Genomic DNA, 58836 nt, shown 5'->3' on the forward strand with positions numbered 1-58836 from the left:
AATTAAACAGAAACAGAACCAAGAAAGTAACACAAAAGACTACAATAATGTACATTGAAAATGAAACTCCAAACATTGTAGATATAATGAACAGGAAGGGAAGGAAGGAAAGAACTTTGTCATTACAGATGTTATGTAGCCGGGGTATGATGGCTTGAGGGGAGGAATATACTCACCCAAGCTAGATGGCCTAGAGATTCAACTTTGTGAACAAATCTAATTTGTCAGTCAAGTAGGTGACCAGCCAGGAACAAATACCAGTGTTTCTGAATTTATGGTCACTATAAACCTTGAGGCAGGTACATAACTCATTTTCACTGACCATTTAAGAGGAAGAAGGGAGCAATTATGTCCTGAGGCAGCTGAGCCTCAGGAGCCAGAGGAGAGGATTGGGGGAAGCAGAAGGGAGAGAAATTGGGAGAAAGAAATGACAATGGGGACTGATGAAGGAGACATATCTGGAGAATAAGCCTAGGATGTGCCAGGCGCTGTGCTAAGAGCTTTAAATTTTTTTAAAATTTTTACAAATATCTCATTTGATCTTTACAAACAGCCCTGTGAGGTATATTACTCTTCATTGTGCAGGTGAAGAAACTGAGTCAAATAATAGTGGTTAAGTGATTAGCCCAGAGTTGCACAGCTAGTAAATGTCCAGGGACAAATTTGAACTCAGGTCTTCTGAGACCCCCAGGTTCAGTGCTCTACCCCCTGCTTTTACCAGCTGCCTCTAAGAATAGAGGGAAATCTTCAATAGAAGTAGAGAGCTAGACGCAAATCAGTCTTGTATGCCTGGGAAGCCATTCATCAAGATCGCATATTCTGGGTTACCCAACCAGAAAAGGATTTCAGGGATCCAAGATATTCTAATCTCTGGTCTTCCTCCACTGGCAGCCAGAACCTTGCCATGGAGAACACAGTCTAGCCTCAGAAACATGTTCACCTTCTCTCCTTTTCTAGACTCTTGCCTCTGGAAGGATCCACCAGCTTCGGGGTAGCACCAGCACGCTGCACCAGATTTTGGAGGAATCTGCCTCCCTCCTCACCATGTTCTGGAGAGCAGCCCTACCCAGTACCCACAGCCCTGCACAGCAGGGAAAAGTGGTAAGAGATGGGAGGGATGGGGCTTGTGTTTCAGGGCAGATTGAGGTCTTCTCCCAAGAGAAGCTGCGAGTGAGCAACAGAGAAAGGGTCTATCCAGGAGCCAGTCTCAGAAGAGAGGATGTGAATGTGGAAAAATAACCCGTTTATGTTCTCCATATGCAATTCCATATGGATTTCTTCTTCCCCTGGGATGAGCTACTCAACCAGAGAAGCAGAAAGGGTTTGAGACCTAGGAAATCTGAAGGACACACTCTTGGAGATATTAAAATGTGCTACTGCTTTTCCCATTGGAGTTTTCTAGTGGAAAAACTAAATATAAGCTAAATGTTCACTTTCTCTTCATTAATGATAATAATAGCTAACACTTACAGAGAGCTTTAATCAGAACACTTTATAAATATTATCTCATTTGATCTTCACAATAACCCAGGGAGGCATGTGATATTATAACCTCCATTTTGAAAATGAGGAAACTGAGGCAGACAGACTTAGCCAAGGTTTCACAGCTATTAAGTATCTGAGCACAGTCTTGAACCCAGGTCTTTCTGACTACAGATTCAGCATCTAATCCCCATACCAGTTAGCTGCCATTAAATTCTTCAACTCTAGCCATCTCCCAGGAGTCTGACATAATTACAAATTGGCTGTTAAGTCAGAGGGCTTCCTACGTCGGAAGTCCAGGATGTCTTCAGAACCTTAGAACTGGGGTTAGGTCTGATTCCAAGGAATCTTCTCTGTGCTCAATCCTGGCTTTCAGGTTAGAACAGGGTTTCTTAACCTGGAAAGGGGGTTAGTGGACATATTTTTCTTTTTTCTTTTTATTTCTTTTTAATTTTTTTCCACGGTTATATGATTCTTATTGTCTCTCTCCCCTCTTCCCACCCTACTCCCGGAGCTGACAAGCAGTTCCACTGAATTATACATGTATTATTACTCAGAATCTATTTCCATATTATTTATTTTTGTAATAGAGTGATCTCTTAAAACCCAAATCCCTAATCACATACCCAAACAAACAAGTGATAAATCATATGTTTTCTTCTGCATTTCTACTCTGACAGTTCTTTCTCTAGATGTAGAGAGCATTCTTTCTCGTAAGTCCCTCAGAATTTAGTGGACATATTTCAAGAGATCCATGAACTTGGATAGAAAAATAATTACAACTTTATTTCCACTACCTTCTTCCTGAAATTTAGCATGGATTTTATAATTTAGTTAATTATATATATGTATATATTATAATTTAGTTAATTATATATATGCTATATATAATTATATATTATAATTTAGTTAATTATATATATGCTATATATAATTATATATTATAATTTAGTTAATTATATATGTAATTAGATATATATATAACATATATAATATATATTAAATATATACATAATTAGTTAATTAGATCATTTAGTTAGGATTGTAGGTAGCATTACATTCCGAGAAGGGAATTCATCAGCTTCACTAGCCTGCCAGAGGGATCCATGCTATAGCAAGATAAGAGACCCTCCTGCACTAGAAAACCTCTAGATCCATCCCAGTGCCCCTTTCTCCTCCTGGTAGGGTCTAGATATTGTCTTGCTGGCCTCAATCCAGCTGTGGAATAGTTAACATCAGCCTCAAAGACTGCTTGTTTTTAAGGGATTTGGCAAATTTCAATCAGCCTTTCCCCACTCCAGTCCATCTACTCTCTCTGCTGAATAAATTAACAAATGTTTAATGAATGCCTGCTCTTCATATAATGGCATAGTAACCATGTAAACGATGTCGAAGAACCCTGTTAATTGCAAAGTAGAAAAAGATTATAGGTTGTTGGGTTTTTTTTTTTTAATTAAAATTCTGACGTGTCTTATTTCATTCAGGCTTCCAGCTCCCAGTATGCCTGCTTTAGATGCATTAACTCCCCATGCCTGTGAGATCCTCTCTCTAGAACCAGGCTTTCTTTGGAAAGTGGCTATAATGGAAGGAAGTCATCCCAGAATTATAGCCTCGCTCTGGACTTTCAAGGCTGCACAGCCTGTGGTACTTCAGACATTCTAGCCACTGACAAAGAACCTCATCTTTTATTTAGGAGGAGTCAATGAAAGGAGAAATTCTAGAGCTGAAAACCAAATTGTCTGAGCAAGAGAATCTCCTGCAGAGTACTAATGAACGCTTAAAGACAACCAACCGGCTAAAGGAGAGCATGGAGCAGTTCATCATTAACCAATGTAGGTGTCCCAGCCAGCACTGCTCTGGAGATCAGGGGCTAGGGCTGCGGAAGGAAGGTGGGAAAAGAGAAGCTGTTTATACATGTCCTTGCCCTTCTGCTTAGATGTACTGTGACCACTGGAGGCCAAAGAGAGTCCATTGTGTGAATGTGTTCAGGGTTAGAGCTTTCCTGATATCCCTATAACTCCTGTGTCTAATCAATCTACAAGCTTTTACTATATGTCAGACACTATGCTAGACACTGAGAATACAGAGATAGAAATAAATGTCCCTGCCCTTGGGGAGCTTACATTCTATTGTAACAAATAAGTAAGAAAATGGTCGTGTAAATGGAGTTAAAAAGGAGCAAGTGCTGTAGAAATTGAAGAAGTGGATTTGCCAAAATCTGTCATTGGATTGGTTATGGGGAATGAGGAATGAAGAATCAAGTATGGCACTGATGTTGTCATCTGACTAGAAAGATGGTCAGGCATCTTCAAGAGAAATAGGAAAGTCAGAAAAAGGGGTAGATTGTTGCGAAAACGAGTTCTCTTTTGGATGGGTTGAGTTTGAGATGCCTATACATAGGACATCCAGTTTAAAGTGTATAGTAGGTAGTTGTTGCTGTAGGACTGGAGATCCGTAGCTATATATTGTTTTTGTTTAATGGATTAGTTGTATCCAACTCTTTGTTGACCCCATTTGGACCTTTCTTGGCAAAGATACTGGAGTGCTTCTCCAGCTTGTTTTCTGAGAAGGAAGTAGAGGCAAACAGGGCTAAGTGATTTTCTCAGGGACACATAGCTACTGAGTATCTGAGGCAGGATTTGAATTCAGGTCCTCCTGACTCAAAAGTGGGCTCTCTTATCTAATGTACCATCTAGCTGTTCTGGAGCTGTATAGAGATATGGAAATCATTTGTATAGAGATAACTGAACCCGTGGGAGCCAATGAGTTCATTTAGACAGTAAAGAGAATGTATAAAAGGAGTTTTGAACCCTTGGACTTAATCACCCAGAAGTCCCTTAGTATTTCCCAAAATTCCAAAATCTCCATTTGTAAAAGAAGGAAGAGGAGAGAGGACTGAAGGACTTATTCACTGTTAGGGGATGAAATATAGTTGGAGAGCCAGCAGAGGAGACTAAGAAAAAGTAGCCAGATAGCCAGAGAAACAAGAGAGCAGGATCATGAAAACCCAAAGAGGACAAACTATCTCAGAAAAGACAAGTATCTAATGCTACAGAAAGGTCAAGATAGATGAGGACTGAGAAAAGGTCATTGAATATATCAATTAAGAGATCACTGGTAACTTCGGAGAATGCAATTTCAGTTGAGTAATAAAGTTAGAATCCAGGTTGCAAAGGATTGAGGAGTGAGAAAAGAGGAAGTAGAGGCCAGGTGTATAGAGGTTTTCCCTCCTAGGAGCTGGCTGTGAAAAGAGAGAATATAGGGTGATAGATTGAGAGGAGGCTGAGTGAGAGATTTTTTGGGGGGATGGGTTATGTCAAGTAAGGTTTGTTTTTTTTTTATAGGACTTAGTTGTAGGCAATAAAGGAAGATAGGGATAAATTACAGATTAGAAAGATGGGATAATAAAGGATTTAATGAAGGCTACAGGTAGAAGAGTTGTGCTTTATGAAAAGCATCATGTCTTCATCAAAGACTTAAATAAAGGAAGAAATAAGGGAATGTGTCAGGGGTTTTTGATATGTACAGGCAAATGACCTCTTTTATTAATAAAGTTGAGGCAAGATCCTCTGCTGAGAAGGTGAAGAAGGAAAGGTATTGTGGGAGGTTAAGGAAGAGAAATTTGGAAGAGCCTCTATGGGGAGAGTTCTTAGAATGCAGAACTGATCTGGGAAGAATAAAAGATTACTTTGCAGTAGCAAGGACCAAGGTGAGATTGGAAAACAATAAAGTGGACCTAGTCAGAAAGGTTTCTTGACTTTCTGAAGCACCATTCAGCAGTAGAATGGGATGAAGTGGGCAATGTGGGTAATGTAGGGTTGGGGAAAAGCCAGAGCAGAACAGTGATAGGACAGAAGGGCAAGGGATTCTGAAGAACCGAAATTATAAGTGAGAAACTGAATCGAGTAAGCACAGTAAACCAGAGGAGCTGGCTTACCAATCTATATACTCTGTATGCTAAGTATGTTAAGCCAAGAGTCAATTCATTTACTAGACTTCTGATTTTGGCCTTCTTATCATTCCAGTGACTAGGACGCATGATGTTTTGAAGAAGGCAAGGACAAATCTTGAGGTAAGAGAATGGCAGTGGGCAGCTCTATCAGCTAATGATGGAATTTACTACCACCTCATCTATCACCCTTTACACTTGTAACCAGGTGGTGACCAAAGCCACAGTCTAGCTTTGAAGGAAACCACAACCCATCACCACTCTTAATCATCATGGCGGGACTAATGTTCCATTTTCCATTTCTTTGTCTCCTGTCTGCCCTCCCTTACTTTGTTAATCTCACTCATGCCTCTTCTCTGTTCTTCGTTTCCACCATCCTTTTTTTCACTTTAAGCTCAACATCTGAAGAAATGCAATTCAGTTCCCACCTGGAGGAGCAGGGATGTAAGCAATCACGGCCATGTGGCAACCACAGGGAGAAGGGAGGGAGGGAGCTAAAGAAACATCAGGACCATTGCGATTCTTTTCTTTGACTCTTTTGACTCATGCTTGTCCAGCTTGGTGGGTGAGAATTGGAGGGGTGGCAGAGAGATTATGCAGAACTACCTATGGTGAATAAGCCTCAAGAAGAAAGAGAGAGGCAGAGAGGCCAGAATCTCTGACAGGTCTCTCCTATAGTAGCTGCATTGGCAAACAGCTTTCACATCAGGTTTTTTGCTTGTTTGTTTGTTTTCCATTTCTTCTACTTTAACTTTGAACAGTAAAAAGTTGTGATGACTAGAACAGAGCAGAGGACACAAAAGATAACATTATTTGGGTCTCCTATTCTTTTTTTTCTTAACCGTTACCTTCCATCTTAGAATCAATATTGTGCATTGGTTCCAAGGCAGAAGAGAAAAGTAAGGGCTAGGCCAATGATTCCCAAAGTGGGCGCCACCGCCCCCTGGTGGGTGCTGCCGCAATCCAGGGGAGCAGTGATGGCCACAGGTGCATTTATCTTTCCTATTAATTGCTATTAACATTTTTTAAAAATTAATTTCCAGGGGGCTAAGTAATATTTTTCTTCTGGAAAGGGGTGGTAGGCCAAAAAAGTTTGGGAACCACTGGTCTAGGCAATGAAGGTCAGATTTGAAACCAGGACCTCATCTCTAGGTCTGGCTCTTAATCCGCTGGGCTTCCTAGCTGCCCCTGTCTCCTGTTCTTTTAACCTTACCCTTTAAGGAGGAACGATCTTTCTATAAATTTCTTCATGAAAAATTTTGAGGATCTCTTTTTTTTGAAGAGATTATGATAGGACATGAAACCTAAAACAGGGAGTAGCTTAAGGAAAATAATTTTATACACACACTCTTGCTGTTGTAACAAAAGGCATGGTGTGAGAATAACTGGGAGAAGATCCTTCTCTAATTAGCAATGTGAAGCCTCTTTAAAAAGAAGAGAATAACTTTAAAATATTCATGTATCCAGATGGCCAAAGTATTGCCAATCCAACTCCTGAGAAGATTACTCTAAGGACCTGCAGGGGGTAATCTGGTGAAGGTGAGATAGGGAATGACTCGGTTCTTTTTCTTGCTAACTTCCCTTCTTTCTTTTTTGGACAATCTCTTTCCCTCCTGAGCCTCTTCAGAAGAATACTTCCAAGATTAATTCTATAAAGCTTCATCCCTCTCCTAGCAAAGGTAACAACAGCCTCTCACATCTGTTTGGTTTTTTCCAGCTTGCTTCCTCTCTGATGTGATCAAAGTCTTTTGGGGTAGAGTGGCAAGAATACTTGACTAGCTTTTGGGAGACCCGGGTTCTAATCCCACCTCCGTCACTAGCTGTACAACTAGGGTGCAAAACATTCAGCTTCTCAGCCCATTCTTCATCTGCAAAATAAAGGGGTTCTATTCAGTGTTCTCCGAGGTCATTTCAAACTCTCCAAGTTCATGATTTTCTATAGCTCTTTCAAAGAGGGAAGAAAAGTTGTTCTCACCAATGTGGTGGGCATGGCTAGGTCTTCTTTTTTCCCCAGCAGGATGTTTTCTTCTCAATTTGAGCCTTAGATGCTAATTGCCCTTCTCCTTGAACAGCATGAAATACTATCATTTTGCTCCAAATAGAGGTTCTAATCAGGGATCTTGCTGCTGAGGAATGGGAGTAATTGCATCACAGTAGAGGGGAAGCCTGGTGGGGAGCTGGGCGATTGTTTATAGATCTGGCACTGCCCCTGATTAGCTGCACAACACCAGGCTCAACACTTGACATCCTTGGGCTTCGCCTTCTCCAAATGCAAAATGTTAGCTTTGGGCAATAGTGGAGTTGTTTTTCAGCTTTGAAAAATGCTTCTGTGGATTCTAACTTTGCAGCGGCTTTATGCAAGGAGGATCCCAACAACTAAGGTGGGGACCCGACTCGGTGGGGTCCACCGAGCAGCTTTCTTTCCCTATTGGTACTTCCCATACTTGAGCTTGTTCCCATCTGGCTGATACTTTTAATACGAATATAATCTCTCTCCCAGTAGTTGTCCTTGGCTTCTGCTAACCTGTTAACTTGGTTCTGACTCCAACCAACCATGGCCTTTGATGGTAATCCTGGTCAAATGACTTCTTTGTCTTTGTCTTCTTTCTACCCACAGGTTAACTCCCAAAGAGTTCTGCCATACACCCAAGTTATGTGACCCCTTCTTCTAGGAGCCAGGCAGAAAGCAAAGCCACCAGGGATCCCTGAAGCAGCAGGAGGGACGTGCCTGTCCTCAATTTTGCCAAATGCCTAATCATTGAGGAGCATCCAGATCCCAATTTTGGAAGCGTACTGTGGGGTTCAGAGGACCTGGAAGCGGGAGACAGAGAGTTTCCTCGCTGGGGATGCATGGAAATGGAGGCGATCCAGCGATTCAGTATTATTGCCATTTTGGCAGGGCCCACCTGACTCTGGGCAAAATGTAGAAACTTAGTTATGGGTGTAGAACCTAAAATGCTGCTTCTAACTTGGCCTTGGGGCATTCGGATCTGATCTCAAGGGAGCAGAAAGCCTAACTGTCTGCCACACAAGCTTCTCTCTTCAGTACCTATTCTTTAAATGAGTAAACTCAGGGGAAATACAGCCATTCTCCCCATGAATGGGTAGCAGCATGGCCCACAGACATTGGACTAATTCCTTAGGGAAGCTCACAGCTCGGTGCCACTCTAAAAAAAAGTGTATTTTCCAGTCATGCATGAGCAGCTGCAAAGGGTGGTTGAAGGACTGACCTCATCCCCTGGTGCTCACCATTCTCGAGTCTTCCTTTTCCTGGAGTGGCCTCTTTTGGATCATTCATGGGGGGATGGATCCATGGAAAAATGACATGAAAGCAACATCCAGAATTGAAGTTTCTCACCTGGAAGGATCACCACCGTGATTTGTCTACTTTTACTCTCGCACAGAGAAAAATGAAACGTAGAGAGCTTAAGCCAGATCATACCCTTCACCTTGGAACAGTGACCTGATGAAACAGTCGAATTCCTGGACTGTTTTTCCTACCTTCCATATTTAATCATTATTTTTTTCCTCCATGTTGTGATAGCCAAGTTTCACTGACTTGGTTTATGCAACAGGATGGTTTTAATTTGCTGTACCCTTGGTTTAATCCTCATTTCTCCCTCTAGGGAACCAGGAATAGCTGACCAGACTCTGTCCAGTGGCATGGCTCCACTTGAGTCCTCAATCAGATAAGAGCAATGCCCATTTTTAAGTGGAATTCAAGACGCCCCACACTGTGGTTGAAACCATCCTTATCTGTGGCATCGCAGTGCTTGTAGGATATGTGTGTGTATATATGCTGCCACAGTGATGTGATCCACAAGTTAAGACAGCTGGGGATGGAGGAGGGCAGTGGCAGGAGGGAGATGTCCCAGCCTTCTTACTAGGCTGTCTTGCATCCAAGGGGAGCACAGACTGTGTGTAAGAAATAAAAGTTTTTTCTTCACTGAGCTTTTTGTTTCCCATTGAATTGGACATCAGCTCCATATGGAACATGCCTCCTTTCTTGAATTTGCTATTTTATAGCGTTAAAGCCCCTTAGCCCTAAACTTGAGGGCAAGGACCTCAATTACAGGTCTGATATGGTGAGCTAGGTTTAAAGAATCTGCTACTTGCTTGGGAATCTTCCTATCTCATTAAATCTTATGGATATGTCCACATCTCCATCAGAAAATGTAAAATAAAAGTCACCATTTCCCCCAGAGCCATCGGAATGAATCCATCAGGTCCAGCAGCACCCAATAATAATCTTTGGTTTTTCCAATATGGTGCACCCTTAGGCAGCATAGTGACATATGAACTTAGCCCACACTGCTGCTTCACATGACAATGGGGGTGATGGAGGGGGTCCTGGACCTGTGATTTTCATCAGGGTGGACAGTTCCTGGGGAGGCATCCCTTCTACCAGTGGCAAGCAGCATCCATTCTGACTGGGACATGAAGAATTTAAGTGACTTCTGAGGGTCTCACAGCCAGAATGGGATGGAGGTCACACTTGAACTCGGTTCTCTCTCTGCTATGTAGAATTAGTGTTCAAATGTGTTGAGTGTGTAAGTGTAGTTTCCATTTCACACTGGAGAGATGCTGAGCACTCCCTATTGCCTTCGGTCGTATGCCCACGTTTGGAGTCTTTGCAGGCAGTAGTGGAATGAGCAGGTAAAGGTGCTAAGAATGTGTTTATTAGGCAGGAATGAATGACCAGAGCAGTGAAGTGGGAAGTCATGTCTTCGTGCTAATATCTTGTGCAACTATCTCTCTTTTTTAACCCTCACCTTCCATCTTGGAGTCAATACTGCGTATTGGTTCTAAGGCAGAAGAGTGGTAAGGGTGGGCAATGGGGGTCAAGTGACTTGCCCAGGATCACACAGCTGGGAAGTGTCTGAGGCCAGACTTGAACCTAGGACCTCCCATCTCTAGGCCTGGCTCTCAATCCACTGAGCTGCCCAGCTGCCCCCATGCAACTATTTCTTGGTAACTCATTGTCCACTGTTCCTGAACCGTTCCAACTCTGCTGAGGTTGGTGAGCCTTGACAATATATCACTAATGGAAAGTGTATAAGTGAGGCACCAGGGATGTTAATTATTATTAAAATATAACCTAAATGGTTTGTGGATCCACACTGGGTTGAAGGAGAGACAGGACCAACCAGGATAGGGAGACCAGGGTTCACTGTTTTAACTGACACAGGAATGGCAGTTGGCCCAATGGTCACCCAGCTCACCTTAGGCCAGGGTCTATGGAACCAGCAGGCAAAGGTAAAGTTTATACAGTTTATTTGAGGGAAACTAAAGGATGGGTTAGGGGATTTCTACACTTGAAACCTAAGGGCACACCACAGGGGGCAGGGACGGATTTATCTACACTATCCTACTGACTTAAGCCAGGCAGGGCCCAAAGGTACTGGAGTTGCAGGGAAGGCTTCTTCAAACCTGGTTCCAGCCAGGTTTGGTCAGCTCAGCTAAAGAGCCTGAGGGTGGCTTTCAATTGGGGTCTCACGATAATCTAAGGATGGTCACAGGATGCCAAGAGCCAACTCCACCAAGTGGTCCAAGGTACCCAGGTAGGGAGAGGGAGTTTGAAATGCTGTCCACCAGATCCCAAACCATTTCCCCACTTGGTGCAGCTCTGCAGGTCTTGTCCACTTGCTGAAAGCCTCCACCTCTCAGGATCCCAGGGAATCTGGATGCATTTTTTCCCTAACTCTGAGATCTCCCAGGGTTAGCAACAGTTATGTCCAACCACTAATGGTGTCTCTCTCAGAGCCCACTTCCTGCTCCTTCATTCCATCTTGAAATCGTCCAGCCCTTCCTGCTAGGTCCAACACTATTACTAAATTAATTGCTAAATAAACCCTCACAACAAAGGAGACCCACAATATGTTGTACGATCATTTTTATTTAAGTTACATCCATGGGAAAAGGAACACACAACATCAAAGAGGCTTTATGTACTAGAGATATCACACAACACATCCATGGTTCAGTCACAGGTTAGCATCAGGGAAAAAGGGGCTCTACATCTTCCTTGAGGAATATTCAAGATGAACTCTATTCCTTGGCAACATTAGGGACAAAAAGCACCAGTTAGTGAAAGGAGGGGTCTCATTTATTTTGTCTTCCCACCACAGGTTTGCCCCCTCTTTTCTCCCAGACCGTGTAGGACATAACTGCCTTCATTCAAATCATTCCAACACATCAGGTAGATAGTCTCCTGCTCTCAGAAAATGTAATCGGTCCTCTTCAAGGGCCCATGCAAAGATCATGACCATTCCAAAGACTGTCATTCCTGCTTTGGGCACCCTGAAACAACATACCAGTCTGAGGTAAAGTGTCTGCTTAGAGGAAGCGAGAACATGTAGACTTAAAAATTCTTAATGTAACTGCCCTTCACTAGTTATCCTTTTGGAGATAACACAGAATTGACTATGTTCAGCACTTGTCTCAACTTTCATTTCTAGGAACCCCTCTATGTTAGCCAGGGTTCTTTTGGGTACAGTGATACCACCTAATGTCAGAGAAACTAAAATGGAACTTAGATTTGGCCATCGGACTAAAGGGAAGATCTCTAAGTGAAACAAAACCTTGTCAGAAGATAACATTTCCATCTTAGGCAGCAAACTAGGACAACTACTCAATTCAGTTCAATTTATAAAACATTTAAAAGGGGCTGCTCAGGTCTGAAGGCCCAAATCAAGAGTCCCAGAAGCTCTCTTCCAGGACTCTCTGAGGACTTTGGGCTCCAAAAGGCCTCTTTTCTTAGAGAGGAGCCGTCCCTCGCAGCCTTGAATTGTGTAACTGTCTGGTCTGATCCATCAACACATACTATTTTGATACTGTGAATAACTAGTCAGTAGCAGCTGATAAACCATGGCAGGGATTTGGCTCTCAAGATACAAATAAGAATAAATGATGGACCAATGACCTCTTCAGACTCAGATCCCTGGTTTTTGTCCAGCCACGCCTCTGAGGATATGGATTCAGAGAATGTGCTAGAACGCTGAATACTTCATAAAGACCCGTGTCACTGCACATCATTCCAGCTATCTCATTTCCCTAAGGAAAGATGGCCACAAAGGGGCTTCCTCAATGAATGCATTCATTTTTTTTTTTAAATCCTTAACTTCTGTGTATTGGCTCCTTGGTGGAAGAGTGGTAAGGGTGGGCAATGGGGGTCAAGTGACTTGCCCAGGGTCACACAGCTGGGAAGTGTCTGAGGCTGGATTTAAACCTAGGCCCTCCCGTCTCTAGGCCTGACTCAATACACTGAGCTACCCAGCTGCCCCAAATGCTTTCATTTCATTCCCCTGATCTCTTTCCAAACGCAAATCTCAACTCAGCAGCAGCAGGTCCTCTCATACATGAAGTAACAAATGGGTTACTACCACGACTTCATGGTAAACGAGTCTCCAAGGGACTAGCTTGCCAAGAAGGAAGAAATCTGGGAATGATGAGAGGAGTCAAGAGAATAAACAGCCCCCTAAGAAACAGGCCTCTTTCCTAAGTTTTCATCTGGAAATGTCTAAATTCTTTCCATAGTGGAGAAGAGAAAGCCAGAAAGCAATGCTTCCAGAGCTCGTGTGTCCTTGGCTGGATGTGGCCAGAGGCCAGTCACACCTCACCAAACTCCAAGGAGCCATCTAATTGTGTTTACTGCTGGCCTTCTGGCTTAAAATTAAAAGTCTGTTTTCAGTGATGTTGGAATTGAGTAACCACGTCTTTAGGAGAGGAATATCTTTGGGGACCCCCAAATCAATGCCCATACAATGGAAGAGAATGGCTCCTGTTGGGTAGCCTTCGGGTCACCCGCATGCTTTAGCAAACCCAGATGGAAGGCCGGGTTTCTAAGACAAGCTGGTCTTTTCTCTGGGCCCTTCGGTGGCACAGCCAATGAGGCGAACCCTCTCCTGCTCCTCCTCTTTCCCCACTCTTGCTACACCATGTTTTGGTCCTTTTACAGCATTACCTCCTTCCAGGACGGTCCATTCTGTTAACATGCCCTTTCCCTCAGGCCTAAGGGAATGACCTTTAAAAAAGCTTGAAAGGATGCTTATCTGCCATTGCCCTCCTTTCTGAACTTTTATCCAAATTTCTAAGGCAGAAGATAAAGTTATCTAAAATCAGAGTGAGTCCTGCGCTGGACCCCTTCCTCCCAGACCGCCAAAACAATTTCTGTGATACTTTGATACTTCTCAGATTCAGGTCAAGTGGAGAAGGGAGCGAGGCCTGGAACAGGCCAGGCCCCTCCCCACCAAAGCCACTGCAACGAGCTGGCTCACTTCCATCTTCTGGCCGAGAACAGACTTTCCCAAGGCCGGCCAAGGGGTCTCTCCAAGCATCACCCAGAAAAGTCTGACGGGCGGACACCGGCACCACGACACATGGCTGGCCCAGCCCCGGCTCTCTGGCCCGAGAGGAGACGTGAGCATTCTCTCCCCTGCCGCACTCCACCGCGACACAGCCACGTATGGAATGAAAACGTGACTAGAGATCATCAAATACAACAACAGCAACTTTGTTCAATCCTGTCACAGCAAATAACCCTGCAAGAGACCTCGCCATGTCATAAAAAGACCGAATCTCTACCTGTGATTCACTCAATTTATGTAATATTTCATCAAACAAAATTTTAACGCGCTGGGTGATTTGGCCTATTTAAAACAGCACCACCGCCACCACTCAGGGCAAAGGGTATCTGGGCCCAAGGAAGGTTCTCCATGCAAGATTTCTGGGGCAAAGGGGGAGGTTTTCCAGTGTCCAAGGCAGCATAAATTAAGCTCCATATTTAGGGGGTCCTTAATGACTTCTATTCACTCCCCCCCATTCCTAGGGTGTCCCTGATCCATGAAGCTAAGATGGCGCCTGACCAGGATGCTGGGAACCATCAGGGGCACCCACCCAGGACAACAGCTCTTTTCCAATCTCAGCTTAGGACAGGCAGGAGGTAGCCAAGGGGACCGGCTGGTACCCTGTAAGGGTGGCAGAATCTGTCTTAAGCAGTCTGGGAGCCCCTGAGCTGGCAACAGGGTTAGTCTCTTTGGGTGCTGGATATATGACCTGCATTTATCTGTAAAAAAGGAAGGATTATGGACATTTACCAAATTTCAAGCCTCAATACTAACGCTCAATTTGGCTCCATGATTTCTGCTAAGCCAAAGTCAAGTTACTTTTAAAATGATATGGAACAAAAAAAAAATCTTATAAAGAGTTCAGTACCCTGGAGTTGAGAGGATCTGGGTTCAAATGTGGCTTCAGACACTTCCTGGCTGTGTGACCCTGGGCAAGCCACTTAACCCCAATAGTCTGGCCTTTACCACTCTTCTGCTTTAGAATCAATACTTAGTATCGAGTTAAGACAGAAAGTAAGGGTTTTAAAAAAAAGTTCAGTGCACTATCCTTAAGGCTTAGATAATCTGAGGAACCAGGGGTGCCATCTTGTTTCTTAGCTTCAAGCCAAGAGTCGGGGGGCGGGGAGAGAGGAGGGGTCCCTTCTCTACCCAAGAAGCCAGAATGAACTTTCAGAGCAAGGTGTCAGAGTGGGTCGGGGTAGACAGAAGAGTTAGGAAGAGGTGGGTTCAAATCCCACTTTTGATACTTATTAGCTCTGTGACTATGGGGCAAGCCACTTAATTATGCTGAGACTCAGTTTCCTCCTCTTTAAAATGAGAAAAATGACTTCCATCAAACCTTAGGGTTATTAGGGTCCAAAGGGATCAGGTATGTAACATTCTCTGTAAACGTCAAAGCACTACAGAAACGGTCATTATCACACAACACCGTCCATTCCTTAGACACAGAACATGCACACGCACACACACACGCACACACGCAGCAGCAGAGCAGGGAGGGCTGGCCAAAGGGGAGTACTTGGGAGATGAGGCTCTCTGGCGATGGGGCAGCTATGGAAGTCATGCCATCGGTGGGACCCTCACCATGGCCGGCACAGGGTCTAAAGGGAATAGCTGCTTCCGGCCAGTCCCCGCCAGGAAACGAGTCTCCCCCTCCTCGGGGTCCTGATGGCAGACGAGGGAGGCCAGGAGCTGGGGAAGGGACTGGAAAGGATGGATGGAGGGCGGCGAGCGGGGAGCCTCCCTCTGGGCAACTCTAGGAAAGACTTCCGCTTCATCAAGGCCCCTTCCACAGAGAGATGAAAGGGATCCCACAGGAGTGCAAGGCCGCAGGCAGCAGGACCCACTCCTGGGATGGGGCTCTGTGCCAGACAACAGTCCTGCCCATTACGCATCCCACGGAGGCCGGGGAAAAGGGTGCTAAGTGGCGTCGCCTCTGCTCCCCGGGCCTTCTCGCAGAAAGATCGGCAGCAGTCGGGTTTCTGTCACCTGGAGATCCCGTCTCTATGATACATATGCACACGAGCCCACACTTTTCTTTTAAAAAAATAACCACACACGACTCGCCAGGCTCTGCTGCGGTCCGATGGGGGAACACAAGGGCCCGTTCAGAGGAGGCTCAGAATCCCAGAGGCCGGCCCCCGAGCTCCGGACAGTTCTGGATTCTAAGCTAAGCCTGGGATTCGAGCCCTACATCCGGAGCGGCGTGGCAGGGCCCTTCAGATGGGCTTGTACAGCAGCGTAGTGACATACTTCTTCTTGTAGCGATGTGTGGCGCTGAGGACCATCACGCTGTCCTGAAAGAGACACACAGACACCTGATCCCGAGTTCGGCTCCCCCTTGACCCCCAACTCCAGGCAGGAAGCTGGCTCTCGGGCTGGGCTGGACTGGAGCCTTGGCCGGAGGCTACTCTGCAGGAGATACGTGTGGCTGGAGGAAGGCTAAAGGCCGACATTACCTCCCGGCTAAAAGCCTTCCCAGAGCTCAGCCTTTTCTCTTTTGGGAGAAATAAGAACTGAAGGGCAGTCCAAAGGGGGTCCAAACCCCCAAATCTTCCCTCCTAGGAGTGAGCTAACTTTCACTCCAAAGAGAAAAAGAACTTGGGAGCAAGGAGGGAAGGAAGGAAGGTGGCTTCTTGGGAGGGTTTGGTCCCCTCCCAGGGGCAAAGATTCTGCAACAACAACCACCACCACAATGGCCGTCAGGAGAGAAACAAACCAAGTATTAGCCACATAATATACCCTTTGTAAATGCTTTCTTTCTAGGGACAGCAAGGAGGCCTAGGGGTTTAGAGCACCAGGTGTGGAGTGGGAGGTCCTGGGTTCAAATCTAGCCTCGGACACCTCTGTGCTGTGTGACCTTGGGCAAGTCACCTAACCCCCACTGCCTGCCCTTACCACTCTTCTGCCTTGGAAGCAATACATAATATTTATATATTTTAAACCCATATCTTCCACCTTGGAATTAATATTGTATCTGAGGAAGTGTCTGAGAGCACATTTGAACCCAGGACCTCCCATCTCCAGCTCTGGCTCTCTCTCCACTGGGCCACCTTGCTGCCCCCTCCTTTTCATTTAACCTTAATTCCTGAAGCCTGAGAGGGGCAATAAGAGAGCAGAGAGCTTTCCTAAGGACCCTGCCGCAGCTCGGCCTAGATCGGCACTGGCTGCCCCTGCTCCTTTCCCTCTCTTCCTAGCCCCCAAGGGCTGCCCTGCCCCTCTGTCCAGCCGCCCAGCTGGAGCACTTCCTTCCTCAGCTCTCTGGGGAGGGAGGAGAAGAGGTCTGGGCACACCATCTCTAAACCGCCAGCCAAGGCGATTGTGGGAAGGAACGCTGCCTCCGTGAAGCTGGCGGTTTAGAGATGGTGTGCCCAGACCTCTTCTCCCCCCTCTGGTGTGGACACTGGGGTGAGCTGGAGGCGGTGGCCTCCAGGGAGGGTCCGAGGCCAGGGGCGGGGCAGGAAGCACCAGGAGTCCCTGCCCGGAGCTCCTCCCTCCCCGGCGCAGATGACAGGAGCTCCTCCCTCCCTAGCGGTGGATCCCACAGACTTGCTGCAAAGGGTGGAGCAGGAAGGCTAGACCCTGGACAGGGCGCTCTAGCCTGGGGAAGTCTGAGGGCAGGAGCGCCTTCTCGGGGTCGCCAGCTTCCTGTCCCCCGTGCCTCCCCCCTCGTTCTGGGAACCCCTCTGGGCCCATAACTCACCTTGATGGACAGCGCGTACAAGTGGTTGAGCATGACATGGTTGGGTTCGGGGAGCAGGGCCGGGTCACACTGGAGAAGAGAAAGAAAATGCCGGAGTCCAACACGAAGCCAACAAACCACTCTTCCTCACAGGCCAAAACTTTATACCCGGGGGGCAGCCAGGGGGCTCAGAGGAGAGAGAGCTGAGCCTTAAGGAGGGAGACCCTGGGTTCAAATCTGGCTTCCGAGGCATCTTAGCAGAGTGACCCTGAGGAAATCACGTAACTGGTATCGTGCTTCTGCCTCGGAATCCAAACCTGTAACACTTCTAAGTATTAAAAATCCAATACTTCTAAGACAAAGGGGAAAGGTTTAAAAAAAAAAAAAAAAGGAAAAATTCACTCCAGGAATAGAAAAATGTCACCCGGAGCTCAGAACAATAACCTTAAGCCTTAAGGCTTACTGAATCCTTCATTCAGATCACAGGAAGCGCACTGATCTGGCTTTGGGTTACCAGTTCTCTGAGGGTGGAGCACACGGCTTGGGCCTCTTTAAATGGCCCCAAACACAAAGACACAATTAAATGGCTAATAAGTACCTGCCAAATGGCGAAAGGCACCCCAGAATACCAGTAGTTTAGGCCTAATTACATTAAAAGCAGCAGAATGCTCCCCGAGGCCCTGGGAGGCCATGAAGGCACCGCCCTCCTCGGGGAGGGGCCTGGGAGCCACACTGCAGCATCAGATCCCGGATGTTGGGCAGCTTTTGGAGCTCCTGCCCTCCAGTCGGGATCCTGCCATGTAGGTACAAATGATCTTTACACAGCAGAAACCTAAGAGGGCAGCGTGAGGAGACACTCACCGAAATATTGGTGTCCTTGTTGAGAATCACCTGGAGGAGGTGAGGAGGGAGGATGGGCGGGGATTTGAAGCGCTCCTCAGATCGAAAGACATACATTTCCTGACCATAAGGCCCTGGGGGAGAGCTGGACAGGTCTGAAAGAAATGTTCCGATTTATTAGAGAGACGATGGACAACGTTAGAGATCATGATCTTGTGGAAATTTGGTCAAGCTAATGCTTTCCCAGCAGCAGTCACTTATTCTGGGATTTGGGAGAGGGCTTTAATGCCAAGGGAAAAAGAGCCCAACTCACACGGGACCAAGAATCCTCCCCTCCGGGCTACTATAATGCCATCTTGGCTCCTCCCCCTTGCTGGAAGACCTCCACCAATGGGATCTGTGTGTCTGACTTTATGTCAGCAAATGAAAATATTATTTAGCAAGTTTATTTTTTTTAATAATTTATTTTATCAATGGTATATAATAACAAATTTCTACCTAAGTTTTCCAGTTATATGTTTCAATTGTCTCCCTCCCTCCCTTCCCTCTCCCCTCCCGGATGTAAAAGTGAAATTTGGGAGATGTCATCTTTAAGTATATATATGTATTTTTCTATGGACATTATCAAACTACATTTCCCGTGGTCCAACGGGTTTCCGGTTCCGGTTCTTTGGGCGTGGGGACACCTACTTCTCCACGCAGGGAAGAGTTTATAATCTCCTGGGTTGGGGGGAGTGGTCTCTTGGCCAGCAGACTGAGGAAGAGGTAATAATGACTGGAGCGGCAATTTTGAATTCTTATAAGCGCGTGGTCTAATAACTTTATCTATCAGCATGGCTTTAATTAAATTACTAATATATATATTTATACCAGCCTTTATTATTTTTCATATTTATACGGAGCAGGGGAGCAATATGATCTGGTTTTATATGGCAAGTTTGTTTTAAAAATTAAATACAATTAATTTGCATATAAAAATTTGTCATGGATGTCTCAACATCCTGTGAAAAAAGTGGAGACATCTGTTGAAATTCAGCCAGGGGTTAGGAATCCCTGAACTAGTTCAAGCTTAGAAAATAAATAACCTTCATTTAGCATGCTGGATTAGAGGATCAAATCCTCTGGCCTTAATGAGCCAGACATTAAATGGGTGACCTATTAGAGTCCACACAAGTATACCCATGGGGGTGATATGGTCATTTCAAATCCCTTGGCCACCAGCTAATTGCTTCTTCTAAACCAGCGGATCAGCAAACTATGGCCTGTGGGCCAGATGCAGCCCCCTGAAATGTTCTATCCGGCCAGGCGACATTATTCCTAATCTGACAAATACAAGTAGGATACAATACAATGAAACTTCGAAAGAGTTGCCTTAGAAACAGACTGACAGATGAATATTTCCTTTCCTTTGGCCCCCTCTTTACAAAGTTTGCCCATCACTGCTCTAAACCATGGGCATTGTGAGGCAAAAGCCTAGACAAAAATCTAAGCGGAAGCAGGGGGAAAGGTACTGAAAATCATTATAATCAATGTGTAACATTGTGCATCTGTATTTGAGTGTTGTACTTTTAAATTTTTTTACTTTTGGAGGCAGCAAGGTGACTCAGTAGATTGAGTCAGGCCTTGAGATGGGAGGTCCTGGGTTCAAATCTGACCTCAGATGCTTCCTAGCTGTGTGACCCTGGGCAAGTCACTTGTACCCCCATTGCCTAGGCCTGACTGCTCTTCTGCCTTGGAACCAATACACAGTATTGATTCTAAAACAAAAGGTAAGGGTTTAAAATAAAATTCTTTTACTTTTACTATCCCCCTTGATCTTAAAAAATTTTTCTAGGCATTAATTTGTATTTTACAAATGAAGAAACACATGAAAAGAAATAAGAGATCATAGAGCTGGTCAGTACCCAAGCTGGGAATGTAGCACAGGCAATATCATCATTCCCAGGAGGATGTTCTTTTCACTATGTCACCATTAATTAATAAAAGAAGGAAAAAAGAAGCTAAAGGAATAGGAAACTGGCTAACACGGAAAAAAGACATAAAGATGGAGCACACAGAGGAGGTGTATTGGCAGGCAGTATATGTGGGGGCCACAGTAAATGACAATTTAATGACCAGGGTATTGCAGGATTCTGGAATAAGATAAAGCATTATGTAAGATATGAAGAAAGTAGATTTTTAGGCAGCCACAGTTCTCATTGTCATTTTTCAACTTTGCAAAAGAGAACCTGCAGCACATTAAATTCTTAATTATTTACATCTTTCCAAAAGTCTCCACTTCCATCATTTATAGTAATCTCTGAAATTTCCTGATCTGAGCACAAGCCCTAAGTCTCTTATGCAGCCCCAAACCCTGTTTATTAGCCTCATTCAAACCTTCTAGCCCTCAGCTCTTTCCCAGGTCCACAAGTGACCTCATCCCATTGTCCAGCAGAATGAGATCATCTTCTATAGGCAGCACTCTCTTCCTAAGGGCTTCTTCCCTCCTGCCCACAAATGGTCTCATCTCTTCCATCCTTAACAAAACCCTAACTCCATCTGCCCACCTTCAATAGCTTTCACCCATTCTCTCTCCTTCCCTTCTAGGCTAACCTCCTCGAAAAGGCCATCTACAACAGATGGCCTTCCCTTCCCTCTTGCTCTCTTTCTTTCTTTTTTTAAACCCTAACCTTCCATCTTAGAATCAAGACCATGTATTATTTCCAAGGCAGGAAGGCAGAAAGGGCTAGGCAGTGGGGGGTAAGTGTCTTGTCCAGTATCCCCCAGCTAGAAGGTGTCTGCAGCCACACTTGAACCCAGGACTCTTCAGTCTCCAGACCTGGCTCTCTACCCACTCAGTCTCCTTGCTGCACCCCCTCAACTCTCTCAACTTTCTGCCTTTCCCCAATTTACTGATGATCTCTTAACTGCAGGATCTAATGGCCTTTTCTCAGTCATCCTTGAGGAGAGCCAGCAGAGCAGCCTGAGGCTCTCTAGTCCCAGCAGCCCTTCTCCCTTTAAGCTCCTTTGCTCGACAATCTTCCGAGGAGTCTTCATGATCGCCTCTGCAGGTGCCTCCCAGCTCTTCTCTCTGGCCCAGAGCTCTGCCTGACCTGCAGGTTCTTATCTCCCTCTGCCTCTTGGCCAGCATGGCCCCCCAAGCCTGATCCCCCTTAAGTCCTCCTAGGTCTCCCTGTCACCTCCAAGGCAGGCATAAAGCTCTAGGCTCCAGAGGCACCGGCCCTCACTGCTCCCTGTCCTGACTCCGGCTGTCCCTGGGGCCCAAAACACTCTCCCTGATGACCACCCCCCCTCCTATAGGAAGACTTTCCCGATCCCCCTTAAGTGGGTGCCTTCCCGCTCAGATTTCCTCTAGCTTTTCCTGGGCGAGCAGCATTGCCTTCCCTGTCAGACTATCCTTGGTGCTTAGCACAGGGCGGACAATTACCAGGAGCTTAATGAACTCTGGTTGGCTGCCAACTGATTCTTTTTTGTGAATATCCAATCAATTATACCACTGCAGTGCCCGAGTCAGGGCTATTCAGAGGTGGCAGATTTAGGAGGCACAAAGAGACGTGTTTTTGTATATAACCAATGAGAAATCTGATTTCATGGTGCGCATCTTTCAAGATTGCACCACGTTGTTTACCCATCCCTCTCCTCATAGGACATTTGGACTGTATTCAGTTCTTTACTGTATTCTGCTCTCCAAATCCTGCAACCCATCGGGTAAATTCAGAGGAAAGTTTTAGTTCTTTTCCTTTAAGGATATTTTTTAAAATTTTCAAAATTAATTGGAAATTTTCAAAAAATAAAAAGCATACAATTTTTCTTCCCTTTAATTTTTCTTTTTTCTCTACTAGTCCCCATCAACCACAAGTAAATTGAAGTAATTCCTGATAGAGCAGGAGAGACCAGTAAGGTCTGGAACCTGAGGGGCAGGTCCACCTAAGCCTTCCTCCCTGGGCCCCCGTAGGGCTGACTCCAGCAGGAGGAGAGCACTCAGGCATGAGTGAGTTGTGCTTGGACAGAAACAGAAAAAAGCCGACAGGAACTGATCCAAATGCTTATGGCTAAAGGTTAAAGAAAGAATCAAAAGAAACTTCTGTTGTACAAAGAAATAAAGCACTGGAGCTCTTAGGAAGTTATGTATGTTTTAATTTCAATTCTATAAGTAAGATCAAAACAAACGTTACCTCGACATGAAGTCTCTGAACTCTCCATAGAATCTAACTTCAAAGCATCAAACACCTCAAAATCAGACTTTTTGACGTGGATCAGATTGTTAATAGTGCCAAGCTGGCTGGTAACAACAGGCTGAAAAAAAGAAAAATGAAAAGTGGAATGAAGTCCTTTTCCAGATCCATCTCTCCTCCTTTTTGCTGAAAATGCTCACATCTCATTTTTCTTTGTCACCAAGAAACAAAACTCAAGAACCACTCAACAAACCCCAGGACAAATCGTTCAAAAAGTGTCTCTTTTCCCAGGCTGAGGTGAGAAATCCTAGGTCCAAATCTGGCTCAGACATTTCTTAGCTATGTGACTTTGCGCAAGTCACTTGACCCCACCACTAATTGACCTTTAGCACTCTTCTATCTTGAAACCAATACCCAGCACTAACTCTAACACAGAAAGTAAGGTTTAAAAAAAAGTTTTCCCTTTCTTTCAGCCCTGACAATAGTGTATTTAAGATATGAAAGGACTGAATTTACCTTAACACTTATTAAGCATCTACCACAATGACTGAAGACACACTTAGTGTCTAAGTGTTGGGCACCAATGAGAATTAACAATAAATAAGCTATGTTCTTTGCTCTACAAGAACTTACAGTCTACGAGGGGAGATGAGGATACATATAAATAGCTACAATAACAAAACATTCAATTTGATTTGATGCATCGGGTGTCCCAGTGTCCACAAGACATGTAAGCTTGTATTGAGAGAAAATTTCTTTTCAATTTTTCACCAAGTTCTTATGACTCTAAATCATTATTCTATGGTAGAAATAGGACACTTAGAATTAGCTAAATTAAATGACCTGCCCATAACCACACAGGGAATAATATCAGAGCCAAGAAGTAAAGTCTTCTGACTCAGTTCCACTGGCCTCTTCTCACTGGCTCTAAGAATTAGGAATGTGCTTAGTAAAAAATGGATGTGGCTGGTCCTAGATACATAGTCAGAGATGTGAGGGATCACTTCATGCAAGGAGAATCAAGGAAGGTTTCAAGGAAAAAGTTGCATTTGACTAAATTCTGAAGGAGACAAGGAATTTCAACAGCTGGAAATATGGGAGAAGGCTGTGGGAAAAAGCCTTCCAAGAAGAGGCCACTTTCTCAGCAAAGTGAGAAAACGTAGGGCATGTTTGGAACTACTGATAAATTGTCCAGTTTGGCTACAGTATGGACTACATGAGGAGGATGAGGATGGCAAACAGCTGGGAAAACAGATCACAGAAGGCCTTGAATATCAGGATAAATTTGGGCTTTATTCAGTGAACCATGAGGAGCTGCCAAAGACAGTGACTGTTCGTTGTTTTTTGAATAAAAAAGCTTTGTATCCCCAAAGACTATTATAGTTCTTTGTATGCACCAAGGCACTTAGGAAGTGTTTTCTTTTGTTTTGTTTTGTTTTTAATTGAAAACAAATGAGTAGAGAAGAGACGTGATTAATCTTCTAGTATGCAACTGATCTAATCTGGGCAGGATGGATTGGAAGGTTGGTACAATACAGAAAACGATATCAGTTAGTAAACTATTATGACAATCTGACAGTGAAAGGCAAAGAGAGCCTGGTCTGGAGACGGGGCAACAAGAATGGAAGGATGAGGGTGACATTAGAGGTATTCCAACAAAGGTTTGCTTACCTCTGATGGATCATGGACCCACTGGCCATCCACGAAAAACTTGTACTGGTGCTCACCCTCAGGGAGGTCCAAAATGGCAACAAAATCATTGTGGCTATAAGGAAATGGAGGATGAGAAGAGACTGAGTCACTCTACCAATGGGCTGGGCAATCTTTGCTGTTTTCAGAGCTAAGACTGTTCTTTCCCTCCTCAAATATTCTTAAAATGCTCCACCAATATGTCTGTTTTGCCTCTGCATTTTGCTTCAACAATTTAATGATCTGTGATTTGTATTATTATACTCCCTTCACTGACACAGAATGAAGACCCTCTATGACTCATGAGAGGGGAGTCTAGCAGGGGCTGAATAATCCAGTACTATGAAGCCATTGGGTACAAGAGTCCCCCCAAATCCACCCCCAGGTCTCACACTTGATCTCCTTGTGGCAGGTGTTGTCATTTTCCATCTTTGCATCCCCAAATATCTTTCAGAGTTGCTATTTAATTTGTTGGAATGATGTATTGGGTTGGCATAAGGGCTGATTTTAGGAGCACGGAAATAGTGTGCAGTAGGAGAAAGAGCACTGAACTCTGTTCCCATGAAAACATCCATGACTTGAGGTTCCTCATCCTCCACTCTATTATGACCATGTAATATTTATATGAATCACCTATTTGGAATTAATTCTACTCTAAATATGTATATGTTTAGAATAAATAATGTATTTATTCTAATAATATAATATTATATATCTTAATTACACATAGATATATATAAATTATAATTATATAAACATAAATATATAATTATAAAACAATATAATAATTCTAATAATATAATAAAAATAAAAACATATATACATATATATGTATATCTCTCTATATAAAAAACAAGTGAAGTGGCTCATTATAAAATAACTTTCACTTCTGGAGGAAAAAGATGATCTCTAAGGGCTAACTGGAATCATCAGTTTTAGGCACAGCAAGACCTTAGATATCATCTAGATTCCTTTACTTTCCAGAAGTGGAGACTGAAGCAGAGAACTCAAACAGAGTGACTTGCTCAGGGTCACTCAATAAATATGAATAATGGCTTAAAATGTTTGTTTTGGCTAAATTATTGGTAATAGATGAGTCCCCTTCTGAGGAAATAAAATTTATTCTATGTGATTTCTAGAAATTCACGGTAGAAAAAATTTTGGATTTCTTCTTCTTGGTTTTGGAATCCCAGTTCTGCCATTTACTACCTGTATATCCTTCTCTAGGCCTCAGTTTCCTTGACTGTAAAATGAGGAGGTTGGATCAAATGATCCATAAGGTCCCTCTCCAGCACTAATTCTACGAATGAGTCATTGAAAATGTGTTTGCCCTAACTAGACATTTATGCTCTTTATAATATTTTCTTATCCTTTATAGTTAACAAAGAACCTTCAGGAACAATATCTCATTTTATACTTACAACTACCCATTGGGGTAGATAAGGTAGCTATCATCACTGTCATCACATTATTTTACAAATAAAGAAAGTGAAGCCTAGAGGGGCAAATGTCTTAGCCCAAGTTCTATCCACTAGTGAGAAGTACCACCAGAAATCAAACTAATTCTCTACCTAGCACTCCTTCCACTATACCATATTTAAGCAAACACACACATATCACAACACACTCCTCAACTGAAATCTTACAAGATTTGGGGTATTACAGCCTTCAGAATAACATGAATCCACCTTCATGGAAGCAGAGAATTTTATAGCTGGAAGGAACCTCAGTTTCCCCAAAAGAATCTACTCCAGCATAATGGAGAGGTCATCCAACCTCTACCCAAAGACCTTCTGTGAGGAAGAATCCACTAGTTCCCTTTGGGGAAACTCATAGTTAAGAGGCATTCCCTTTCTTCAAGTCTTAATTGATTCTTTTTCCATCTGTTATTCATGTTTTCTGTCTTTTGGAGCTGATGGAACAAGTCTAATGTCTCTTCCATATGAGAGTCTGCCAAGTACTCTGGGACAGTTCTCATGTCTCCCAGAGTGGTCTTTTCTTCAGGCTAAATATCCCTTCTTGGACTCCATCAAAAGGGTTTAGTTACCAAAAATTTCCAATGGACCTCAGTTTGTGGTCTCAAAGTCTGAGATTCTTTGGTCCATTAATGGTACAAATAATAGCTGTGGCACAATAACTTGGCTTGCACATACTAACTGTGGATATACTATGTGGCCATAGAACTAATCACTTTATGAATGATGCTCAGAAGCTATAGAGATCTAATTCCATTACTCTTCTTGGGAAGGAGGAATGTTCTCAGTTTGACACCCTAGGGACCCACTAAAAAATACCTATCTTTACCTCTTAATGAGTGGGATTTTGGCACTCCAATTGTTGAAGGAACCAGAGATGAAGACTTCCTTGCCTCCCTCAGACCATCGGATGACTGTGGGACGGGCTTGTTGCATGGGCTTCACAGAGTCCTCCAAATCCTGCTGCCATGACACAAACTCTTTGTCCCCAGGGAGCTGTAAGAAAAAATACCAAGGTCATCCCTAGAATCAATCACAGCACAAGTTTCTTTTTCTTTCTTCCTTTTTTTTTTAAATGTTAAAACTTTTCAAAACTTTCTTTAAACCTGTTTAAAACAACTCTAAGACAGAAGGGCAAGTGCTGGGCAAATGGAGTTAAGTGATGACCTACCCCGGGTCACAGAGCTGACTATCTGAGGCTAAATTTGAACCCAGAACCTCCCATTTCCAGGCCTATGCACTCTATCCACTGAGCCACCTTGCTGCCCCAAGAATAGCTAAAGTTTAACCAGAACCCAATAAACAAACTAGTACACATTTCCTTAGTCAAGTAGAGACTAGCTTGGAATATAGTATATAAGCAGTGTTGATCATGACAGGCAAATCATTCCACCTTTTCAGAGCAGCAGCCTCTTTCTCTATAAAATGATTTCCTAATCTCTATATAAATCAGATAGTTGAAGGATGCTATAAGTATACTGAGTTCCTCTGCTGAAATTATGAAGCTGTGTTGCTATTTTTAACATATAGTCATGCCCGACAGTTGCCTTAAAGGACACCATGACGGTGGTAGGATCTTTTTTATTTTGGGGGGGGAGGGTAACCATTATCACATCAATCTTACAGGTGACCAATAGGCAAATATGGACAACTTTCAATTTTTAATTATAATAAAATGTCAACAAATCATTCATAAATCAAATTTAATTAGTAGTTTTCAATTACAGAAAAGAAATCAGGAAGGGGTGTGTTTATGAATAATCACCAAAGTGGATAATCAATTTTCACAAATTCAGAGGGAGTTGTATAAGGCCTTATTTATTCTGCTCAGTCTGCTCTAAATAAATTAATTTAGAGTGGATTGGTGGAAAGCTCTGGGGACTTGGGGAACCAGCAATGATGCTGCCTGAACAGCTCCCTTTAACCAAGGCAGTGCCAAACTCCCTGATGTTTACAAAATACCAAAAGAATTACTCATTTGGTTCTTTCCACAACTGTCCTCTACCCACCCTTAGATGACTAGAGGGAGAAGACAAACAAAATCTTCAAAGCTCAGTTAAGTAAAAAAAAAAAAACAAAAAAAAAAACCCGGCAATGATCATCACCACAACAAAAAAATCTAGAGCTTCTTTTCATGTAGTATTTTTTTCCAAACATCTGAAGTGATTCTAGTTCTCAAAACTACTCCAGAAGGCAATTTATGGGAGAAAGCACAAAGAAAGCAAATTCAGAATAACATACACATTGAAAATGACTATATTTTTAAGATAACACAAAAGCCTCCTAGGCACACAAAAGAAAAGCAGATTGGGAGAAGAAAGAAAATAAGATGTTTAACTAGAGTTTCAGGTTTAAATAGTTTTTCCCATTATCAAAATATAAAAAGTTCTTCATTTACCCTATTCAGATTTTATTTCTCATTCCACTTGTTTTTGTTAAGATTGTAATTAAATTTGTAATAAAATGTTTTATAAGACATACAAATAGTTAACACTGAAAAAGATTCAAAATTATTTCCCTAATGTTATACATTGTGAATGTTATAGATGGGGCAGCTAGGTGGCATGGCAGAGAGGGTGCTGGGTCTGGAGTTGGGAAGACCTGAGTTCAAACCCTGCCTCAGGTACTTACTATGTGACTCTGGGCAAGTCACTTAACTCTGTTGGCTCACTTCCTGTGTAAAATGAGCTGGAGAAGGAAATAGCAAACTGTACCAGTATTTCTGCCAAGAAAACCCCAAATGGGGTCATGAAGGGTCAGACACAAATGAATAAGACTGAATAACAACAGCAAATATCGAGACAGCTGGAAGAAAAATAAAATCAAAGAACACTAAAGCTTCTGGGAAAGAAAAACCAAAGAACCCTAAATCTCTCCACTCAGAGCAAGCAGTTCCCTTTTGGATGAGGTCACGCAGACTTGCATGCACCTGCGGCTTCTGTGAGATGCCAGCCTTGGGGAGGCGAGCCCCATGGAGCTGAACCAAAGCAGAAGAGGGCTAGAGTCACCCAGGATCGGAGCAGAATTCAATCCTAGGGATCTAGGATTTGATCTTCAGCAGTATATTGACTGAAATAGATTGCCTCTTTTTTTTTAAACCCTTACCTTCCATCTTAGAATCAATATTATATATTGGCTCCAAGGCAGAAGAAGGGTAAGGGCTAGGCAATGGGAGTCAAGTGACTTGCCCAGGGTCACACAGCTGGGAAGTGTTTGGGGCCAGAATTGAACCCAGGACCTCCCATCTCTAGGCCTGGCTCTCAATCCACTGAGCCACCTAATTGCCCCCTACTGCTTCTTAAAAAAAAAAAAAAAGATACAAACAACTATATGCAGATGACTAGAAAGAAAATGAACTTAAAAAAAAATCTTTATCCTCTGTCTCGAAGAGGACTGAGAGGCAGTGAGACCTAATAGCCTGGCGTTTAAACCCAGCTCAGACCTCATTGGCAGACCCTTGGTAAGCTGACTTTTTAATGCTTTAGATATTCTCTAAGATGGAGGGAGAGAGACAGAGATAGAGACCCACAGAGAGAAAGAGACAGAGAGGGAGAGAGAGATCCTTTTGCCAGCTAGTGAAGCCAATGGACCCTTCATCAGAATAATGCTGTTATAGGGGGCAGCTGGGTAGCTTAGTGGCCTGAGAGCCAGGCCTAGAGATGGGAGGTCCTAGGTTCAAATCTGGACTCAGCCACTGCCTAGCCATGTGACCCTGGGCAAGTCACTTGACCCCCATTGCCTACCCTTACCGCTCTTCTGCCTTGGAGCCAATACACAGTTGACTCCAAGACGGAAGGTAAGGGTTAAAAAAAGAAGAATGTTGTTATACATTTAGAATACCCAGAATTAAAAGGGAAATCAATTATATTGAAATATAGCTATCAAAAAACAAATTTTAAACCATGGTCACAGAGTCTAGGTTAAGAATCTCTGCTCTAAAACTCTAAATTGCAAAGCAGGTGTTGACCTAAATGGATGAAGGCGGCTTTATTGATTTCCCACCTCGATGAGATCCCAGGTCCAGGCTCCATCCCTACTGAGGACCTGAAAGAGGTAATGGGGGAAAGAGACACATTTCAAGAGCCCCAAGTCCCTGGACAGCACCCCTGGTCTTTGTTCAGTTCATTGGACACTGACTATCTGGCAAATGGGAAAAGGCTCCTTTTTTCTGGACTTTACAATGGGTGTTTGTTTATCTAAAACCTAAATGGCATCCAACTGTTATAATCTGGGGGAATTGTCATACCCTGGGCAGTAACCTCTCTGGAGAGGCTGTTCTCTCTAGTAAGGCAAATAACAGTAAAGAGATTAATTCCTGAGTCATCATTCTAGGAAATGGGGGAAAGTAGCACAGAGCAAATGACTCTGAGACTTCTCCATGTTTTAACTGAGAAAGTGGCTTAACTGACAGAAGGGCTTATGAAGAAGAGGAGAGGCAGAATAAACCACCAGAATCCATTTCTAGTACCATTTTTCTTTACCTCTCAAACTGAGAGCCTTTCAAAGTAAACGAAATAAGAAATGCTGTGTCACTGGTGGATTAAATTACAAATTTGGTTGGGTAGGAAGAGAAGTACTAGGCACACCCCTATCTCCTTAAAAAGTAGGCACAAATACCACCTCTCATTTTATTTTTAATTCACCCAGTTAGGACATCCGAGTCAGTCCAGAGCAGATTAAAGTGAAGGCTCTAAAAGGGACAAATTAAAAGCTTTAGGGTGTATCGTTATTGTGTCAAGCTGGCCCTATAGAACAGCACTACATTTCTCAACATTAGTGAGGTTCTGGTTGTTGTCTTCTAAATCTGGAGTCAAGACCATTCTGAATTTTCCTAGGAGGCTTTCCTTGGCAATTCTGGAAACAACTCCAAATGGCTGGGAGTCCTTGGAGCTCAAGCTTTGTGACACTAGGAAGATGGGGGAAAGAATCTATTTAGTTCAAGAATGTGCTGCATTAAGCCTCACACAGCCTTTAAAACTGCTGGGGAATTCCTCGCAAAGGCAGAGAACATCTCTTCTATTCTTACACCCAAAGCAACCAGTTTGGGAGAACTCCCCTCTTCCATGTCTACACTTCTAAAATAAAAGCCATCCTGAGTAAATCCAACATCAACTGTCATTCCGTAAACAAGTGATGATAGCAGTTCAAAGACCTAGAGAAAAAGGGAGACAAATCTGCAAAAAAAACCAAAGGTGGCATTGGATGTCAGACGTCCAGGTGTTTTAGAGAAAAGCAATTGTAAGAAACTGCCAGGCAGAATTAACAGCTGACAGGATTATAAATTTAGAGCCAGAAGGGGACTTAGAGGATGTGGAATCCAACCTCCTCATTTTAAGTAGGACAAAACCGAGGCACAGAGGTCACACAGCTTGTGTCTGAGGGAGAATTTGAACCCTGTCTCCAAGCCCAGACAAGAACATGCAAACATTGGGACAATGAAGTGGTTAAATGGATAGATATGGGAAATCCTGAGTTCAAATCTGCCCCCAGACACTTTCTGGCTGTGTGATACCAGGCAACTCACTTAACCCTGACAGCCTAGCCCTTCCGGCACTTCTGCTTTGGAACTGCTACTCAGTATTGGTTCTAAAACAGAAGGTAAGGGTTTAAAAAAAACAAAAAAACAAAAAAAAACACCTACATTAGGAAGCCAAGGATTCTTGGTCACATATCCAGTCTAAGCCACTTTAACAATGTGTCCAATACGCTGACCTGGAGTCGGAAGACCTGAATTCAAATGTGACCTCAGACATTTACTAACTGTGTAAACTTGGGGGGGAGGGGTGTTGCGGAGGTGAGGAATTACATCTTTATTTTCACTAACCTCCAACTGAAATTCAGCATTTCCTTCAATTATTTAAAAACGTCATTTTCAGACAAGGAGTCCATAGGCTTGATTTGGGAAGGAGGTTTGTTAACACTCACAAATGAGTTTAAGAATCCTGATTTGGAGAGAGAATTCTAATTTTTGCATAGCTTGTCCTTGCAAGTCATCCTCAGCTCCTCCCTTGGGCTCAGTCCACATATCCATCCAATCTGATGCCAAGTCACCAAACAAGTCACTTAACCCTGTTTGCCTGAGTTTCCTCATCTGTAAAATGAGCTGGAGAAGGAAATGGCAAACCACTCTAGTATCTCTGCCAAGAAAACCCCAAATGAGGTCATGAAGAGTCGGATGCGACTGAAATGAATGAACAAAAACAACCAACAAACTAAAAACCTGGAAAAGAGGAGCAACCCAACAGCAGAGATCCTTCTTTTTGGTGCTTCTGTCCACAAATCAGGGGCAGCCTGCAAAGGGATCCCCTTCTAGAAAAACACAAACCTGTTACACACCACATTTTAGTTCATCGAGTCCACGAAGTCTCATTAAATATCTACAGTGATGATGGCACTGGGATGCCATCTAGCCATCTAGCTTGGGCCCTGGTAGAGAACCCTAACCAACAAGCATTGCAGACAATTCCTTCATTCCTCTCCAGACTTTCTCGTCAGTTAGCATAGAGATTTTCCTTACAGGGAGCCTTCTCCTGTTATTGTTCCCCATTATTCCTAGTTTGTGGTCCTGGGGCCAAGGAGAACAGATCTAATCTTTTTTTCTGCGTGATTGCTCTTCAGAATACCTGAAAGCAGTTTCAAGTCCCCACTAAAGTCTTCTCTTCCTCAGGCTAAAATACTTCACATGCCGAAACCAAAGTTTAAGGGCCTGCCTCTTCTGAACATTCTTTAGCTTCCTGAGATCCTAAGAAGCCACCAAGTCCAACCCCCTACTTTTACAGATGAAGAAACTGAGGTAATTTCTGTGCCCAGAGTCATGTGTCTGAAGTAGATGGGATTTGAACCCAGGTCTACCTGGCCCCAAGTCCAGTGCTCTACCCAATCCAACACACTGTTTTATCACTGGTCTTCCTACATTGTGGTTCTCAGAATGGAATACAATATTCTAATATATGAGCTGGCCAGAAAAGAATACATGGAAATTATTATGGCTTTCATCCTATAAAATGTCTCAATGCAGATTATGCTTTTTTGTTTTTAGGCTGTGTAGCAAAGTTCTCATATTGAGCTTGGAGGCCAATAAAGCCCCGCCAGGTTTTTTTCAGATGAAAAAGTCAATGTTCCACCTGTTCTTACCTTCGAAGTCATTGTTGAAAGATCCAAAGAGTGACACATATCTGGGCTTCTTAGGCTTCTTATATCTGAAGGTCCTAGACATCCCCCCAACCCTACTGTCATGGAGTGATTTCAGAGGATCTATAAACTTTTTGAGGGGAATGGGGTGGGGAAATACATCATTATTTTCACCAACCTCCAATTGAAATCCAGTATTTCCTTTCATTATTTAAAAACATTATTTTTCAACCAAGAAATCCGTACGCTTGCTCTGAGTAGGGGGTTTGTTAACATACAGAAACAAGGTTAAGAATCCCTGGTTTAGGGAGAAAGTTCTTATTTTTTGCAGAGTTGTTCCTTGCATTGCTCCCAGTCACCCATGCTCCCAAGTCATCCTCAGCTCCTCCCTTGCACTTACTCCACTAATCCATCCAAGATGTCACCACGGCTGATTGGTTCTACCTTAGCAACATCTCACCTATACATGCCCTTCTCTCCACTGACAAAGCCACCTTCTGGTTCATCAGCTCAAGCCTGGACTATCCCAAGAGCCAGCTGTCTGCACTACCTAACTTTTCCCCCTCAATCTACAGCCAAAGTGATCTTTCTAAGGCCCCCTACTTAGTAAAATACTCCCTTTTCTCTTTGTAAGGAAACAAAACTTAAAAAAAAAAACCCTAATACTCCTTATTACTTGCAGGATTAAATGTAAATATATTATGTGTGTACATTTATTTATTTATTAGTTTGTTTGTTTCCCTGTTTGAATTTTAAACCCCTTCACAGCCTGGCCTTTCCTATCTTTCTGGTCTTCTTACACTTCCTTTCCACCTATTCTTAATCTGGTGGCACCAACCTCCTTGCTGTCCCTGGATCATGAAACTCCCATCTTCGGACTCAAACACCTGGAATACTTCTTTTTTTCTACCATCCGGCTTCCTTCAGGATTCAGTTCAAATTCTACCTTCTGCAAAAGGCTTTTCCCCCTCTTCTGAGTTGACTCCCATTTACTTTATATATCTGGTCTGTTCACAGCGTTTTGAACGCTCTCTTCCATCAGAATGGATGTTCCTTGAGGATAAGATTTGGTTGGGGTGCTCAGGGGCCTCTCCCGGCACTTGGACCATCCCACAGAAAAGATTTAAGACTTTCTGGTGGTTCAGATCTGGCCTCAGACACTTCCTAGCAGTGTGACCACGGACAAATCACTTAACCCCTATTGTCTAGCCCTTACCACTCTTGCCTTGGAACCAGTACACAAGATTGATTCTAAGAGTTAGGGTTAAGTAAGGGTTAAAAAAAAAAAAAAGACATGCTGGTTGAGGTGACAACCTTCCTCCCTGCACTACTCAAGATGCATTTGTGCCTGCCTCTTCTTCCTCGTAGGACCCTGCGGCACAAATCTAATCCATTTTCTCCGCATGACATCTCTCCAAACCCTTGAACCCTCTACAAACCTGAAGAGGGCACAGCTTGGAGTATTCTCCTGCAATTGCCCTGACGAGAAATTGACTAGACGAAGAACTCCCCAAATGAGAAACTGACAGACTTCCAAGGGTTAGATCAAGGCTGCTGGCTGAGGAAGGGCGGAGATGGGCAGGGGATGCAGAGGGGACGAAGGAGATGAGGGGACCCCCACCCCCACCACCCGGCTATGCGCACCTTGGAGTCGGGCACACTGAAGACGCTCGGGTCGTCCGTGCTGCCCACCATGATCTTGTGCGGATGCTCCTTGCCCTGCGGCTGCCCACCGGCGCCATCGGCTCGGTGGGATTTGGAGCCGTGGCGCTCCCCGGGCACCCGCTCGCTGGTGGTGTTACCCATGGCGGCTCAGCAGCGGGGATTCTCAGCGCGGGGTCGCGCGTGTCCTACTACTCCTCCTTCTCCCCGGCCGCCGCTGCCCCTCCCCAGGCTTCCTCAGGTCGCCGCCTCCTCCTTCTCTGGGGAAGACGGCGAGCAGGAGACCGGGATCCCCTGCCTTCCTCCTACAGCTCTCCGGGAATTCCCCAGGACATCCGCCCCCACCGCCGAGGATGCAGTCCCAATCGCCTCAGCAGCGGAGCGCTCTACTCCCAGGGGGAGGGGAGGGGAGGGCAGGGAGAAGAGGGAGGGAGGGAAGCGTGTGCGCGTGCGCAGACGTAATTGTTCTCGGGAGAATGGGGGCTCAATAAAGTTATTGAAACGGAAGGCGCAGCTGTTCGCATTTCCTCCTAAAATGGCGAGGAGGTTGTCGGGTGACCGCCCTGTTTCGGCTTCCCTCCCTCCCCCACTCGTAACCCACTACTACCCTCAAGGTGCTGAAGTAGGTTCCCTGAGCGTGGCCCTGAGGGAGGGAGGAGGCTCTTCTCCCAGGAGCCTCAGCCTCTGAGTGTGGAGGGATGTAGAGATAGAACCGAGACGGACCCTAATGAGAGACATAGTATCCTGCCCGCCCCTTGCACAGATGAAGAAATGGATGAAGAAACTGAGGCCCAGAGAGCGGCGTGGGGGTGGGGTGGGGAAGTGACTTGTATTTATTTCAGCCCCTATTGTAGGGTGGACGACTTCAGGGACATTTGTTCCCCGTTTCCAATTTTTGATTTTCAATATCTTGCTTAAATAATTCAGGGAATATCTTGTTCACTATGTAGTATTCCCCCTCCCCCCATTTTTATTTCATTAACTATTTCCCAATCACATTTTTTAAAAAAAGTTTTAACATTCCATTAAAAAGTTGAGTTCTAAATTGTCTCCCACCCCAGAGAAGATAAGAAATATGATACCGATAATACCTGTGAAGTCATGCAAGACATTTCTATATGAGACCTGCTGCTGCTGCTGCAAAAAAGGAGGAAATATAAAATTTTAAAAGTCTACTTCAGTCTGCACTTAGAGTTCATCAGTTCTTTCTCTGGAGGTAGATAGCATTTTTCATCATGGGTCCTTCGGAATTGTCTTGGATCATTATATTGATTAGAGTAGCCAAATCTTATTTTTTCTTCTTTTCAATGAAGTGGGGTTCTTCATAACACAAGTCCCAGACACCCAGAAATTCCATAATTGGAACCATTATTTATTGGTTAAAGAAGGAGAAAAGAGAAAAATTATTATTAGCAGCTGGGACAGCCTTCTCTAGTGGAATCTGTACAGACTAACATTACAATAGAGCTTATATAGGTTTACAAGATACAAGGCTATCCCCTTTCACATCCAGGTTCTTATTTGTCAATATCGGTAGTGATAAGTGGGTGACATTTAGGATATTTACTCTTCACATATACCTAAACACTCAACCTTAGCTATATGTTTACCCTACATTCTATTCTAACCTATTTGTTTGTACCTAAATACTCATCCCCAGTTAACTATGAATGTTTACCTTGTATTCCATCCTGACCCATTTGTTTGTACTGGTGTCTTTTTGATATATGCAGGGGGAATTTATGACTCTGACCCATCACTTGCCTAGGTTGCTTGACCTCCTGGAGGGATTAGGTCAGTTTCCTAAATAATGCAGTAATGAATTAATCTACTTCAATTCTACTTTATTCTCTAACCTATTTAATTTATTCAGTCTGCTTCATTCTTGTCTGTTGAAATGTTTCATTCTTTGTTATTTGGGCTCACCATGTGCTGCACCCACCAATTTTGAAGCAGGAGTTGGATGTTGCAGAAGTTTGAGGCTTATGTAAAATCTACATGCCTTTGAACTTTGTTAGAGCCATATTTGAACATATATGTCTCCTCTTTCTCATCTTTGCAATTACCAAGTATCAGAGTTGATTTGATTTAATCCAAAGATGGAAAAAAGTGAGAAAGGGTAGATATATATGGTCAAGTAGTTTTAAAAGAAAGAAAACTCAGAAAATCCAAAAGACTTATAGATTTTACAGAATCTACAAGATTCTGCATCACCAGCTCTTGTTTCAAAATTGGTGGGTGCAGGATATAGTGAGTATCAAATTATATAGTAAAGAATGAAACTTTCCATTTCAACAGACAAGAAAAAGTGTAAGGTCTTCTAAGTTCTTCATGGAAAATAAAAATGACTAATGATACAATTTCATCTAGAAGCTAAACAATGTAAACTGATTCTCATAAGAAAGGAATCCAAAAAAGGCCTTAATCAACAAATATCTGACTTATTTGCCAGAGATGCCTGTCAAAGACAATACCAGGTTAGAATGTGAACACTGTAAAAAATCACAAAAAATTATAGATGTATAGTGAAAAGCAAAAGAAGGTCAAAGCATCCAGAAAGCTTGGCAAGGTATCCAACTAAACAAAGTCATCCCAATGGAATTCAAGAATAATAAGAATGAAGACTACAAATAGGAAAAAAAATAAAGGAAAGGTTAACAAAAAATTTTTAACAAACTTCTTTAAGGCTAGTGGAATCACTATATTTCAACCCTAAAATTTTAAGTCCTGAGGTAGAAATGGCACTAAAGAAAACAAACACAGGAAAAGCAATTGGATTTGACCAAGTAAATTTCTTCTGGAGATTACAGAATTCTGAAGACATTAAGAGACTAATAAAAAGTATTGGAAAGAGGAAAAGATACCAAAGTATGGAAAGAAATGTTGATGGAGACAACATCAATGACTATTGACATATATAGCTTCTCTCCTATCTATATTAAATTTTTATGGCATTCATCTGCATTAATTAAGGTTATCCTTGATAATATTTGTAGGGAATAAACAGGCGTTATGAAGTAATATTCACCAGTGGACATAATTGACAACAATCTTGAAATTGAAAGATGTAGGATACAAAATTCCATTGTACTCCTGGCCATCACACCACGATATCGTCGATCCTCTTTGAAATGCAGGGTGAACAACCATGCTGATAAGACAAATTGCCCACATATTGAGTAGAGCTGTTGTACAAGAAGGCCATAGAATTAAAAAAAAAAAAAATCAAAAGCCATCAAGCTCTAAGTGTGTATATAACTATGTGTATATAACAAGAGAAGTTTAATGGAAATCAAAATAAAATTTGTATTGAAAAATAAGTTAATAGGATTGTCAAGGATAGAAGGGAAATCCTCAAATTTAAACGTATTATCAAATACAAAAAGCAAGTTCATTGTATATAAAACTTAAAAGATAAACTGAGTTTTAAAAAGAATTTACTTTTTTTTTAGCAGTATTCCTTAAGTTTTACAGGCAAAGAATGATAATTACCATCTAACTTGTAATGCTTAGCAAAATGTGGCCAGAGTGATTACACATTCGAATATTCTAAGATCATGTTACAAATAATATTGATATAGATGGATATATTAAAAATATTTAATAGTTTATTTAAAGCCATATTGGTAATTAAGAAGGCCACATGCCTGCTAAGATCTAATTCAAATGCTCTGCCATTACCTCTGCCTACCTGGCTTGTTCCGCAGGAAAGAGAGCATCTCAATCAAGTTCAGAGACTTTATACCTCTGTCTAAGTAATCACACTTCCTGCCCACCTGTATTATGTAAGAAGAATCATGGGAAATATAGTTTTCAAGTCCCCTAAACACCCGCAGGAAGTTTATATCATGGACCTGAATATTAAGACTCAATGAACCCCAAAGAACCCCAAATTTCCACTAATACATTCCTCCCTGAGAGTGGAAAGAGACTGGTCTCCTTGAATGCTCTTGTAAACATAACTTTTAAATTACAGAAATTTGGGGATAAAAGAAAAGAGGACAAAAACTAGCCTCATTGACAAAAAGCCAATTGGGGGCAGTCCCCTATTGGCATGAGTGTACATTTAAAACAAATGCATTCAACTCCCCATAGTTCAATCAACTACACCCCAAAGTTCATTTTGGATCTTCATGATCCAGTGAAGGCTCTTCAGGCATATTCATGGTGCCTTCTTCAAACAGGTTTGTTGTCTGGATTCTGGGGAGATGGCAAATTTCTTATCCTAAAATTACTCTCAAAGAATTTAAACTTTACATTATAGATTATAAAACACACATTCCCTTCTGAGGAGAATTATACATCCCCCCCTGAAATTACCCTCAAAAGAGTTAAAATTTTGCATTATAGATTATAATACAGACATTATGATTATAAAACTTATACACACCCTGAGGAGAATCAATAGCACATTCTCCCCTGAAGAGGGTTAAGGCCAACACCCAGATCAACCAAGGATACATGGCTGAGTTTTTGGGGTTGTGTAAAATCAATTGGCAAAAGAAAAAAAATAAAAAGCAAATAAAAGAGAAAAATTAACTTGTGAATGAATGAAATGTAAAATGTCAAAGTCTTGTGTGCAAAAAAAATGTAAGGAAAAATAAATTTATAACAGGTCCTTGAATCAAGGCTCAATTAAAGTGATTTAAGCAGTTTGCAATTACCCATTCAGGAGCCAGGACTACAGAAAGTTGCCATTCTATATATAAGAGAAATAACAGGCCCAAATATGTGTGCAAGGGAAGTGTCTTTCCCTGGTCTTATTTGCCTGCACCTTCTCAGGCATGAGCCATAATGATAGCAAATCTTAGGTGCTCAGCTGGGAAATGAAGCTCTGGGGAAGTCTAGCTTCTAACATATTAGAAAAACTGCAACCCCAAACCTCAAGCACTAGTTTCAAGCCCTTCAGTAATGGCATAGAACTTCCTCAATCCATGGTCTGCATGACCTTTTGCTCCTTGGCACTTTGCAGATTCTTAGTCAGTCTCTATGACCTTGTGGCTCTTTTTCTCCCTTCTCCTGGAATCAGACAGAGAGACATTAATCACAGTCCCATAATATTTACTAATAATTGGAAGGTTACCATAGTCTAAGGCTTTTTGGGTATGCATTAATATTATAGCAAATATATATTAATATTAAACTTATATCATTGTAAAATTAAAAAAGGATTAACATTGATTATATGTACTTTCAGTACAAAATGAGAAAAAGGGAAAAAAGAGTCAATTATGCTATTAAAAAAATTAAAAAGAAAAGCAATAAGAAAATTAAAAATTCAGGGAAAAATACAATACTTCCAAGCATAAAAATGAGAGAAAGAAACACATATTGCATTGCACATGCAAGTAAGAAAAATAAAAGGATGTTTCAAAAATCAAAAAATATATAGCTTAGAATTAGTGAAAGTTTTTTTCCCTAAAAATGAGATCCATTTCCTGTTAAGCTTTTGCATGAACTGTGAAGGTAAATGGTTTTTACAAAATAGCAGATTCATAATGCACATTCAAATAAAGCACCATAATTTCCTATAACACATTTAAAGACAATAGCAAACAAACCCATTAATTATAACCACTTGCTGTGATGTTTAAAAAATTGTATACTTGTTATAAATTCAACAGGTATAGTATATCATTCAGCCTTGGCTGAGATATTTTCTCAACAAACTCTATTACTTCCTCCATGGCAATAGTGGGACAGAGCCTAAAAAAATCCGATTAAAAAAAACCTTCTGGGTCTAAGTTATCCTCAGGAATTCTAGATCCTTCTGATAGGAAAGCAAGCTAAAACATAGAAACAAAACATCAAGCACACAGGAGCTCTCCTGGCTTCCTGTGTAATATACAAAAGCTTGGGCAGGAAACCTCCATTTGTTTCCTCTACCCCTTTAATACAACATTCTTTATAATAAAAAAACAAACAAACAAAAAAACAAATAAATGAAATAAATAAATAGATAGATAGCTAAATTAATAAATGTGTATATATAACCATATCATTCATACAGAAGGGTACTAGGCATCTAAAGTCAATTCTAAAGACCTCTTATAAAATTATAATTTAAATTCTCAAGGCATTAACATCTTCAAGGTTGCACACAATTATCAAGATAGAATAAAAACTTAAGGCATGTGATTCTATAGTTGAGATGGCAAATCCAGTATACATAAGGCTTATAGGCTTTTTACAACTTAAAAATTGTTTAAGATGTTCATAAATGGTACAGATAACAGAATTAGATTAGTATAGGTAAACTTTAAAAACGATTGAAACCTTAAAGAAATCAGGAAATACAATATAAGGAACAGATTACAAGCAATGCAGTCAAAAACCCTCTTTTACCAATTCTAATAGATTTGTACACTATTTGGGAGTTACAATAAAATCATGAACAGAATTAATCTAGCAGCCAAAACTTTATTAGCTTAAATGATCTAGGGTAACAGAAAAATCAGTGTAAAACAACAAAATTAAATCACAAAACAACAATCAGCAAAACACAATAAGATACAGAGACTTTTAAAAAAGACCCCCATGCAGTCTGAGGTTTTAAAATCCACCTCTGGTCCAATTCAAGTTCCTTCTAACTGAGCTCTGCACTGAGCACAGTGTGGATGACTCCATAAGGGTATATAGTTCAAAGTCTTGGGCAGGCCTAGTGTGGGGGTGTGAATTCCTCCCCTGAGTTTCAGGCAAGATAATTGCAAGGAATAGTATGAAATAGGCCATGTGGCCCATGCTTGCCATTCTACTTCCTGTTTGAAGAGTAAAATCTAGGGCCCACATGGAAGCCAACTGGGGTAGGGGCTAGAGAAAGCTGTAGGTTGGAGATCCCACATGGAGGGCTTATGGGGGGAGAAAGGTAGCTAGAGAAGCTTTCTTCAGGTTAAAAGTCATTAATGTCTACGAGGAAACACCCCTGGGAAAGTCCCAAGTGTGTGAAATGAGAGAGAAGGGGTTTTTTCCTTTGTATACTTCCCAAATCTTAGCAGCAACAGCAGTCTCTGGGATTGACATCAACCAGCGAGGGCAGCTGGGGCAGGAGAGCAGGAGTCAGAGGAAAGAGAGTCAACAGCAGCAGGCAAGGCACTGGCTGAAGTGGAAGGCAGCAGCAGAGCAGGGGACATAGGCAGAGGCATCTGAGGGGGCCGGGCATCCAAGTGGATCAGATTAGGCTAGGGACCCAGGGAGGGTTAGGTGGGCTGGGCCAGTAGTCATTGAAACCAAGTCCAAGAGGAATGTATGAACTAGCAGCCAGGAACAGGCTGTTGGAAAAATGGCATTCCCCTTTCCCAGAAAAATAGCCACATGGCTGGGGAGAAAGGGGAGAAGAGAAAAACCAAAAACTTTCCCCTTTTAAAAAAATGCTCAAAAGAACTGAGCAAAGTGGCCAAAGATAGCACAAGTGCAGGTCTGAGGCTCCGGGGAGGATCCAGAGGTGTCTCAGAGTTGTATGGCTTGGTAGGCTATCTGAAAAATTGAGAATTACATCTCCAATGTGGTTGCCAAAACTGTTATGAATAATATTGATATAGATGGATATATTCAAAATATTTAGTAGTTTATTTAAAGCCATATTGGTAATTAAGAAGGCCACATGCCTGCTAAGATCTAATTCAAATGCCCTGCCATTACCTCTGCCCACCTGGCTTATTCCGCAGGAAAGAGAGCATCTCAATCAAGTTCAGAGGCTTTAAACCTCTGTCTATTGTCATATTCAAACTCTGGGAGTTGAGAATCTCACCTTGATTGACAGGTGAAGACAGTTGGAGACATGGGAATGTTCCCAGATGCTGTGAGGACAAGAGGAAGGGCAGTTGGCCAGAGGGTATAAATACCCTGACAGCCATCTGACAGGGGCCCTTGGCTTTTGGTTTGAGCCAGAGGAGGTGAAGAACAAGAGCTCCAGCATTACTGAACAGCCTACAGTCCTGAGGGATTAGTGTCATAGCCTTTAGTGACAGGGTCTCCCATCCCCAATCTGTTCTTGATCATTCCTTTCCCTTATTAACTTCTGTAGATAAAGATTATTAAGTACCTTCCTGGAGTAGTTATTGCATCACAACTCTTGGGAGAGAGCAACGCAGTCAGATGAACGTTATCCAAGGCTAATAGAGCCCAATACCAATAATCAATCCAACCCCAGGTGGGACCTGAAAGGGTTACTCATCCACTGACCTTTAGGGATCCTGCCTGGGCACTGTTATTGAGAAGGGCAGTTATTATAACATCCAGCTGGGTGGCAGGACTCGGGTGTCCCTGCACCAGCCATCAAGGGAATCCAAAGCACAGCTTCCCAGATTAATAACAACTAGAATAACTACTAGTAGTAAAGATACCTTCTAATTTTATAACACGATGTAATCATACTTCCTGCCCACCTGTATTATGTAAGAGGAATCATGAGAAATGTAGTTTTCAAGGCCCCTAAACATCCACAGGAAGTTTATATCATGGACCTGAATATTAAGACTCAATGAACCCCAAAGAACCCCAAATTTTCATTAACACAATCAGTAATTAGATTCCTAGAGTAGAGATAATTTAATCACGAAAAACTTTATGCTGGGATATTTCTACATGAATATTTTTTTCTTTATGTTTTTATTGTACTAGTAAGTTCATAGGTATACAATAGGGACTATATATCATATTTAATTGCTTTAAAGAATTGAAGGTACTAATGAGAAAAATAGAGTTGATTGGCTCTAAATTTACATTTTTTTTTCTGATTCCCCTTCCCACTAAAGTTAATTTCCTGGTAAGTATAGTCCTACAATGAGGAAGTCTTGAATGATAATCTAGCCTCAGAAACTTCCCAGCTGTTTGGACCTAGACAAGTCACACTTCACCCTGTTTGCATCAGTTTCCTTATCTGTAAAATGAGCTGGAGAAGAGAATGGCAACTCACTCCAGTTAGTATCTTTGTCAAGAAAATCCCAAATGAAGTCAGGAAGAGTCAGACATGACCAAAATGATGGAACAACAAACACGTAACATTTTCAGACTAGGAGTAGGAGCACTGCCATTTATTTTTAGCTTGTGCTCACTTTATTAGCATTATCTTTCATCTAGTGTTTCATTTTAGGAATCTTTTCAAGACATGCCACTTTACTGGGAGGATTCATTTAGTCAAAGCTAGATAACAAATTCCATTAATCTACTTACCCAGGCATATAAACTGCTTTATATAACAATCCTCTGAATACAAATAAATGAGTGTTAATCTCTGTATTGTAGAATTCTCTTTCCTCAGGATAACCCAGGACATATGGCACAAGACTGTCAACATATGGGATTAATGAAAGCATCAGTTTCAATCTACATATTCATATTAGTAAAATCTAATTTCTTTTCTTTAGGTAAAGTATAAACAGAAGTTCTGTTTTCTTTCAGCATACTAATGGATTCTCTTTTATACTCCAAAGGGTGTGCACACTTCACTTTAGAAGCCATTGCCCTAGGTGGTCATAGTTTTCTAGTTCTGTTTTTGTAGTTTTTGTCTCTTCCCTCAGGCTATCACTTTTTCCAGCTATTACTGGTCTTCTTTGCCTCCTGATGACAGCCTAACTTCATATATTGTTTGGGCAAAAACCTGAGGCTAGATTCACCTGATGTTTTGTGGGGGGCATGAGGGGGGAGGTGTTTTGTGACAGCAGCACCTGTTTTCCCCAGGCAACTCAAACCTTTTTCTTCTTCTTTTTTTTTAAATAGCTCTGTTCTGGATAATTATATCTTCTGGGTGTTTCCCCAATGCTTTTGTAGTGCAATGGGTGCGGCATTTGACTCCTCCTTGGTGCCCTTTTCTCTTTCCTCCCTTTTTCTCTCTGGGCTGGCTCAATCATCCAACCTGTCTTCTTTTGGGCAGGTCAGGGATTCCCAGTAAATACTGTTACAATTCACTCTCTGAGGATCCTAGGGAATACCTCCCACCCTAGTGTGAGGGAGCTAGACTTCTACTCACCAATGGAGCTCCTGAGCCCCAACTGGTGTATTTCCTATTTAACAAATCAGCCAAAATGAGCTCAAGTAACTCAGAAACATTTGCTAAATAGAAGGCAAAACAAAACTTAATACTTTACCTCTAAACTGAGGTCACATTATACAATCAATATAAAAGTACCCGTGGAGGGAAGGGAGTGGACATACTTACAGAACCATAGCAGAGAGAACACCTGTGCCTGTGGCAGTTTACAACTCTGGACTTTTTATATGGCTCTAACAGCCTTTGTTAAAGCCAATCTACACAAAAATTCACCAATGGCTGGGTCATTTTCTCTTCAGATTTAAAGTTTTTGTAGTTCAGTCACATCTGACCCTTCTTGACCATATTTGGGGTTTTCTTGACATAGATCCTGCAGTGGTTTGCCATTTATTTCTCCAGCTCATATCAACAAGGAAACTGAGGCAACGAGGGTTTTTTTTTTTTTTTTTAATTTTAAACCCTTAACTTCTGTGTATTGACTTATAGGTGGAAGAGTGGTAAGGGTAGGCAATGGGGGTCAAGTGACTTGCCCAGGGTCACACAGCTGGAAAGTGTCTGAGGCCGGATTTGAACCTAGGACTTCCATCTCTAGGCCTGGCTCTCAATCCACTGAGCTACCCAGCTGCCCCCCAACGAGGGGTTTTGAGTGATTTGTTCAGAGTCAAACATCTATTAAGCATCTGAGGCTGAATTTGAACTCATGTCTTCCTGTCCACCATTCCAATACTGTTAACCACAAATCTACCTAGAAATCTAAAGTTTTTTTTTTTTTTTTAAACCCTTACCTTCCCTCTTGGAGTCAATAGGCAATGGGGGTCAAGTGACTTGACCCAGAAAATTCCGTCTATCAGTGCAAGTCAGTGCTTTCTCTGCAACTCATTATCACTTAACTTCCCAGAGTCACATAGCAAGTATGTGTCAAAGATAAAACTTGAAGCCAAATCTTCCTGGCTCTGAGACAAGCCCTTTTATCAACTATATCACATTGCATCTCCTAGAAGATTAATATGATACTTAAAAACTAAGCATTTGTTGCTTTAAAAAACAAACCACAAAACAAAATCAAAACAAAACTGTGTCATATATTAAAACTCTCATATAGGCACATTAGAAAATTAGAAAACAGAATTTCCTAACATGTTTACAAATCTAACTAAAAAATTTCAATGGATTTTGAAATGTTTGTATTGATAATAGATAAAATAAGGTCCATGGTGTGTTTAACACCTTTCTCTCATACTTAAAATTTTTTATTCTGATGTATGTTGTATAATTTGTACATAATATAGTAACACAGCCATAGAATTAAAAAATAAATATACATGTATTGTGATTGCATGCTAAACTTTATTTTACTGGTAGGATATATGCTATTTGAAAAATTTGGAGATGTTGGCCTGGAGACATTCAGATAAGAACAAAAAGTCCCTAACATCTTAATAAGCCTGGAGAGCATCATTGAATTATAACAGTAAGCTAACTAATGATCATAAAAATGGCCCCAAGTCAGCAAAACATACAGCTCCTCTGCCAAGCTCTGGCCTCTGGAATTCTGGGTGTGTGTAGGATTTTTTTTAATGTTTGTTTACAGATAGTTGAATATTTGAAAAAGAAAAATGTATTTAATAACATGTATTTATTATTAAAAAGTTATTGTCAAATATATTTAAACTGATTTAAATATAAATACAATATTCAAAAGTCAGGAAATGAGTAAAGAATTTTAATCAAAATTTTTATTTAATATCTATTAAATGCAGATTCTGTGCTGGGATCGATAAGCAATTCAGAAAAGCCTTTGTTACTGCCCCTACAAGAGTTTCTAATCTGTAAAGATTTTCTTTAGGAAAGGCTAAAATAAACATTTTAAACTAACTGCTACATTGCAAGATCATAAATCCACAGCTGAAAGTACAATACTTGGCATACAGTAGGTGTTTAATAGATGCTTGAGGACTGGTAACCAATTGGAAGGGACCTCAAATTATTTAATCCAATGCCCCCAAACCCTCATTTTTCAGATAAGGAAACTGAAACCCAGAAGGGAAAGTTTAAGGACTTGTTTAGAGATAGGCATATGGATAGTAAAGCGCAGGTATCCTTTCCACATCATGACTTTTCCCATTGTGATTTTGGTATATTGAGGGATGGCATAAGAAATTAAATAGGAATTTTGGGGGAGCTTTTGCAGAAGCTACAGACAACACATGAAGGCTAGCAAACAACAAAGAAAAAGTTTAGAAATGCAGAATATGTATATACATATATATACACACACACACATATATAGTATTATATATCAACATACTTTATCATTCAGTACCATAGACACAATTTTTAAGAGTTAAAATAAGTAAAAAGTTAAGATTCACAGAAAAAAACAGGAAAGCCAGCAAATAACACACAAAGGCTAGAAATGTGGAGATATCTTAACACTGATCTACATATAGCCTATGACCAAATACTTAGCCCAGACTTTACGATAAGGCAGTTCTATAAACACTCCGTAAAAGAAAAAGAAAAATTCTTCCCTGATATGAAGGGAGTGCTGAAATTTTTGCACAGATTTTTTAGATCTTGGGGGCACTGCAGCCCTAACCCCCCAAATGTAGAAGGGATAACTGTATTAAAGTATTAGACTTTGCTAATCCATTTGTGTAACTACATGTATGTATCATCAACGAATGTCACAAGTTCTCAGGGCACAAAGGTCTCAAGCATAAATAAGATTCCCCTTTTCTCTCTCTTTCCCCCTCTCTTTCTCTCTCTCTCTCCTTCTCTCTCTAAGAAAAAGGTAAGGCTTAAAAAAAACAACAATAGAGAATAGTACTCTAGAGGTGTCCCAATAAGAGCAATGTCACCCTCTTATTCTTTGAAACTTTGTATTAAAATGGCCCAAGTGTAGATGAGCTTTTTTGCCTTCCATATCAAACTGCTAACTCATAGTGAACTACTGAGACTCCGAGATCATTTTTCTGACAAATTATTGTTCAACTCTGCCTCCTATACTTATAAAACTTAGTTTTTTAACTCAGGCACAAGACTTTACATTTATAATCAATCCCTATTGAATTTTATCTTACTAAAATTTCATTTTCTAACTCATGTATAAAGCTTTACATTTTATCCCTATTGAATTTTAACATATTGGAACTAACCTATCAAGATTTCAGACAGCTAAATGGTACAGTGGATACAGCACCAGGCCTGGAATCATAAAGACCTGAGTTCATATTCAGCCTCAGACATGTGATAATTAGATTAAGTCTACACTGCCCATCTTTAGATTTAATCACCAAAGGTGAGAACACCTCCAATTTTGGGAGGTCTGTAACCCATGTGTGCTAGAGTGGGTGATGAATCAGAATCAACTGACTGCCCCCTAGGCAGTCCTAAGAGAAGTGTCTGTTGTGATTGGACGTACAAACCAGGAGAAGAGGCACAGGAAGTGATGCATAAGTGACCGCTTTAAAAGGAGAAGGTCTTCTGCTGGAGAGAGTCTTCAGGTGAAGAGGGCTGCTGGTGAAGGAACTTTCCTGGATCGTGGAGAAGTGTTGGCTGGAACGCTGAAACCTTGGTGAGACTGCTTTCAATATCTTCTTTAGAAGTCCATGTGGTGAATTTAAAGACTGAATCTTCCTGAACTTCTCTTAAGGAACTTCCCTTTAATAGACTCTGTGAATGAAAGCTTCATTCACCTCCGGGTCTCTGGACCTCTGACTCTCAGCTGAGGGTTAATTAGATCTACCTGGATTAATTAGAGGATTGTAGTAATTTACCTACTGTGTTAGATTCTTATTTCTTATTTCTTCTACCTTTTCTTAATTGTAAATAAACTTCCATAAAAGTCCATTTTGACTTGAGATTATTCTTAATTGAGGATTGATAATTGCTCAATCTTCTGGTGACCAATTTTAATATATTTGACCCAAAAGCCCCTTCCCCCCCCCCCCCCCCCGTACAGACATGTATTAGCTGTGTGATCATAGGTGAGTCATTTAACCCTATTTGCCTCAATTTTCTAATCTGTAAAATGAGCTGAAGAAGGAAATGGTAAAACACTCTAGTATCTTTTTCAAGAAAATCCCAAATGAAGTCACAAGAAGTCAGACATGACTGAAATGACTAAACAACAATAACAACAATACCAAGATTTCTGTGGATCTTGCTTCCATCATGCAGCTTTGTATCATCTATAGATTTGATGAGCGTTCATTCCATCTTTGACCTTATCCAAGTCATTGATAAAAATAGAGATGTGGAAAAATGGAGATACTGATACATTGTTGATGGAACTGAATGGATCCAACCATTTTGGAGAGCAATTTAGAATTGGAATTGCCCAAAGAGTTATAAAACTGTATGTCCTTTGCTGAGTCTATTTCACAAGCAGATCAGGGGAAAAGAGAAAGAACCTATATGTCCCAAAATATTTATAGCAGCTCTCTTTTGTGGTGGCAAAAAACTGGAAATGGAGGAGATGTCCATCAATTGGGGAATGGCTAAACAAATTGTGGTATATGGTTGAGATGGAAAACTACTGTACCATAAGAAACAATGAACAGATTAATTTTTTTAAAAATTGGAAAGAACTACATGAGATAACAAAGAATGAATTAAATAGAACCAAGAGAACATTATATACAGCCAGAGATTTAATATCTGAAGAATAATTTGTGAATGTTCACCTCCAGAGTATGAACTGAAAAATGGAGACATGGAAGACATAATCTATATATACGTATCTGTTTGCCAGATGATGCCTTCTATGATGCGGTGAGAGGAGGAAGGGACTGAGATACCTGGAAATAAATTATATTAATAAAATTTTCAAAAATTAAAGAAATATTCAACAGGACAAATTCCTTGGGCACTCTACTGAAAACCTCTTGCCAAAATAACAATGAACTATTAATCACACTTCTTCAAGTCTGATCTATCAATCAGCTTCAAATCCATTTAGTTACATTATTGTCCAGTTTGTGTTAATATTCTCGACTCCTATATCCCTACTCGGAAACCAAGGAAAATCTACATGTGTTACTCTCTACTATACTGAAATCAATTTCCCATTTACAAGTATTCAGTTCGTAGACACTACAAGTAAAAGTTTTATTGAAAAAGGGGGGGGGGGGAGTGAAGGATGACACGGAAGCCTATAAATGAGTAAATCTTGATTTCAAATAGTTACATAAAATTTACTTTAAATCCTGTATATGAGGTTGTTCCACTAGATGGTTTCTGGTGACTCTCTGCTGCCCTCTCTTGTCCTGCTGATTTCTCTAGTTGGTAAGGTTCCTTCTATCATTAGCCTTTGCTCCCAGCTTTTGCTCAGTGAAACAGTTGTTTATTGCCTTAGGAGGGCCAAAAGAATGCTTTCTAAGGTGATCAATGGACAAAATTCTCCTTGTCATTGGGTTTGGAAAATCCCAAGTTCTTTTTGTCCACCAGGAGATATTTCTTGCAGTTCTAAGCATGCAGGGAAGGCGAAGGACCTTCTCTCCTTGGAGCTGCCATCTTGCCCATGGCTAGGGTTTGCCCTTGTTCTCCAGCATCTGGAGAGCTCCTTGTCCCATCACAAACCTCAGATTCACATAAGGTGAGGAGAGGGCGAGCAGTAGATGTTTAGCAACTGGTTTTCCTCCATTCCTAATGTGCCTGATGCACTTTTAAGCTCAATTTGTATTTTTGAATATTGTCTCCATCACTTTCTTAAGTCTGGTCAACCAACAAAAAATAAACCAAGCTCTAATGTATAGCAACTTTGTATTTCTGAAGCGTAAATATTCTTGCTGATAGTTTAAAAGTCAGCTTTTGCTAGGGACCTGGCTCCAGCACACTGGTGGAGGAGGTGACCGCAAAACTCGGTGTCCTTTTATCCTCAGCCACCTAGTGTTGGTATCCCAGGATCATAAGACATAAGAAGTTATGAGAAGGCCTCAAGATTACATAAATAGTAGCAGAACCTGGTTTTGAACTCAAAACCGGCACTCTTTCTGCTAAACCATAGAATCCCTCGTTATACTAGTCCTGGTCTATGTGGGTCCCTGTGTTCATTTGGGCTATTTGTGCCCAATCTGTGGTAGAGTCTTCCAAGCTCATACTAGTCAGATTAACTACTATCACCCCAATACAATGATGCTATTTTTGTCCTCCTTGAGTACCAAGGACAGCAATCAGTCCTGCCTGTGTGTGTCCCTGTATATACAATAAATCTCATAAGTTATTCTATTTTGCCTTCACACAAGACCAGAACATATGCCTTTAACTCCTGGCAAAGTTCAGGAACAAGAGTACATATGTCTCTGTCTAATAGCTGCTTCCCTATGTAAGGATAAGGGATAAGAGATAGAAAAAAATGCAAAGGTTGTCTCTAAGAGGGGGAGAAGAGAATTTAGCTACAAGCTCTGGGAAAAAAGATTCTAGAAGGGGGAGCTCTGCAGAAGAGGGTTTGGGGAGTTTACTGGGAAAAACTGTCACTCCTGATTTGCCTTCTCTCTGAGTTGGAAGGGAAAATAGGTGCTCCATCAACTCCTGGGAACTAACTAATTTTGTGGAAAGACTAGGAGGTTCTTGGGTCTGGAGGAATACCTGGGAGGAGATATCTGTGTTTCCCTGAAGTGCTGTGAGCAATCTGGCTGTGGCAATTTGGCTAAAGTAAACCAAAGGGTTTTACATTGGGGACTTTAAGTTCTACCTAGGAAGCCAACCCCAGGCTTGGGAAAGGACTCAGTCCACCTGTGAGTCCTGTCTCCTCAGCCTTTTAGAGACAATCTGGGATACCTAGGGTCCAGATAGATCAGGGAGCTGTTAAGGGGGGGGGCTTAAGAAGACCAGAAGAGCATCCCTGTGAGGGGAGCATAGAAAAGTGGGTAGAGATTGAGTTTTTTTAGAGACAAGGACCCTGTGGAGTTTATCTATTAGTTTCCATAACCTTCATAAGCTAAATAAACTTGTTTTTCTATAGTCTCAAGGGTTTTGTGCTTCACTGGCCCTGGGAGGTCCCTAGTTGGGTTCCTTTATCACCAACCCATCTAGGTCCTTCTGTTATGGGGAAAACCAGGGAAGTGGGCTTGCATATTAAATGTGGGTCCAGAAGGGTGTGAGGGAGACAGGAATGACAGATGGAGCGACCCAACAGGGTAGGGAGACTGTGTTTTAACTGCTAAGGGGATGTCTGTAACAGAAATGGCAGTTAAGCCCTAACTGCCACTCTGCACCATCAAGACAAAGCCTATGGAAACTGGCAAGCAAATGGCAAAAGTTATAACAAATTTTAATTAGGGAAACTATGGTGAAGGATGGGAATAGGGGTTACTACACTTACAGTCTAAGGGCAAACCACAGGGTCAGGGAAGGGACTTAACCACACTAAACTGAGACCTAAGCAAGACAGGGCTCAGAGAAAAGCAGGATTGAAGTGGGAATCCTCTCAGCAGAGTCCAGACTCACTCCAGTGATGTTTCAGCTCCTCCAGGACCACCTGCTGTACTCTTCCAGGTGGGTAGATTCTGGGAGCTAATCCAGCCCAAGTTGACCTGCAACTCAGGTTGGGATTAATAGTCTCTACCAAAATCTACCACAAGTAGGTGATGATCTTCCTTCAAGATTTCTGGTAAACTGAGGTCTCCTAGGATCAGTTGCAACTTGTCTCAACCACCATGGAGTCCCTCTCAGTGAGCAAGAAACACACTTCCTGCTTCCCCATTCCATTTGGAATTCTCCAGCCCTTCCTGTTAGGTCTAATACTAATACTAACCTAATAACTAAATAGTCTTCCTCACAACACTTCCCAATCAATATATTTCCTTTGTGAGGTATATTTCTTTTTCACCTACTGCCCATAAGCATGCATATGTCTCCTCCATCCTCGAAAAACCCACACTTGATCTCTCCATCCCCTCTAGCTTTTATATCTCCCTTTTTGTGGCTAAACCCTTTGAGAAGATTGCAACTGATGCCTCCACCTCCTTTCTTCTGAGTCTCTTGACTTCTTCTGACCTCGTCATTCAATTTGAAACCATTCTTTCCAAAGTGACCAAACTACATGGCCTTTTGTCAGTCCTTGTCCTTGTTGGTCTCCCTTCAGAGTTTGACACTTGGTCATCTTCTCCTTGATACTCTCTTCTTTCTAGGTTTTCATCTCTCCTGGTTCTTCTCTTTTCATCCAGATCATGCCTACTAACCATGAGTGCCTCCTAAGACTCTGTTCTGGGTCCTCTTCTCCCTCTCTACTATAAGCTTTGAGATCTCAGGTTCCATGGATTCAACTATCATGTGTATGCTGTTTAGATGATTTTTAGATCTATTTATCCAACCTTAGATTTCCAGACTCATATCTCCAGTAGACTATTGGACATTTGGAACTGGATGTCCTTAGACATTTTAAACTCAACAGGTCTAAAAATAAATTTATTATTTCTCCTCCCCCAAAACCAATGACTCCTCACTCTCTTACCCTACATACTCAATCTGTTGCCAAGTCTTTTTATTCTCTAACTTAAAAAAACCCAAACTGTTCATTTTTAACAATAACTTAAAATTTTTTGAATTCTTAATTTTCTATCTTATTTTAGCCTTTACCTTACCCGCTGAGAAGGCAAGGCTATGTGATACTCATTATATGTGTGAAGTCATACAAAATGTATTTCCATGTTAGCCATGCTACAAGAGAAAAAGAAACTGAAAAAGGTATTCCTTTGTCTGCACTGGGTTCACCAGTTCTCTCTCTACAGGTAGATAGCATTTTGTCATCATAAGTCCTTTAGAATTATCTTAGATCATTGTACTGAACAGAGTTGTTAAGTCTTTCACAGTTGGTCATCACTACAATATGGCTTTTAGTATGTATTTTTCTTATTCTGTTCATTTCACTTTGCATCAGTTCATACAAGTATTCCCAGGTTTTTCTGAAACTATGCCCCTCTTCATTTCTTATAGCACAATAGTGTTCCATCCACTCATATATGCCAACTTGTTCAGCCATTCCCTAACTGGTGAGTGCCCCCCAAAATGGGCAATTTTCAAGTTTTTGCCACCCCATTAAGAGTTATCATAAATATTTTTGTACAAATAAATCCTTTCCCTCTTTCTTTGATCTCTTTCGAATAAAGTCCTAGAAGTGGTATTGCTAGGTCACAGGGTATGCACAGTTTTATAGCCTTTGGGGCATTTTCCAAATTGTTGTACAGAGTAGTTTGACCAGTTCACAGTTCTACCAACAGTGCATTTATGCTCTTATTTTTCTACATCCTCTCCAGCATTTGTCATTTTCCTTTTCTATCATGTTAGCCAATCTGAAAGATGTGAAGTGGTAATTCAGAGTTGTTTTAATTTGCTTTTCTCTAACCAATAGTGATTTAGAGCAATTTTATATGACTATTAATAAATTTGATTTCTTTGTCTGAAAATTGCCTGTTCATACACTGTGATTATTTATCAACTGTGGGATGGCTTTTATTTTTATATATTTGGCTCAATTCCCTATACATCTGAGAAATGAGAAATTCACAGAGAATTACTTTAAATCCCCTCATCCCACTTTCCTTCTAATTTTGACTGTATTGGTTTTATTTGTGCAAAAACGATTTAATTTCATGTAATCTAAATTATCCATTTTACTTCCTATGATCTTATGTAGTCATAAACTCTTCTCTCACATATTTGATAAGCAAAGAGTGGTTTTGTTTTCTTGTTGCCTCTTTTTATTTCTTGGATTTCTTTTTCTTGCCTTATCGTTGTAGCTAGCATTTCTAGTACAATATAGAATAATAGTGGTGATAAGGGATATTCTTGCATTACCTCTGATCTTATTGGGAAGGCTTCTCATTTACCTCCATTACAAATACTGCTTGCTCTTGGTTTTAGACAGACATTACTTATCATTTTAAGAAAAGTTTCATTTATTCCTACTCTTTCTAGTGTTTTTAATAGGAATGGGTATTTACATTTTGTCAAAAGCTTTTTCTGCACCTATTGAGATAATCAAGATTTTTGTTGTTTTTGTAATTGATATGGTCAATTATGCTCACAGTTTTCCTAATATTGAACCAGGCCTGTATTCCTAGTATAAATCCCACCTGGTCATGTGATATATTGCTGTACCCTCCTTGACAGTATTTTATTTAAAAATTTTGCATCAATATTCATTAGGGAAATTAGTCTATAGGTTTTTTTTTCTCTGTTTCTTTTTTCTCCCTGGTTTAGGTATCAAAACCATATTTGTGTCAAAGAAGAAATTTAGTAGGACTTTATTTTTTCATATAGTTTATATAGTATTAGAATTACTTGTTTTTTAAAATTTTTGATAGAATTCACTTGTAAATCCATCTGGTCCTGGGTTTTTTTTCTTAAGGAGCTCATTTACTTATGGATTTCTCAATTTCTTTTTTAAGACAGGATTATTTAAATATTTTATTTTCTATTCTGTTAAACTGGCCAATTATATTTTTTGTAAATATTCATCGATTTCACTTAGATTGTCAGTGTTAATGGAATATAATTGGACAAAATAGCTCCTAATAATTGCGTTGATTTTATCTTCATGGGTAGTGTATTCACCCTTTTCATTTTTGTTACTATTAATTTGTTTTTTCTTTCTTTGTAAAAATCAAAGTAACCAATTGTTTATTGATTTTCTTATGCTTCTTCACCATAAAATCAGCTCTTAGTTTTATTTATTGGCTTGTTGCCAAATTTTGTTGATTTTACCTTTGCATTATCTCTACTATATGCCCCCTTCTCTTCTCTGACACTGTCACCACCCTGAGGTGTTAAATCCCCCTAAACTCTCCTTCCTTTCCTGGAGAGGTCCGGAAGAGGATATAGTTGCAGAGAAGAGAAAAACGTAACCTTGATAAAGATATGAAGGCAGGGAGCAATTTCCTCCCTGGCTCCAGATGCCAGGCTCTAGTCAAATTTATTTTTTGATTCCCAGAATGAGCTAGCTTGGTAGAGAAGATAAATACACATTGCTTCTGGCTCAGCAAGAGACGGAAGCCTGGTGGAGGAGAAACATGATGGAATAAACCAGGGCTGTTAGAAGCCTGCTGGTGTTGTGTCTTCTTTAATCCTTCGTTAAACCTCCTGCTCACATTTCCTCAGTGAAACTCCTGTCGGACACTCTGGCCCACATTTAACCACAATAAATTGCAATAAATTTAGATTTCTCAACTCCAGTTCCTAGAATGTTCTTCCCTCATGCCCTTGTCTCATTCTCCTGGCTCTGCCGGCATCCTTCAAGTCTCAGAAATGAAAAGAGATCTGAGTTGGGGCGATCCATCAGCTTCTTTAAGAAATCTTTCCCTGGCTCCTTTAATACTAGTGCTTTCTCTCTTGAGATTGCCTCCCATTTATCCTGTCTATACTATGTATTTGTTTGCTTCCTCATTAGAATGTCATCCCCTTGATGGCAAGATTGTGTGCCTTCCAATGCATCTCTGGCTTTTAGTGAACACTGAATGCTTGCTGAATAACTACTCTTAACATAATCCATTAGTTCAAAAGCCAAAGTATCCTAAACAATTCCCAGTTAGCTCAAACAACTGGGTAGGATTATTCAAATCATCAAGGGAGTCAGCAAATTTAGCTAGTCGTTAGCCAAATATGGTGCCTGTGTTTTTCAGTAGTACAGTAGCACACAATGCCTCCTTTGATGTTCTTTGAACAAGACTTTCCATTTCTCAAGCCCCATGCCTGGCATGCTCTTCCTCTTGTCCTTATCTCTTTCTCTTGGCTTTGCGGGCATCCTTCAAGTCCCTTACTGGGAAAAGAAGGCATTGTATCCTGCTTAAGGACAGACTAATATGGACTCTGTGATTAGGTAATCTCCAGAACTAAACAATCTTAGAGTGAGGCAGAGTTGAAAGGAATCCCAGTTGGCATAAACCAAAGGGTCAGGCTGGATCAGGCTGGGTCAGGATCAAGGCTACTTCAGAGTGGCACTATGTGTGGTCAGAGAATTTGGGTTCAGATGTCTGTCTCAGGCACCTTACTACCCTAATGGCCCTAGGCAAATAACAACCCTTCAGAACATCAAGTTTCCTCATCTGTAAAATAGACTGGATGGCTTCTAAGGTTCCTGCCTGCTCTACATATATGATCCCATGAGTTGAGAACAGCAAATTGGTGAGATTCAGGGAGGTTAGTCCTGAATCATAAGGCAAGGTTGGGGAGAGGGAGGATGGAGTTGACTCACTGTCTAACTCAATCTGTTTCTCCAAAGCAAAAACTTAAACTCCCCTATTTAACACTAAGTTTTTGGTTAATTTAAAAATAGACAAAGAGAATAAAGAATTCCCTTTCACACATGGCAGCCATGTTTTTTATTTTCCCCATCTCCTTCCCCACCTTTGTGGTCTCATTCTCTTTCTGAATTAATAATTTATTCTACATGATGTTAGGGCTGCTAGATAGCTCAATGGATAGAGCACTAGAGGGTAGAAGTCGACAATAAAATAACTCTCCAGATTTTGACTTGACTTGATGAAGTATGTTCTAACCATGAAAGCTGTCCAAAGTGGAGTGGGCTGCCTTGGAAGTAATAAGCAACCTATCATTAGAGGCCTTCAAGAAGAGGGAGGCTGGATGACCCCTTGCAGGGGAAATTGTACAGTTTTGTGTTCAGGTATGGGCTAGGACTGAGTTCTCTCCAACTCTGAGATTTAGTGATGGGACTTTTCTCTAATACACTTATAGCATCACCCTTTGTTATATATGTATGTGTCTGAGGTCCATGATGACAATGATGGTATCTTCATTCAAACTGTATACTTCTCTCTAGCCCCTGACACCATGTTCTGTAACCTGCAGGTGCTTAATAATATTTGTTGAATAGGATTTCATAGATGGGAAGGGGAAGAGCAAAGATTAAGCATTTATATAATACTTACTATGTTACAGGCATTGTGATAATGTTTTACAATTATTATTTAATTTGATCCTCACAACAACCTTGAGAGGCAGGTGCTGTTATTATCCCCATTTTGCAGTTGAAGAAGTGAGGCAAACATAGGTTAAGTGACTTCCCCAGAATCACACAACTAGTAAATATGTAAAGCCAAATTTGAACCCAGGTCTTTTGGACTCCAGGTTCACAACTGGAAGCACTTGTCCTTCCTGGGTACCTCAGTTTCCCATTTCCACTTAGCTTCTGGAAGGAGTTTGGGATCTAAAATTATTCCCCAAAGGGAACAAAAGTACCCCAAACAAATTTCACAGTCATTTATTTATACAGTTTAGAGGGGGAAAAATATACAGATCAAATGTCTGGTATATCTTATTCACAAAGGAAATTATAGACAATTCCAAAACAAAATCAATCCATGTACTCACATTTCAAGTCTAATCAAACATGATATAATTAGGTAAATAGAAAAGCCCTTTAGATGACTAACGTAAGCCATATTGATCTGATGAAGAGATCATATTAATATGCATTAGTCATGCCATTACAAAACTGTGGAAGTTTCATCTATGATTAAAATACCTTTGTCGACACATTATAAGTACTTGTTATATAATTTTTATTTATGCCTTGAGTTGGGTGAGTTCTAGGAAGTGTGTGGTCCCTTTTTCTCAGAACAGAATGAATTTATGGCCCTAGAACAGCACTGGCAATCACCATGTGTGCTGGGCCAGCACAGGGGGGAATCTGCTCTGTTCCCCCTCTTCCCAGCACTCGAGGACATTTTTGGGTATGTCTGGCCCCTCTGTCCAGCTGCCCAAAATGAGCACTTCCTCCCTCTGCTCTTTGGGGTAATGTGGCAGGCTCACCGGCAGCTTTAAGTTGCAGTTTGGGCACATAAACTCAAAAATGTTCACCAATGCTGCCCTAGAAGAACCTGCCCTTCCTTTACAGAAGCCACTCTCAAACCTTTTGGTCTCAGGACCTAGTTACACTTTAAAAAATGATGGACTCCTCCTTCCCCAAGAACTTCTGTTTATGTGGGAGATACATACATCTACATATATTGTGCCTACAGATATAGGTACATGTACATATATTAAATATTTCTAATTTCTAATAATAAATTGTGAGATTTTTATATACATACATATATATATACACATATGAAATTTTATATATGTGTGTATATATATCACTATTTGCCATATTTGACATGAAAAGGTCTTAGTTTATTAGAAAAATAATTTTGATCTCAAAGATCCCCTAAATGGATTTGGGCACCTTCAGAGTTCCCCAGATCCCCTTTTCACACTTTTGAGTATTGCTGCTTTGGAGGAAATCCTTAGAAAATTCTGGGTAGTGGTCAAAGCAGGAATGGGTTATTAGCACACGTTAAAGCTAATTCACTTACTAAAAAAGAGTTCCTTAAATGGAGAGGACAAAGAAACAGAGCTATGGTGCAGTTTGTCTTCTAATTCCATAAATCAGCTAATAAACTAAAAGTCAACCTT

At 41.4% G+C, this 58836-nt stretch overlaps 2 protein-coding genes across 10 annotated transcripts in view; one reads left to right on the plus strand and one right to left on the minus strand.

Annotated features, from left to right (window-relative positions):
- LOC123244207 (myomegalin-like) overlaps positions 1-9381 on the plus strand; it is a 254997-nt gene extending 245616 nt beyond the window's left edge. For 4 of the 8 annotated variants that reach the window (XM_044672538.1, XM_044672537.1, XM_044672539.1 and 1 more), the window contains 4 exons: positions 958-1101; positions 3176-3314; positions 5508-5554; positions 8104-9381. In XM_044672538.1, coding sequence (XP_044528473.1) covers positions 958-1101; positions 3176-3314; positions 5508-5554; positions 8104-8193 — 420 coding nt within the window. In that variant the 3' untranslated portion in view covers positions 8194-9381. Of the gene's footprint in view, positions 1-957; positions 1102-3175; positions 3315-5507; positions 5555-7105; positions 7111-8048 lie in introns of all 8 variants that reach the window. The other 4 variants (XM_044672533.1, XM_044672532.1, XM_044672535.1 and 1 more) reach the window with 4 other exon arrangements.
- Positions 9382-15980: 6599 nt separating this feature from the next.
- On the minus strand, positions 15981-34779 carry PRKAB2 (protein kinase AMP-activated non-catalytic subunit beta 2). Of its 2 annotated transcripts, none has more exons than XM_044676048.1 (7): positions 34413-34779; positions 26467-26633; positions 24145-24238; positions 22480-22594; positions 18320-18453; positions 17480-17548; positions 15981-16073 (listed from the first exon to the last, which is right to left on the minus strand). In XM_044676048.1, exons 1-7 carry the CDS (start codon positions 34572-34574, stop codon positions 15996-15998), a joined length of 819 nt encoding a protein of 272 aa, XP_044531983.1. In that variant the 5' UTR covers positions 34575-34779; the 3' UTR covers positions 15981-15995. The 2 variants fall into 2 exon arrangements, with proteins under 2 accessions (XP_044531983.1, XP_044531982.1); XM_044676047.1 differs by having other exon boundaries at positions 22474-22594.
- Positions 34780-58836: the final 24057 nt, after the last annotated feature.

This window comes from Gracilinanus agilis, chromosome 4 (assembly GCF_016433145.1).
Source record: "Gracilinanus agilis isolate LMUSP501 chromosome 4, AgileGrace, whole genome shotgun sequence".
Taxonomy (NCBI): domain Eukaryota; kingdom Metazoa; phylum Chordata; class Mammalia; order Didelphimorphia; family Didelphidae; genus Gracilinanus; species Gracilinanus agilis.

Coding starts and splice junctions, on each gene's coding strand:
- PRKAB2 (XM_044676047.1), bottom strand. CDS start 34,574: ATGGGTAACACCACCAGCGAGCGGGTGCCCGGGGAGCGCCACGGCTCC. Junction 22,595..24,144: donor GGGTCCATGATCCATCAGAG/GTAAGCAAACCT, acceptor TCTTTTTTTCAG/CCTGTTGTTACCAGCCAGCT. Junction 17,549..18,319: donor ACAAGGACACCAATATTTCG/GTGAGTGTCTCC, acceptor TCTCTTCTCCAG/TGTGACCCGGCCCTGCTCCC.